Source organism: Bombus vancouverensis, unplaced genomic scaffold, assembly GCF_051014615.1.
Source record: "Bombus vancouverensis nearcticus unplaced genomic scaffold, iyBomVanc1_principal scaffold0045, whole genome shotgun sequence".
Lineage (NCBI taxonomy): Eukaryota > Metazoa > Arthropoda > Insecta > Hymenoptera > Apidae > Bombus > Bombus vancouverensis.
Genome location: NW_027468936.1, coordinates 408,789 through 480,877, shown reverse-complemented (window position 1 = coordinate 480,877; position 72,089 = coordinate 408,789). Strand labels below are relative to the sequence as shown.

The 72,089-nt window shown below is 34.5% G+C and overlaps 3 protein-coding genes and 1 long non-coding RNA gene across 14 annotated transcripts; 1 reads left to right on the top strand and 3 right to left on the bottom strand.

The window, feature by feature from the left end:
• Nucleotides 1-40,859: 40,859 nt before the first annotated feature.
• On the bottom strand, nt 40,860-42,962 carry LOC143304648 (uncharacterized). Of its 2 annotated transcripts, XR_013061316.1 has the most exons (6): nt 42,404-42,624; nt 42,096-42,191; nt 41,741-42,019; nt 41,397-41,665; nt 41,217-41,313; nt 40,860-41,054 (listed from the first exon to the last, which is right to left on the bottom strand). It is a non-coding gene; the product is annotated as an uncharacterized LOC143304648 (long non-coding RNA). The 2 variants fall into 2 exon arrangements; XR_013061317.1 differs by having other exon boundaries at nt 41,217-41,307; nt 42,096-42,962.
• Nucleotides 42,963-44,235: 1,273 nt separating this feature from the next.
• LOC143304647 (venom serine protease Bi-VSP-like) lies at nt 44,236-45,181 on the bottom strand. The gene is made up of 4 exons (XM_076627150.1): nt 44,992-45,181; nt 44,725-44,922; nt 44,455-44,550; nt 44,236-44,383 (listed from the first exon to the last, which is right to left on the bottom strand). The coding sequence occupies exons 1-3, from the start codon at nt 45,008-45,010 to the stop codon at nt 44,471-44,473; spliced, it is 297 nt and encodes a 98-aa protein (XP_076483265.1). The 5' UTR covers nt 45,011-45,181; the 3' UTR covers nt 44,236-44,383; nt 44,455-44,470.
• A 10,621-nt stretch (nt 45,182-55,802) lies between these two features.
• On the top strand, nt 55,803-59,918 carry LOC143304642 (katanin p60 ATPase-containing subunit A-like 2). 5 transcript variants are annotated; one of them, XM_076627139.1, is made up of 7 exons: nt 55,803-56,208; nt 56,509-56,579; nt 56,990-57,187; nt 57,336-57,612; nt 57,789-58,146; nt 58,342-58,541; nt 58,692-59,918. In XM_076627139.1, exons 1-5 carry the CDS (start codon nt 56,146-56,148, stop codon nt 58,068-58,070), a joined length of 891 nt encoding a protein of 296 aa, XP_076483254.1. In that variant the 5' UTR covers nt 55,803-56,145; the 3' UTR covers nt 58,071-58,146; nt 58,342-58,541; nt 58,692-59,918. The 5 variants fall into 5 exon arrangements, with proteins under 5 accessions (XP_076483254.1, XP_076483253.1, XP_076483251.1 ...); XM_076627138.1 differs by having other exon boundaries at nt 57,333-57,612; XM_076627136.1 differs by having other exon boundaries at nt 57,324-57,612.
• Nucleotides 59,919-60,327: 409 nt separating this feature from the next.
• Nucleotides 60,328-62,983, bottom strand: LOC143304643 (survival motor neuron protein-like). Of its 6 annotated transcripts, none has more exons than XM_076627144.1 (6): nt 62,939-62,983; nt 61,638-61,820; nt 61,398-61,512; nt 60,711-61,008; nt 60,512-60,591; nt 60,328-60,443 (listed from the first exon to the last, which is right to left on the bottom strand). In XM_076627144.1, the coding sequence occupies exons 1-6, from the start codon at nt 62,966-62,968 to the stop codon at nt 60,385-60,387; spliced, it is 765 nt and encodes a 254-aa protein (XP_076483259.1). In that variant the 5' UTR covers nt 62,969-62,983; the 3' UTR covers nt 60,328-60,384. The 6 variants fall into 6 exon arrangements, with proteins under 6 accessions (XP_076483259.1, XP_076483262.1, XP_076483261.1 ...); XM_076627147.1 differs by lacking the exon at nt 62,939-62,983 and adding an exon at nt 62,487-62,909; XM_076627146.1 differs by lacking the exon at nt 62,939-62,983 and adding an exon at nt 62,500-62,909.
• Nucleotides 62,984-72,089: the final 9,106 nt, after the last annotated feature.

Sequence of the window (72,089 nt, the reverse complement as noted above, 5' to 3'; positions counted from 1 at the left end):
GGATCGGAGCCTCTGGATCGATTGATTCATGCAAAATTTTGTAAAAATTGACGTTTGCTGGCACCGTATGCTACTTAGCACGAGGATCAAATGGAACTTTACTGGGAAAGTATATTTGGATACCATGACGTGCAAGATATTATTCTTGTATATGTAGGATTTCTATACATTTTAATCAATTTACTTTTTTTAATCAATTTAATCCTCATTTTATCAATAAATCCAATTATTTTGCCATCTATCTCTATTACCGACTATCGAATTGTTCGTTGTTCCAAAAATGTGTTGCGCGCAATACTGGGCACTATTAAATAAATTTTCATTTAAATAATTGTTTAAATGTTAAAAGACAGAAATAAATTATTTGCAATTTCAACAAGTTTAGATATATTATTTAAAATAATGAGATTAATTGTTATTTACAAATTTTAGTTTCTATTTATTCTAAAAGAAAGCTAATAAAATCAGAATCTTTGTTTGAAAGTCTTTTTTCACGCAGTAGATAATTCTGTAATAATGTGAAATCACGCTGATTGCTCCATTCTGTTTATCACGGGCTATCCCACCTGCTAACGAAAACTTGTTGTTTTCTCGTTGATGTCACATTGCTTACTTTCTACCTGACTGCGAAATATAAACTTGTTGCGAATAATCTCGATGTAAGACCCAATGAAATTTCAACGTCATTTCTCCAGAAAACGGTTCAATTGCGACTCATAGCTTATTTTGAAAAGTTGGCAAGTTGGTCCTCGCGATGAGTAGACGTTTGTAAAACTGTATCATCCAGAGTTGTAGAATTAGGATGGTCCGGTCAAATAAGTGTATTTTTTATATACTCTGTACATATACAGGCTTTTCCAGAATAATTCCATACCGCCAGACAGGATAAGACGTCAAACAAGAAAAAAAACATTTTTCTTTTCTTCAGCTTATTTTTGCGCGTAAACTTTTTGTATTTAAAGCTAAAGTTTGAAATAGTTGTCGATACTCTGTCACACTGAATGTATTTGATTGTAAGCTAGCTCAAGCAGAAACAAAGCCTTATACAAGAAAACTTCATCCTCTTCCTTTGACTTACTTTTGCATACAGAAAAATCTGCAGTCTAAGTGTGCTATCCTGAGGTTCCTTGATTATACATATCTTTTCTAAATTTTTCGTTTCTGTTAACAAAACTTCCATAAATGATAAAGTGCAGGTATTCCTAAAGGAAAAAAATGTAAAGAAACTAAAATTAACGCCCAAACACCCAAAATTTCAACATTAACCCGCCATATATATATTGTTAAATATGTAAATTCGCACGTTCGTGGGGAGACGCGATCTCGAGGAAGTGCGCCAACGGGAATCGTAAATTCCCGTTACGATTGACTAATCGACGCCACGAATCGTTCAATCCCTTATTTCTTTTGGGATAATGAGGGTAGTTAACATGAAGAGAACGCTGCTATTAACAGATTATTATATATGTCGGAGATGAAAGGAAAACCGGAGCCTTCCCTTTGCAATTTTGAGGAAGCCTTCTAATGCTTTAGCCTAGATTTTATCATAACTGTAATTAAGCAATTGTCATTTGTAATTGTTTGACATTTGTGAAAGCGAAAGTGGGTTCGAGGTGACAACTGGTCGCCGAACGTAGCCACGGTCACGGGATAAACGTTTTGCCTGACGAAGGTGTGGATCGGTTGTATTGTTCTCCCTAGAAATCACATAGAATTGTACTTTGGAGATGCTGATATAATGGGACACACGTTGTATTAGGAATCAATCTCCAGACAGAAACTGCCTAGTATCGGCGTTTGGATCTTTCTCGATGTTTCCAAAGAGTATACAACAAACTTTTGACAGAAATTGCCTAGCAACAACGATTGGAACCTTCTCGATGTCTCCAGCGAGCATATAACAAACAAATGCAGTCGTATAGCGAAAAAGATTTTCATCAGATATTCATTCGTGTGATCGCCTTGGAAAGTGATACATCGAGCAATTTACCGAGTGTCTCAGCAATTGTATTTTGTGTTTAAAATTATTCTACGCATAATAAAGAGTTATCCCGTTGACCGTGGATTCGTTTGGAATCATTAGTTAAACTTATCATTTGTTAATCTTATCATTTGTTAATCTTATCATTCATTAAACTCAATACTCATAATATTTTGTAAAATCTTGTATATTCGCGTAAATATAATCTCTGTTTCATAAAACGATAGCTAATTCAAACGAAGAATCGTTACACGCCTTAAATTCTAATGTTAACCCGACATATATATATATATATATATATATATATATATATATATATAATAATATAATAATAAATCAAACTTGCTCGAGCCTGCTTGAATCTCTGTATCATTGTATCATAATGTGAGAACTTTCACAAGCCTAAATCCTGGCAGTCTGACGATCGAGAATATTGCTATCGGAAGAATCGCTCTCATCCGTAAACAAGATATTTCCAAGGATTGCGTTATAATTTTCTTAGCGGCTAACCATCGAATATTCGTCAAACGACATAATTTCGCACACGGCGAACCTTATAACGTACACCTTTTTGGCGTATTATTTTTCCCACTTTTTTTTTTTTTTTTTTTTATTAACGTGGAGGAAATCCGCACGGACACCAGGTCGCTTCTGGGAAAAAGCGGCGTGGTAGTGGCAGACGCCAACGGACTAAAACCTCCACGATGACCGTCCCGGCAGCGATCTAGAGGAGCCCGGGAACTGGTGTGAGGGATACACCCCCTCCGCGCTCAATACACCCCCTAATGGAGCGATACGCGGCCACGTTACACCGCGCCTCGTCGCCGGAGCCGCCGTGCCAGACAATCCGGTTCCCCTGCCGGGCAGATTTGCGACGGACCTAGCGCACCTCACCGAAGCGCTTCCATGGCCTCTGCCGCGCCCTCGCCGGTCAATTCTCTCAGGGTGAGAGTATTATTTTTCCCACTGCTGCGTGTGAAACCCCTATTGGACAAACTGTTCTTTGCAATACATCGATGGATAAATACGCGCACAAACACGCAATACGTGCAATAGAATGCTCGAGGTCAATTTTGTGATCCTCTTTTTCAACAGATCTTCGCAAATCCGAAGGTGTAGAATTACCTCCCAAAGACATAAGATGACAACAAACACTTTCTTGACACACTGTATAACATTGAGGTATCCAGTTTTGCCACATACAATTTTGTCATTGTCACGTTTGACTTTGTTCATTGTAAAGTCAAATTTGCACACTCCATCTGTGAAATAGTACGAAGAAATCATAGTGACTTGTATTTCTTATGATATCATGATGCCACATAATATATAATACAATACAATAATTCGCGAACAGATCACTCGTTAATTGCTTTTAAAAGAATTACCACGGAAGCTTCCTAACACGGTACCCGGGGGCCAGGGATTTATTTCGTCGATAAGTTAGGTTATTAAACTTATGTTCTTTCATTGAAGACATCGATGGACGCTGTGTTCCAGAAATAGCCAATCACACTTGGCGAAGCATAATAGTAATTTACAATAACAAATACTTAAGAATGCCTAATTTTGTTAAACATAGGGTTCAATTTACAATTATGTAAATATTACTTCTTGAAAGTAACTTCTTAATCAATTTTAACAAATTTTGTAAAATCATGTAATAAATCTTATTATTTATCATACGCGTGTATTAAGCCAATTGCCAACCGAACACGTTCAAACTGTATTTTTTTCAAAACGGGACCTTAAGCTAAAAAGCTTTATTTCACATATTCGATTTGTTCTTGTATGTGGTATCAGCACCTAGTCGGATGCCCGCGTTATGCAGGACACCCTGATGGCGTTGAACGCAACGATTCAAATTGAACTGAAAAGTCGTTATGTTTTCAGAGGACTTGTGTGTAGAGGATGGTTGATCGTGAGATTTATTAGACAAGATTGCTCGTTGTTGAAACCTTCAAGTATATTTTCAAATGATTAAATAAATAATTATAGATAATGTTCGCAAAGACGGTAGATACTCGTAGATACTGATCCATAACTCTCGTGAACTCCTTACGATTGCGTCCGTTTAAACTGGTATAGTATAAACAGATCGGGGGAGAGTCGGAGAATTCAAATTCGTCTTTGTTCGACGGTTCGACGGTAACGTAACGGCGACATTGTTTTGCCCGGAGTTTATTTATTAATATATTATGTATGTCCTCACGATCTTGATACTCCGAAGCAAAAAAACAACAACATGATTTGAAATGTTCTCTAGCTCATGTACCGCTACGTGTACTTTCAAGGAGCAAAACTGACACAGTTCCGCTTGTGACGCGAGACGGAGATTATCGTTTCACTTCCTTTAACGCATTTTTGCCATTGAAAGACACTAATTTCTGTGACTTGCTTTATCTCTGTTATAAATCTCTCTTTATATTTAAAATTTTATAGTTTTTGTGCAAACGTAAAAGGTAAGTAAATATTAATAAATATTATAATAATATAATATAATGCTATATAATAATATTAATAAATACTTCGCTATTTACTTATTTTATTTCCATTAAGGTATATTGTATTTTTCATTGCATTACTTTCATTTTTATTTAGTGTAATAATAAACGCATACGTTAATATTCATTGGCATTAGTGTAATTGTAAGCTTCACTGTAAATTTAATAAAATTTATAAGAACGGAATTATTAAAAGGGTATATATGTGTAATTAAACTAGATTCTATTCTCAATGTTACTTCATTATTTTATTATTGTTTCATATATATATATATTTTTTTTAATTTACATGTGCTTCTAAGTTAATAGAACTAAACACATGTGTATGTATTAATTGCTATATACGTCATAATTTCAACCATAATATTAAATTATGGTATGTATTATTAAAAAGTATAGTTTAATGTATATATTAAATATATATCATTTATTCGTAGATTTTAAATATGGATACTGGATCAAAGAAGGAGATTAAAGAAATGATTACCAAAGATATATCGAATATACATAATTACTTTCATTTCGAACTTTTTTAGTCTTATTGTTACGTCGATTCTTATATTTCAAGATCTAGTCTTGTATGTACGCTGGGGAGCGCTTTTATTTATTGATTCAACAAAGAATATCGTTGTAGGTGTCATACATGCGAGTAAAAGTAACGAAGTACGAGCAGTTTCACTGTAACATACTTCCTGATAATTTCTCGTTATTTATACCATAAGAAAGTATCAAAGAGGAACTCTTATCTCGAACGTGGATCTATTTGTCGATAATGCATGCGTGTAATACTCGAGTGTCGTTCATACAGCGTAAATATACGTGCAGATACGTAAACCTTTTATGATTTTTGTATCAAAGGCAGACCTGCTATAATACTCGCAAGTGAAATATAATTCTACGAAAGAAAATGGAGCAAAAGAGTTTCCTTGGTAATATATTCTTCCTTTTTCATCACAAGTTTCCTCTTTGTTGTGCTTCTGTTACATTATAATCCTGTTAGATTTACGCGCGTAAAATTTCACTTTGTTGCACTATATATCTCATCATCGCCATCTGCCGAACACCTGTGAGAAACGCGGTTTACTTTGTCTCAAAGCGAGCAAACGTCTAATTTCACAAATTGGATTTTCATCAACAGCGAGAAGGGCATATGCGATGTAAAGGAGGCTGTAAGGGTGTCCTAGGGCTTACGGTGGTTGTCACGATGCCGGAAGTGGCGCCGAGCAGACACGTCAAGGGAGAATCAGAATCGCTATTGGCAAAAACCATCACGAACATTTGTCCTTCGCGCCACCAAAATTCTATCTTCTGAGATATTTTTCGCGTTTCCGAGGTCATCGCCACTCTCCTTAACTTTGCCTTACGATGTATAATATCTCGATGTTACGGTAGTTAGAAATTTGTATTAATTTGGAGAACCTTGCAAAAGTACGCAAATCTGCTACGATAGTCGGATAGAGAGTATCGGCAGAGATCTGTTCCTTTATCGTGAAACTCTCTCGGACAACTTAGATGCTACCAGATATCGATTCTCGCATCCAACCATTTCGTAATAAACGTAGATCACCCAAGAAATTTCTCAATTGTCATCCGTTAATTTCGCGCAACTTTTGCTTTATTTTAGCTACGTGGGAACCTATTAGTGCGCAAATGTTACCCCGAAAATGTTACTCCTCTGTGCCAAATATCGTTCACGTGTATAATCAAAGTTGCATAAAACCGCGTACAATTGCATCAGGAAATTTCTAATAATTTGCTCGTCTCGCAGGACGAAAACAGGCTCACGAAGGATCCCTCTGTTCTGGCTATCGAATGTACCGCAAGCACGTAGTTTCAAGTGTCCGTTCTCTAGAAAATTCGAAACAATTTATGGTCGATGGTCGAGTGAACGGTGCAACGGTCGAGTCGGAAAAATCAGAAAGACAAATCGTCATAGTTCGAACAGACCGGGAAGCAGAAACGCACTTCCATGATCATTTGTATCGTTGCTCGATCTGTTGCTGCGCAATGACCGAGCAAGCTGTTGATTTTTCTTTTTCTGCAATGCTACTATACTCTACAGTCTATGCTTTATACCGTTCTTTTGCCCGCTATTTACCTTGTACGCGAACTTTTTATCGCTAGTGGATTGCAAAAATCCTTTTTTATCACGAATTTTACGTGACAATGCGTAGGTCAGGGTGGACGTAAGACAAAGGAAGGTGTAGATAAATAAGACAGGGTGTATTTAAAAATAATAAGTTATTTATTACAGTTTATTTAATATGTATACAGGCTATTCGTATTATAGCAGCGATAGCTAGTGTTAAATTAACAATGACAGTTTCCATCGTAGTTAATATTATATTGGTTATTGGCCATGACGAAGGCGAATTTTGATAGCCCTGGTCGAGGTCGGTGGTCTGGATCTATAACAAATAATACTATATTAATATAGCAAAGAAATGTCGTAAATATCGATATCATTTGCAAGGCGATTCTTTTTGGGCATAGTGAAATTATGTTGATCAGTTTGTGGATATTAGGTTGAAATTAGATAATAAAGTTATAGATTTACCCGTTTTAAGGGATTGTTCAGGCGCCGTTAATTCACTGGATATGTCGCCCTGAAGCAGGATGTTTAAATTTTGGATCATATATTGTACTGATAGGAAGTATTTTATCGATACAATTATGAGTTTATTTGATTAAAATATCTAACGTAGTGTCTAGTCACCAAACGAATTAGTAGATCAGCCGTGAACAATGGCAGTAATTTGTATAATAACAAAGGATAAGCCAAATATAGCAGAATGACTCATCGGCTAGCGGGAGGTTGTGTCTAATTATCAAAAGCGAAAGAAATATGAAAGATCCTAGTTTGTAGGACTTGTTGACAATCAATGTCAACAATTTTTTCGTTTGGTCCATAGAATGTTTTGAGTGGGCTGTATTTCGACACACGACAAAATTGATAACGTAAATAAATCTTATATATTTGTTTCAAGAAATGATAGCTTGTTTGTGAGCGGTATCTTTAGACAGGTTGTTGAAAACTGGATGTTAATTCGGATTTTATATGTTCAATAACTTCGCATGAGTATTTTAGTCAAATCTAGCACGAATCGAACAGGTGAAAACAATCTATACGGCGTTCGTGCTGAGGTGGTATGGTGATAGGTGCGTAAGGAACTACTCTTGGTGTTTTTAACGAACAATAGCTTATTTAGAACTAATCAACAATCAGAGTTAACAATTAACAATTAACAATTACACTTAACAGACAATTGGTAACAACTAACAAATAACGATAGACACCGAGAGATCATTCGACGCGTTGCTATGCAAATAATACCGAGGAGTTACGCATTTAATGGCGTAAGACAGACTGCCTGTGCTTTTGTTTCGGATCGCGCAGATTCTTCCCTTCGTAGCCCATCGATATCGTAGCTCTTCCGAGCTGTATGCTCTTCCGAGAATTCGGCGGAAAGAGTGTGAAGATATCGATGGTACATTGGGCACGTCGGTGTTGCGCTTTGGCGGCGTCGCGCTTTGCATCCGGAGCCGTTGAAAAGTTCCGTGGCCCGTGCCGCCACAGTGCTTGGCAGGCTTTTATTTTGTTTACCTAGTGGATCGGTATGATAGAGTTCGAGACATGTGGAAAGTACGGCTTCCAGGCAAGCAGGGGCTGATTCAGCGCATTAAAATAAGAAGAAAATTTCGTATAAACGTTTTCGAGTAGACGCTTGCTTTGTGTCACAGTACTTTCTTACCTATCTTTAGAGAAATTACTCGAATCGATCAGTTCCAGTTTCTACGGAAACGCGAATGCGTCGCGTCATAGATCGTCCATCTTGTTCGAACAGCTTACACGAATTTGTCGAAAATTTTGATCGTCACGTCAACTAACGTTTTATAAGTAAGAGATTTTAAACGCCCCCGTATTTAATAATCGAACGGATTCGGATCCGAAGAGCGTATTGGTCCGGAAATAAGGCCAGCACGATTTATCTATTTTCCAAGAAATCGTTCATCTGTGTAATGTTTAGCATCGCAAAATAAGCTATAAGCGGAACGTATGGTCATATTAGGCATATTATGTTATATAAAATTTTCTTCTTATTTCAGTATTCAGAATCAACCTCTGCCATATTTTCCACGTGTTCTGATTCACCTTGTATAATATATAAGAATGATAATTGCAAATATATTTGTATAATAACTCTATGATAAGCGCTTAATAATACATACAGTGAACTTGTAGAGAGTAACGTTTGCTGACTGTCGGAGGCACATTGTTGCTGTCTATGCAAAGACAAGTGCCCATTTCTTGTCGAAGAACTCCAGTCAATTCTAGCGTTTCACCCACATAAGTTTTCAACGCTGAAACATGAAAATATATAGTCGTTATTTTTTAGCTTTGCCTCTATTTGATCTTCATCTTATCTGCTTACGCGCTTAATAATAGAACTAGGTTTGGTCTACGTAAAAAGTAACTTCTTTTTATTAAGACTCATATTTATTAAGATTTAATAAGATACAATTTATTAAGATACATGTAACGAAAGGCAGGAAGTAGTAACATTTTACGTGAATTTGCATGGATCGAATATGCTGATGTGCTTACGAATAAGAGAGTATTGATCGATAATTATTAAAGCCAATTGTTTGTGACATGGGAATAAGCAAAAGTCATTTTTAAGTTTAAAGATCTTTAGTTTAGTATTGAAATGTGTTTAATGTATTTTAGCAAAAGTAGATAAAATAGGAATATTAAAAAGTTGTGTTTGGAAGACAAAATTTGACAAAAATGATGCATATACAAATGCTATCTGTGGTCATTAATATATTTTTTCGTTATCGACAGAACATTTTCCCTTGATTTTATTGACATACTGGATTAATCACTTCTTTAAGTTACTCGTTCTTGAAACAACATCAAAATCGTATATTGTTTCGTGCTAAAAAATCTACTAAATCCATTGACAGTGAAACGATATTTCGTATACGGTTCTTACAAGAATTATTATTATTTAAGACTTAGGAAAACGTATATACAGTAGCCACGCACACTGTGCGTATTTCTGGCGCGCGTTTCCGTTCAGTGACAGTACTTCGGCGGACTGGATTGCCGAAGCGAAAGGGTTAAAAAAATACGATAAAATCACATGTAGCTCTCTATTTGTCTAGTCGCTTTTGTAGCAATATCACTATGTCCTCTGACATACTTGAGGTTTCTTACAATTCATAAATTAAATGAACAACTGTGCAAGCGAAATCGCTGCTGTAGAATCCCCGCTTCTGTAGAATCAGTCGTATGGATTTCAAAATTTAGTGTGTCGCCGGGATTAGCGTTATCCAAAGTACGCCACAGGAATAGAACATAAAGATATTTCTCAAAATTTGTTATTGCTGGTATGATATTGCTGAAATACAAGGCTGCAGTTTCGTAATGTCGTCAAAACATTCAGTTCTTTTTTGGTCAGTCACTTTTCGCGTGCTTTGTATTGCTCTGTCGAATTTGAAAGTTTCTATTACGATAGCGGATGGTGCGAAAGACGCAAGTTTCTAGTATTTTAGAGATGTCTGAACGTCAGCTGCGTGATTATGTAACAAAAAATGGAGATATCCACTGAAATATTTTAACACGCAAGAGATTTCATGTTAAGACAATACACGCAAAGTAAATACACACGAATATAATAGTATATCCCTTTCGATGTCATTCGATTTTTGTATCATTCATTTTTTCCCCGATATATTTGAGCGATTCGAGATAAACAGGATACACTTCTAAACAATTTCTCTCAAAAGTGGCAGGAATTAATATTTTTTTATTCTGAAAACAAATAACTCTGGAAATATTGAAAATGTAAAAGAATAGGAAGCTTAAAATCCGTTCACTTGTCGATGCAATGAGCAGAACTATACATATTTGCGATAATAAGAAGATAAAGTATCTCTAATGATACTTTTAATACATCAAAAGGCAAATACTATAAAAAGATTCGACGCGCTCTTTGAATACAGCTACTATCAAGATGTATAAACATTAGAACACATAATTAGCCTAGATCGTGTCGAAGTAGTAAGTACGTATGTACTTTTGACGAATTTTTAAATTCAAAATTCTTTTGAAATCACGTTTAAAATACAGTTATTCTTAGAATATGATTTAAAATATAATCTTCTTTTTACTTTTTGCGTAATTTATTACGCAAATCATTACTAAAGAAAGTTACTTTCCAGTTGTGTTACAAAGTAATCCACTTTGTATACAGGTATGTAATAAATTGCCGGAAACTTTGATGAGAACGAACTTTTTATTAAAAAAAGTGACATCTTTCATGTATGATTTCCTCTTCAATCTAATATTTGCTTGGTAGTAGTATATCAAATATTTTTGAGCTAAAAGTAAGTAATAAATATTCGGTAGGTTTATATGCGGAATGCATAAATAATTGTTATGAGTATTGAAAGTATTACATTTTTCTGTCTAAATCGTTTCGGTTCAATTTGGAAAATCTTATTCTGCGTGTGCAATTAATACCAGCAGCATGTCAACTCTAAAGTTTCATATCACGAAAAGAGTTTATGCAAAAGACGAATAAGAGTTAAGTTTGACATCGAGTAAAGAAAACCCAATTTGAAATTGATCTAACAGTGTTTTTCTAAATTATTTCTAGGTATTGTTCAATTTGTTCTTTTCTCAATATTGTTGGATTTAATTAACGCAGCGTCATATTTACGCTAATATCTGCTTGTTAAGCATAATTTTAATATATAATAACATGATCTATAACTCTTTACAATTTATATTTTATCATGGCATATGTTTTAGAATATTCTCCGGCTTCTTGTAATTTTTATTCATACCTATTCCACGTGTATCATGTTCTCTTTATTAACTTGAAACGTTTTACACGCACAGGTGTACGCGAGTACTATCAATTACACGTACATACAGAACTTCCTCAAGCTAATATTATCAACTCTAGAGCTATTAATAAATGTTCATAAAGGGGATACTTCTTCACGACATGTAGTTTAATAGTTTATTAACACATTGACTGCCACGCGTGTTTTCAAAAAAATCTGCGTCAGGCCACGCGTACAGCAGTACCAAGCGTTCTCTGCTAGGTGCTCCTATCGATATTTTAGTAATGCGAATCGCTCAAGTGGTGGTCTCAAGAATGATCTTTCGTTTCGCTTGTTCGCTACATTAAAACCGCTAGCTGTTGTCGAATATAACGAAGGAAAGTGTGGTATAGATTATTCCGATCAAATGGTTTCTTATGCCACCACAATTAGAAAAGGAATCAAATGGTACAGAAAACGTGGCATTCAATTCCTTCTGGGAATTTCTGTTGTAAACGCTTTGACGGTTCACAAAATTGCAACAAGGAAAAATATAAATATTGGAATATTTAGACAATTACTAGTTGCAAAATTATTAGGGTTGTCTAAAAATACGAAGAAGAAGAATGATTCCGGAAGAAGCATTAGACGCGCGTGCAAACTATGTTATGCAAGTAAAAGACGTCGAATGGACCGAACAAAGGCACAAAAGAATTTGAAGAAAACAACAACTTCTTGTCCAAATTGTCCCGACCAACCTCAGCTATGTATAGAATGTTTTTCTTTATTTTATTTTTATTTTATATTTTTTATTTTATAACAATTTTTATTTACAACGTATTACAACGTATTTTTATTTTATAACAATTCAACAGTTTTATTATTATGAAATATCTTTTCAAATACCTACGACGATCCTTAGCAAGTAGTCAAATAAGCGACACCCGAATATGGGTTACGCGGCCTGACCAGAAACTTTGCTGACACCCGAATGCGGGTGTCGTGGTAGTCAACGTGTTAATAAATGTTCTTCAGTAAATTATTAATTTGAATTAAAATACTGGTGGAACTAATATACCTAATTTTGTTTTTATCATGTATTGTTTATGTAGATAGCTTGCTGAAAAAATTGTGCAGGAACGAATCGCGTAACAAAGTACAGTGCATTCGAGATGTAACATTTCAGTGCAAATAATAAATTATTTTCAAACAAATAATCAAAATTTTTATTTAAATCTTCTCGAGATTTTTACGTATTACAAGACAATTGTTATTTTATAAATTCAGAAACATAGTTATATCCACTGTATATACTACGTACATATATGTATAAAATATATGATTTTTTAGGAATATCTCTCTACTTTAAACTGTTACTAGCAAAAATACTTTGCAAGTAGCATTCTTATATGTTGGATTACAAGCTATTTCAATTAGCCTTGTAGTGAATATACTGTACAATATTTGTAATTTTAGCGAATGTCGTGATATTGTTCTGTAGGAGTACCAAAACATAGTTATCTTCTATTAGCAAATAAAATTCTATTTTTGATGAAATTTAGTAAAAAATATTAAAGTATCCGAGGAACAATTTCTTTTGCCTGCAAAAGTCACTTTGAGCAGGTGAAATCGAATCCTCAAGATTTTGATTAACTTGTGATGATCCGAGATACAGTAAAACTTTGCATCGCTCTATTGAAAAATATTCGTGCGCTAGGAATAAATCTCGAGTAAATAATGAGTTTGCTATTTTAAAGATAAAACGTGTAACAGGCATTACATGTAAGAAATACAATGCGGGCAAAATAACAGCTCACTTAACACTTCTGTTAATTTCTAAATACATAGGATTTTTCACCAGATATTAGCGCTTTTATTGGAACAAACAAATGAAAATGAACAATTCCGTGTAACATATTTCGGAGCCATATTGATCTGATATGTCAAACATATACATTGATATTTCGAAAATTAAAAATTATTTTCTAGAGTTGACATGTTGTTTTTCAGGTAAGTAAAATGTTTTTTAATGTATACTATATCTAATTTATTAAGTGTAATTACTAGTTATTTGCCCCACTTTTATAATTTCCTTTGTATATTATATACATTATAATCTAAAACGTATTTGTTCAACGTATTTGTCGTCCAATACCGATGATTTAGTCATAGACCGAATTTCTTTTACCTGTAAGTTCAATATTTTGGCAACTGAGACTAAATTAGAAGGTGTCCGTTTAATTTTTCTTCTACCTTTTCCCATAGAAAAATGTTTGAAAGTCCAAAACAGAAAAGAGAGAAATGGTCAGAGGAGAACATGAATGGGGCTTCGAAGCTACTCTTCAAAAATAAAATGGCCCAAAGACAGGTCACTGAAGCTTTCAATGTTTCAAAAACGACGAATGTGAAGTCTGGGCACACGTCGAATGCGCAGATCAAGAAAATATTAAGTATTTTCCATACGATATACATAATAATCAAATTTGAATAAGAATATGTATACTGACATCTAGAGGACTTTTTAAAACATTATTAACCATTTAGAGCAAAAGATCAAATAATTAAATAATTGATCGGTACTGGACGACAATTTTTCGTTTCCTACAAATTCCGACATTACTATTCTTGCACATTGTTAATTCGTCAATTCGTATTATTGAATTTCATAAAATTAATTTTCCTACTTTTATCAAGTTCCATTTGTGCTATAAAGTCACTTTGTAAATTCTCACTTTTATCAACTCTAGCACAAGGTACCGTGCGACTCTCCCCTGCATCTTAATTTGTATGTGATTCGAAATCCAAATTATTCGATATTTTTCATACCAAACTACGATAAAGATTCTTAACAACTTCTGCAAGATTACCTATACTAGCATTTATGACGTTCCTGTCTCACAAGATCAATAACCAAGCCTTTTCCTCGATTCTTTTTCTCTGATGAAACGTTAAATAGTTTTCTTCCTTCTTTCTGTCCGGATGAATTTTATCTTTTTCGTAGGTCATTGATATCTGGTCGCTTTTTTAAATTACTTTTTCCGTAGTTTTCATGTCACAATAAAGAGATTAAAAAATGCTGGATCAAAATTCTTAATGCTTTTCTCACCCACTCCGTACTGTTATCTTTCTGTTCATGTTCAAAATAGCGAATAGAGGTACATATAGAGGCGAATACTTCTGTGTTTAGTCTATTGACACCCCCTCCCTCTCGCCCCTTGATGAGGTTGACTCGTGTTAGATTACAATATCAGTTTGCCTAACAATCAGAACTACATGGAATTTTGGGGATATACAGGCTGAGTCTTCAACAGCAAACCACCTGAATAATTCTTTCAATTTTTTGAGACGCAGGGAAATGTTTGAAACAAAAGTTGTTTGGTTTCGAGGAGGCTATTACGCGATGGAGAAAGTTTTTCTCAGATGGACGCGTTTACGAGTTTTAAAGAACACTTTAATAGGCTTCGTTTTTTCTTTTAAGTGTAGCCGTGTAGTTTTGAATACCTATTTGTCCCATTGTTGCTCTTTTGAAGACGGATTTAAATATCGCGGTCATTTAAGGTCACTCAAGGTCATAAAACGTAGTAAAATAGTCCAATCGAACGTAATGTTTCAATATTCCGAAACAAAGGAAAATGGATTTACCATTTTCAAGATAAGCGGCCCGTTTATAAAACACCATTAAACTAGGAGACGCAATCAATTGGAGAAAAGATAAATTTTCTGTGACTACTTATCGTACTCGAATTCGACTCTACATCTTCGTTACTTTGTCGAAATTGCTATGTATAATAATTATTAATTATGAATAACGAAAGAAATCCTTAACCGAAAAATACTTCGTTATTCAGTATTCGTTGTTTAATATAATTATAAAACACCAATCAATAATAACACAGGTACTTCACAGTGAGATATTTGAATTATTCATCTAATATAAAGAATAAGAATTTTGGAACAAAAAATTAAACGGTTAGTACAAACATTCGATAATTGCACGAAAAAGTCCTCTACGTAGTTACACAGCCGTCGTGTCCACTTTGAGAAGGACAGATTTCCCTGAGGTATCGCGGAAATTTGGCGGTCCATTGCGATCGAGCAGTGTAACATGATCCAATATTATCAGTTATCGTTGAGACAATGTATCCGAGTAATCATTCAAAACTGAAAATTGCCTTATTTTAGGCTTTTTAAAATTAAATTTCCACTAACGCATTTGTAGGATTTCCCCGACTAAAATAAGATCAAACATGATATAATATGAATAATATTTAATTATCAATTATTAAGTAAGCAAATATGTTCCAAATTTTATCGTGTTTGGTGTCATTTTAACCAGTAAAACGCGAGAAACATATTAGCAAAAATTTCATTGATCAAAAATCGCAAATAAGAATCTTTCAACTTATCGCCAGTCTTTAACGAGGCTCTCTTTCTCTTTCATTCGCGTTGTCAATTTTGAGGAATAGAGTCGTTCCTACGTCTCCATAATTGTAACGTTTCAGTCCCGATTTTTGTGCAATTATCGAATGTAATTATTAAAATTGTATACACGACATATTACAAACATTGAATCGAATCTTCTTCTGCAAAACGTTATCGAACACGAAAAAACGAACACGAATAATCGAATCGAAAATTACTAAACGATCGGCTGTTGGATAAGTGTTTACTAAGAATCTGACTAAGTACACTCTCTTAAATGCAAATGACTCATTGAACTTTTTTGATATTAACTTTTTAATGAACGGCAATCCTCGAATAAAATCTTACTCAAACTGATAACATTAACAAAATATTTAAAAAATGTCAAAATCGGCGGTATCTCCTTTTTTTGTAAATATTTACCGGCTATTGAATCCATTGATTCTCGATTGCCTTATCTGTTTGCTTGTGTATATCTTTTATATATACATAGATGGATACACAAATAAGTTTCGTCTATGGCGAGATCAATTTAGCCACCTGAGTAACCAGCTATCTTTCGAATCAACAGATACAATACCGATACAATGATACGACATGCGATGTACATACTCGAAACGTTACAGATTGAATCAATGAATTAATGAATTAATGAAGAGTAACTGCTAATCATTGGTAGGATACACGCTTGTTAAAGATCGAAGATGTCCGTGAATTAATTAGCTTTGAAATTAAAAGGTTAGGTACGTGGGAGATTTTGCGTTTGAGGAAAATTATTCGAAGATAGCAATATGGTTGATGATACGGAAGTGTAGGGGTAATAGGGTGAATGCAACGAGCAATGTATAATAAACAACTGATAATTGGTAATAATGTATAAATAATTCGTAACGATTAAGAATAGAAGCAGATAGTAATATTTAATTAGAACCCATGTTTTTTGTTTCAACTTCCAATTTATGTTCCTTTGATAGCAAAAACTAAAATAGAATTGATTATAATAAATTTTGAATATAGGAGATTGAAAATTGAAATGGTTTATCAATTGGGCTGATTTCAAACTAATCTCGTAAAAAAGTTGTAAAGAGGAGAAATATAGCTTTAAGAAATACGCAATTAGTCGAGTGTTTACGGTACGTGCCAATAACAAGACAAGCTTTTGACTTTTGGAGAAGTCGACTGTAACAAAAATATATTATATTATATTATATTATATATTATATTATATATTATAGCTATAATTTTAGCAGATACTGTTTATCTATTTCGTTTTGCGTGTATTAACGTTCTCATGGTGTATCGTATAGTAATTAATGCATCAGATTATATACATATCGGTGTTTGTAGGTAACACGTTATACAGAGTGGAGAAGCAGCATCAAATTGTCACGATTGCGAAATAAAATGAGTGAACGGCTGGTGAACGAGCAAAATACTCGTACAATAACAAGTGAATGTAAAGGGAGCTCTAAATTCCAAGAAATTCCATTTTATCAGCCGAACAAAATGTATAATCTGATAACGTTTTGAGGATAGTAAGTTAGGCAGGCGAAAAAAATAGGTGTTAACGATCAAGTATAACAGATACAGTAGTAAATATTCAACAATTTTTCAACCGTAATGTATTTATACACAAATCTGCGTACTTTGTATCAAAGTTTCTGTTGAAAATGACAACGTGAGTTCGTGCTCGCCATCCATATGCAGATGCGTTAGTGATAAGAAATAGTAACTAGAGGATGATGCTAGTTACAATCGATAGATTTAATCGATAGGCTTAAGATGCTTTTTTGTTTTTATCCCTAGTTTTTGTAAGCGTGTGCAATAAAGGCTTTTTTTGGCTCAGAACGGTGTAATAGATTTATCCATTCAATAAAATAATAACTACTCTGATCTTACCTCTGAGTATAGAAATAACAACAGTTTCGATACATATATTTTTATGTACAGCATGTATAAAAAGTGTCAGGGCGTATAAGTGTCCACTAGCGTGATTTCGGAGGATCGGAGCCTCTGGATCGATTGATTCATGCAAAATTTTGTAAAAATTGACGTTTGCTGGCACCGTATGCTACTTAGCACGAGGATCAAATGGAACTTTACTGGGAAAGTATATTTGGATACCATGACGTGCAAGATATTATTCTTGTATATGTAGGATTTCTATACATTTTAATCAATTTACTTTTTTTAATCAATTTAATCCTCATTTTATCAATAAATCCAATTATTTTGCCATCTATCTCTATTACCGACTATCGAATTGTTCGTTGTTCCAAAAATGTGTTGCGCGCAATACTGGGCACTATTAAATAAATTTTCATTTAAATAATTGTTTAAATGTTAAAAGACAGAAATAAATTATTTGCAATTTCAACAAGTTTAGATATATTATTTAAAATAATGAGATTAATTGTTATTTACAAATTTTAGTTTCTATTTATTCTAAAAGAAAGCTAATAAAATCAGAATCTTTGTTTGAAAGTCTTTTTTCACGCAGTAGATAATTCTGTAATAATGTGAAATCACGCTGATTGCTCCATTCTGTTTATCACGGGCTATCCCACCTGCTAACGAAAACTTGTTGTTTTCTCGTTGATGTCACATTGCTTACTTTCTACCTGACTGCGAAATATAAACTTGTTGCGAATAATCTCGATGTAAGACCCAATGAAATTTCAACGTCATTTCTCCAGAAAACGGTTCAATTGCGACTCATAGCTTATTTTGAAAAGTTGGCAAGTTGGTCCTCGCGATGAGTAGACGTTTGTAAAACTGTATCATCCAGAGTTGTAGAATTAGGATGGTCCGGTCAAATAAGTGTATTTTTTATATACTCTGTACATATACAGGCTTTTCCAGAATAATTCCATACCGCCAGACAGGATAAGACGTCAAACAAGAAAAAAAACATTTTTCTTTTCTTCAGCTTATTTTTGCGCGTAAACTTTTTGTATTTAAAGCTAAAGTTTGAAATAGTTGTCGATACTCTGTCACACTGAATGTATTTGATTGTAAGCTAGCTCAAGCAGAAACAAAGCCTTATACAAGAAAACTTCATCCTCTTCCTTTGACTTACTTTTGCATACAGAAAAATCTGCAGTCTAAGTGTGCTATCCTGAGGTTCCTTGATTATACATATCTTTTCTAAATTTTTCGTTTCTGTTAACAAAACTTCCATAAATGATAAAGTGCAGGTATTCCTAAAGGAAAAAAATGTAAAGAAACTAAAATTAACGCCCAAACACCCAAAATTTCAACATTAACCCGCCATATATATATTGTTAAATATGTAAATTCGCACGTTCGTGGGGAGACGCGATCTCGAGGAAGTGCGCCAACGGGAATCGTAAATTCCCGTTACGATTGACTAATCGACGCCACGAATCGTTCAATCCCTTATTTCTTTTGGGATAATGAGGGTAGTTAACATGAAGAGAACGCTGCTATTAACAGATTATTATATATGTCGGAGATGAAAGGAAAACCGGAGCCTTCCCTTTGCAATTTTGAGGAAGCCTTCTAATGCTTTAGCCTAGATTTTATCATAACTGTAATTAAGCAATTGTCATTTGTAATTGTTTGACATTTGTGAAAGCGAAAGTGGGTTCGAGGTGACAACTGGTCGCCGAACGTAGCCACGGTCACGGGATAAACGTTTTGCCTGACGAAGGTGTGGATCGGTTGTATTGTTCTCCCTAGAAATCACATAGAATTGTACTTTGGAGATGCTGATATAATGGGACACACGTTGTATTAGGAATCAATCTCCAGACAGAAACTGCCTAGTATCGGCGTTTGGATCTTTCTCGATGTTTCCAAAGAGTATACAACAAACTTTTGACAGAAATTGCCTAGCAACAACGATTGGAACCTTCTCGATGTCTCCAGCGAGCATATAACAAACAAATGCAGTCGTATAGCGAAAAAGATTTTCATCAGATATTCATTCGTGTGATCGCCTTGGAAAGTGATACATCGAGCAATTTACCGAGTGTCTCAGCAATTGTATTTTGTGTTTAAAATTATTCTACGCATAATAAAGAGTTATCCCGTTGACCGTGGATTCGTTTGGAATCATTAGTTAAACTTATCATTTGTTAATCTTATCATTTGTTAATCTTATCATTCATTAAACTCAATACTCATAATATTTTGTAAAATCTTGTATATTCGCGTAAATATAATCTCTGTTTCATAAAACGATAGCTAATTCAAACGAAGAATCGTTACACGCCTTAAATTCTAATGTTAACCCGACATATATATATATATATATATATATATATATATATATATATATATATATATATATAATATATATTATATTATTTATATATATATATATATTATATATATATATATATATATTATATATATATATATATATATATTATTTATATATATATATATATATATATATATATATATATATAAATAATATAATAATAAATCAAACTTGCTCGAGCCTGCTTGAATCTCTGTATCATTGTATCATAATGTGAGAACTTTCACAAGCCTAAATCCTGGCAGTCTGACGATCGAGAATATTGCTATCGGAAGAATCGCTCTCATCCGTAAACAAGATATTTCCAAGGATTGCGTTATAATTTTCTTAGCGGCTAACCATCGAATATTCGTCAAACGACATAATTTCGCACACGGCGAACCTTATAACGTACACCTTTTTGGCGTATTATTTTTCCCACTTTTTTTTTTTTTTATTAACGTGGAGGAAATCCGCACGGACACCAGGTCGCTTCTGGGAAAAAGCGGCGTGGTAGTGGCAGACGCCAACGGACTAAAACCTCCACGATGACCGTCCCGGCAGCGATCTAGAGGAGCCCGGGAACTGGTGTGAGGGATACACCCCCTCCGCGCTCAATACACCCCCTAATGGAGCGATATGCGGCCACGTTACACCGCTCCTCGTCGCCGGAGCCGCCGTGCCAGACAATCCGGTTCCCCTGCCGGGCAGATTTGCGACGGACCTAGCGCACCTCACCGAAGCGCTTCCATGGCCTCTGCCGCGCCCTCGCCGGTCAATTCTCTCAGGGTGAGAGTATTATTTTTCCCACTGCTGCGTGTGAAACCCCTATTGGACAAACTGTTCTTTGCAATACATCGATGGATAAATACGCGCACAAACACGCAATACGTGCAATAGAATGCTCGAGGTCAATTTTGTGATCCTCTTTTTCAACAGATCTTCGCAAATCCGAAGGTGTAGAATTACCTCCCAAAGACATAAGATGACAACAAACACTTTCTTGACACACTGTATAACATTGAGGTATCCAGTTTTGCCACATACAATTTTGTCATTGTCACGTTTGACTTTGTTCATTGTAAAGTCAAATTTGCACACTCCATCTGTGAAATAGTACGAAGAAATCATAGTGACTTGTATTTCTTATGATATCATGATGCCACATAATATATAATACAATACAATAATTCGCGAACAGATCACTCGTTAATTGCTTTTAAAAGAATTACCACGGAAGCTTCCTAACACGGTACCCGGGGGCCAGGGATTTATTTCGTCGATAAGTTAGGTTATTAAACTTATGTTCTTTCATTGAAGACATCGATGGACGCTGTGTTCCAGAAATAGCCAATCACACTTGGCGAAGCATAATAGTAATTTACAATAACAAATACTTAAGAATGCCTAATTTTGTTAAACATAGGGTTCAATTTACAATTATGTAAATATTACTTCTTGAAAGTAACTTCTTAATCAATTTTAACAAATTTTGTAAAATCATGTAATAAATCTTATTATTTATCATACGCGTGTATTAAGCCAATTGCCAACCGAACACGTTCAAACTGTATTTTTTTCAAAACGGGACCTTAAGCTAAAAAGCTTTATTTCACATATTCGATTTGTTCTTGTATGTGGTATCAGCACCTAGTCGGATGCCCGCGTTATGCAGGACACCCTGATGGCGTTGAACGCAACGATTCAAATTGAACTGAAAAGTCGTTATGTTTTCAGAGGACTTGTGTGTAGAGGATGGTTGATCGTGAGATTTATTAGACAAGATTGCTCGTTGTTGAAACCTTCAAGTATATTTTCAAATGATTAAATAAATAATTATAGATAATGTTCGCAAAGACGGTAGATACTCGTAGATACTGATCCATAACTCTCGTGAACTCCTTACGATTGCGTCCGTTTAAACTGGTATAGTATAAACAGATCGGGGGAGAGTCGGAGAATTCAAATTCGTCTTTGTTCGACGGTTCGACGGTAACGTAACGGCGACATTGTTTTGCCCGGAGTTTATTTATTAATATATTATGTATGTCCTCACGATCTTGATACTCCGAAGCAAAAAAACAACAACATGATTTGAAATGTTCTCTAGCTCATGTACCGCTACGTGTACTTTCAAGGAGCAAAACTGACACAGTTCCGCTTGTGACGCGAGACGGAGATTATCGTTTCACTTCCTTTAACGCATTTTTGCCATTGAAAGACACTAATTTCTGTGACTTGCTTTATCTCTGTTATAAATCTCTCTTTATATTTAAAATTTTATAGTTTTTGTGCAAACGTAAAAGGTAAGTAAATATTAATAAATATTATAATAATATAATATAATGCTATATAATAATATTAATAAATACTTCGCTATTTACTTATTTTATTTCCATTAAGGTATATTGTATTTTTCATTGCATTACTTTCATTTTTATTTAGTGTAATAATAAACGCATACGTTAATATTCATTGGCATTAGTGTAATTGTAAGCTTCACTGTAAATTTAATAAAATTTATAAGAACGGAATTATTAAAAGGGTATATATGTGTAATTAAACTAGATTCTATTCTCAATGTTACTTCATTATTTTATTATTGTTTCATATATATATATATTTTTTTTAATTTACATGTGCTTCTAAGTTAATAGAACTAAACACATGTGTATGTATTAATTGCTATATACGTCATAATTTCAACCATAATATTAAATTATGGTATGTATTATTAAAAAGTATAGTTTAATGTATATATTAAATATATATCATTTATTCGTAGATTTTAAATATGGATACTGGATCAAAGAAGGAGATTAAAGAAATGATTACCAAAGATATATCGAATATACATAATTACTTTCATTTCGAACTTTTTTAGTCTTATTGTTACGTCGATTCTTATATTTCAAGATCTAGTCTTGTATGTACGCTGGGGAGCGCTTTTATTTATTGATTCAACAAAGAATATCGTTGTAGGTGTCATACATGCGAGTAAAAGTAACGAAGTACGAGCAGTTTCACTGTAACATACTTCCTGATAATTTCTCGTTATTTATACCATAAGAAAGTATCAAAGAGGAACTCTTATCTCGAACGTGGATCTATTTGTCGATAATGCATGCGTGTAATACTCGAGTGTCGTTCATACAGCGTAAATATACGTGCAGATACGTAAACCTTTTATGATTTTTGTATCAAAGGCAGACCTGCTATAATACTCGCAAGTGAAATATAATTCTACGAAAGAAAATGGAGCAAAAGAGTTTCCTTGGTAATATATTCTTCCTTTTTCATCACAAGTTTCCTCTTTGTTGTGCTTCTGTTACATTATAATCCTGTTAGATTTACGCGCGTAAAATTTCACTTTGTTGCACTATATATCTCATCATCGCCATCTGCCGAACACCTGTGAGAAACGCGGTTTACTTTGTCTCAAAGCGAGCAAACGTCTAATTTCACAAATTGGATTTTCATCAACAGCGAGAAGGGCATATGCGATGTAAAGGAGGCTGTAAGGGTGTCCTAGGGCTTACGGTGGTTGTCACGATGCCGGAAGTGGCGCCGAGCAGACACGTCAAGGGAGAATCAGAATCGCTATTGGCAAAAACCATCACGAACATTTGTCCTTCGCGCCACCAAAATTCTATCTTCTGAGATATTTTTCGCGTTTCCGAGGTCATCGCCACTCTCCTTAACTTTGCCTTACGATGTATAATATCTCGATGTTACGGTAGTTAGAAATTTGTATTAATTTGGAGAACCTTGCAAAAGTACGCAAATCTGCTACGATAGTCGGATAGAGAGTATCGGCAGAGATCTGTTCCTTTATCGTGAAACTCTCTCGGACAACTTAGATGCTACCAGATATCGATTCTCGCATCCAACCATTTCGTAATAAACGTAGATCACCCAAGAAATTTCTCAATTGTCATCCGTTAATTTCGCGCAACTTTTGCTTTATTTTAGCTACGTGGGAACCTATTAGTGCGCAAATGTTACCCCGAAAATGTTACTCCTCTGTGCCAAATATCGTTCACGTGTATAATCAAAGTTGCATAAAACCGCGTACAATTGCATCAGGAAATTTCTAATAATTTGCTCGTCTCGCAGGACGAAAACAGGCTCACGAAGGATCCCTCTGTTCTGGCTATCGAATGTACCGCAAGCACGTAGTTTCAAGTGTCCGTTCTCTAGAAAATTCGAAACAATTTATGGTCGATGGTCGAGTGAACGGTGCAACGGTCGAGTCGGAAAAATCAGAAAGACAAATCGTCATAGTTCGAACAGACCGGGAAGCAGAAACGCACTTCCATGATCATTTGTATCGTTGCTCGATCTGTTGCTGCGCAATGACCGAGCAAGCTGTTGATTTTTCTTTTTCTGCAATGCTACTATACTCTACACTCTATGCTTTATACCGTTCTTTTGCCCGCTATTTACCTTGTACGCGAACTTTTTATCGCTAGTGGATTGCAAAAATCCTTTTTTATCACGAATTTTACGTGACAATGCGTAGGTCAGGGTGGACGTAAGACAAAGGAAGGTGTAGATAAATAAGACAGGGTGTATTTAAAAATAATAAGTTATTTATTACAGTTTATTTAATATGTATACAGGCTATTCGTATTATAGCAGCGATAGCTAGTGTTAAATTAACAATGACAGTTTCCATCGTAGTTAATATTATATTGGTTATTGGCCATGACGAAGGCGAATTTTGATAGCCCTGGTCGAGGTCGGTGGTCTGGATCTATAACAAATAATACTATATTAATATAGCAAAGAAATGTCGTAAATATCGATATCATTTGCAAGGCGATTCTTTTTGGGCATAGTGAAATTATGTTGATCAGTTTGTGGATATTAGGTTGAAATTAGATAATAAAGTTATAGATTTACCCGTTTTAAGGGATTGTTCAGGCGCCGTTAATTCACTGGATATGTCGCCCTGAAGCAGGATGTTTAAATTTTGGATCATATATTGTACTGATAGGAAGTATTTTATCGATACAATTATGAGTTTATTTGATTAAAATATCTAACGTAGTGTCTAGTCACCAAACGAATTAGTAGATCAGCCGTGAACAATGGCAGTAATTTGTATAATAACAAAGGATAAGCCAAATATAGCAGAATGACTCATCGGCTAGCGGGAGGTTGTGTCTAATTATCAAAAGCGAAAGAAATATGAAAGATCCTAGTTTGTAGGACTTGTTGACAATCAATGTCAACAATTTTTTCGTTTGGTCCATAGAATGTTTTGAGTGGGCTGTATTTCGACACACGACAAAATTGATAACGTAAATAAATCTTATATATTTGTTTCAAGAAATGATAGCTTGTTTGTGAGCGGTATCTTTAGACAGGTTGTTGAAAACTGGATGTTAATTCGGATTTTATATGTTCAATAACTTCGCATGAGTATTTTAGTCAAATCTAGCACGAATCGAACAGGTGAAAACAATCTATACGGCGTTCGTGCTGAGGTGGTATGGTGATAGGTGCGTAAGGAACTACTCTTGGTGTTTTTAACGAACAATAGCTTATTTAGAACTAATCAACAATCAGAGTTAACAATTAACAATTAACAATTACACTTAACAGACAATTGGTAACAACTAACAAATAACGATAGACACCGAGAGATCATTCGACGCGTTGCTATGCAAATAATACCGAGGAGTTACGCATTTAATGGCGTAAGACAGACTGCCTGTGCTTTTGTTTCGGATCGCGCAGATTCTTCCCTTCGTAGCCCATCGATATCGTAGCTCTTCCGAGCTGTATGCTCTTCCGAGAATTCGGCGGAAAGAGTGTGAAGATATCGATGGTACATTGGGCACGTCGGTGTTGCGCTTTGGCGGCGTCGCGCTTTGCATCCGGAGCCGTTGAAAAGTTCCGTGGCCCGTGCCGCCACAGTGCTTGGCAGGCTTTTATTTTGTTTACCTAGTGGATCGGTATGATAGAGTTCGAGACATGTGGAAAGTACGGCTTCCAGGCAAGCAGGGGCTGATTCAGCGCATTAAAATAAGAAGAAAATTTCGTATAAACGTTTTCGAGTAGACGCTTGCTTTGTGTCACAGTACTTTCTTACCTATCTTTAGAGAAATTACTCGAATCGATCAGTTCCAGTTTCTACGGAAACGCGAATGCGTCGCGTCATAGATCGTCCATCTTGTTCGAACAGCTTACACGAATTTGTCGAAAATTTTGATCGTCACGTCAACTAACGTTTTATAAGTAAGAGATTTTAAACGCCCCCGTATTTAATAATCGAACGGATTCGGATCCGAAGAGCGTATTGGTCCGGAAATAAGGCCAGCACGATTTATCTATTTTCCAAGAAATCGTTCATCTGTGTAATGTTTAGCATCGCAAAATAAGCTATAAGCGGAACGTATGGTCATATTAGGCATATTATGTTATATAAAATTTTCTTCTTATTTCAGTATTCAGAATCAACCTCTGCCATATTTTCCACGTGTTCTGATTCACCTTGTATAATATATAAGAATGATAATTGCAAATATATTTGTATAATAACTCTATGATAAGCGCTTAATAATACATACAGTGAACTTGTAGAGAGTAACGTTTGCTGACTGTCGGAGGCACATTGTTGCTGTCTATGCAAAGACAAGTGCCCATTTCTTGTCGAAGAACTCCAGTCAATTCTAGCGTTTCACCCACATAAGTTTTCAACGCTGAAACATGAAAATATATAGTCGTTATTTTTTAGCTTTGCCTCTATTTGATCTTCATCTTATCTGCTTACGCGCTTAATAATAGAACTAGGTTTGGTCTACGTAAAAAGTAACTTCTTTTTATTAAGACTCATATTTATTAAGATTTAATAAGATACAATTTATTAAGATACATGTAACGAAAGGCAGGAAGTAGTAACATTTTACGTGAATTTGCATGGATCGAATATGCTGATGTGCTTACGAATAAGAGAGTATTGATCGATAATTATTAAAGCCAATTGTTTGTGACATGGGAATAAGCAAAAGTCATTTTTAAGTTTAAAGATCTTTAGTTTAGTATTGAAATGTGTTTAATGTATTTTAGCAAAAGTAGATAAAATAGGAATATTAAAAAGTTGTGTTTGGAAGACAAAATTTGACAAAAATGATGCATATACAAATGCTATCTGTGGTCATTAATATATTTTTTCGTTATCGACAGAACATTTTCCCTTGATTTTATTGACATACTGGATTAATCACTTCTTTAAGTTACTCGTTCTTGAAACAACATCAAAATCGTATATTGTTTCGTGCTAAAAAATCTACTAAATCCATTGACAGTGAAACGATATTTCGTATACGGTTCTTACAAGAATTATTATTATTTAAGACTTAGGAAAACGTATATACAGTAGCCACGCACACTGTGCGTATTTCTGGCGCGCGTTTCCGTTCAGTGACAGTACTTCGGCGGACTGGATTGCCGAAGCGAAAGGGTTAAAAAAATACGATAAAATCACATGTAGCTCTCTATTTGTCTAGTCGCTTTTGTAGCAATATCACTATGTCCTCTGACATACTTGAGGTTTCTTACAATTCATAAATTAAATGAACAACTGTGCAAGCGAAATCGCTGCTGTAGAATCCCCGCTTCTGTAGAATCAGTCGTATGGATTTCAAAATTTAGTGTGTCGCCGGGATTAGCGTTATCCAAAGTACGCCACAGGAATAGAACATAAAGATATTTCTCAAAATTTGTTATTGCTGGTATGATATTGCTGAAATACAAGGCTGCAGTTTCGTAATGTCGTCAAAACATTCAGTTCTTTTTTGGTCAGTCACTTTTCGCGTGCTTTGTATTGCTCTGTCGAATTTGAAAGTTTCTATTACGATAGCGGATGGTGCGAAAGACGCAAGTTTCTAGTATTTTAGAGATGTCTGAACGTCAGCTGCGTGATTATGTAACAAAAAATGGAGATATCCACTGAAATATTTTAACACGCAAGAGATTTCATGTTAAGACAATACACGCAAAGTAAATACACACGAATATAATAGTATATCCCTTTCGATGTCATTCGATTTTTGTATCATTCATTTTTTCCCCGATATATTTGAGCGATTCGAGATAAACAGGATACACTTCTAAACAATTTCTCTCAAAAGTGGCAGGAATTAATATTTTTTTATTCTGAAAACAAATAACTCTGGAAATATTGAAAATGTAAAAGAATAGGAAGCTTAAAATCCGTTCACTTGTCGATGCAATGAGCAGAACTATACATATTTGCGATAATAAGAAGATAAAGTATCTCTAATGATACTTTTAATACATCAAAAGGCAAATACTATAAAAAGATTCGACGCGCTCTTTGAATACAGCTACTATCAAGATGTATAAACATTAGAACACATAATTAGCCTAGATCGTGTCGAAGTAGTAAGTACGTATGTACTTTTGACGAATTTTTAAATTCAAAATTCTTTTGAAATCACGTTTAAAATACAGTTATTCTTAGAATATGATTTAAAATATAATCTTCTTTTTACTTTTTGCGTAATTTATTACGCAAATCATTACTAAAGAAAGTTACTTTCCAGTTGTGTTACAAAGTAATCCACTTTGTATACAGGTATGTAATAAATTGCCGGAAACTTTGATGAGAACGAACTTTTTATTAAAAAAAGTGACATCTTTCATGTATGATTTCCTCTTCAATCTAATATTTGCTTGGTAGTAGTATATCAAATATTTTTGAGCTAAAAGTAAGTAATAAATATTCGGTAGGTTTATATGCGGAATGCATAAATAATTGTTATGAGTATTGAAAGTATTACATTTTTCTGTCTAAATCGTTTCGGTTCAATTTGGAAAATCTTATTCTGCGTGTGCAATTAATACCAGCAGCATGTCAACTCTAAAGTTTCATATCACGAAAAGAGTTTATGCAAAAGACGAATAAGAGTTAAGTTTGACATCGAGTAAAGAAAACCCAATTTGAAATTGATCTAACAGTGTTTTTCTAAATTATTTCTAGGTATTGTTCAATTTGTTCTTTTCTCAATATTGTTGGATTTAATTAACGCAGCGTCATATTTACGCTAATATCTGCTTGTTAAGCATAATTTTAATATATAATAACATGATCTATAACTCTTTACAATTTATATTTTATCATGGCATATGTTTTAGAATATTCTCCGGCTTCTTGTAATTTTTATTCATACCTATTCCACGTGTATCATGTTCTCTTTATTAACTTGAAACGTTTTACACGCACAGGTGTACGCGAGTACTATCAATTACACGTACATACAGAACTTCCTCAAGCTAATATTATCAACTCTAGAGCTATTAATAAATGTTCATAAAGGGGATACTTCTTCACGACATGTAGTTTAATAGTTTATTAACACATTGACTGCCACGCGTGTTTTCAAAAAAATCTGCGTCAGGCCACGCGTACAGCAGTACCAAGCGTTCTCTGCTAGGTGCTCCTATCGATATTTTAGTAATGCGAATCGCTCAAGTGGTGGTCTCAAGAATGATCTTTCGTTTCGCTTGTTCGCTACATTAAAACCGCTAGCTGTTGTCGAATATAACGAAGGAAAGTGTGGTATAGATTATTCCGATCAAATGGTTTCTTATGCCACCACAATTAGAAAAGGAATCAAATGGTACAGAAAACGTGGCATTCAATTCCTTCTGGGAATTTCTGTTGTAAACGCTTTGACGGTTCACAAAATTGCAACAAGGAAAAATATAAATATTGGAATATTTAGACAATTACTAGTTGCAAAATTATTAGGGTTGTCTAAAAATACGAAGAAGAAGAATGATTCCGGAAGAAGCATTAGACGCGCGTGCAAACTATGTTATGCAAGTAAAAGACGTCGAATGGACCGAACAAAGGCACAAAAGAATTTGAAGAAAACAACAACTTCTTGTCCAAATTGTCCCGACCAACCTCAGCTATGTATAGAATGTTTTTCTTTATTTTATTTTTATTTTATATTTTTTATTTTATAACAATTTTTATTTACAACGTATTACAACGTATTTTTATTTTATAACAATTCAACAGTTTTATTATTATGAAATATCTTTTCAAATACCTACGACGATCCTTAGCAAGTAGTCAAATAAGCGACACCCGAATATGGGTTACGCGGCCTGACCAGAAACTTTGCTGACACCCGAATGCGGGTGTCGTGGTAGTCAACGTGTTAATAAATGTTCTTCAGTAAATTATTAATTTGAATTAAAATACTGGTGGAACTAATATACCTAATTTTGTTTTTATCATGTATTGTTTATGTAGATAGCTTGCTGAAAAAATTGTGCAGGAACGAATCGCGTAACAAAGTACAGTGCATTCGAGATGTAACATTTCAGTGCAAATAATAAATTATTTTCAAACAAATAATCAAAATTTTTATTTAAATCTTCTCGAGATTTTTACGTATTACAAGACAATTGTTATTTTATAAATTCAGAAACATAGTTATATCCACTGTATATACTACGTACATATATGTATAAAATATATGATTTTTTAGGAATATCTCTCTACTTTAAACTGTTACTAGCAAAAATACTTTGCAAGTAGCATTCTTATATGTTGGATTACAAGCTATTTCAATTAGCCTTGTAGTGAATATACTGTACAATATTTGTAATTTTAGCGAATGTCGTGATATTGTTCTGTAGGAGTACCAAAACATAGTTATCTTCTATTAGCAAATAAAATTCTATTTTTGATGAAATTTAGTAAAAAATATTAAAGTATCCGAGGAACAATTTCTTTTGCCTGCAAAAGTCACTTTGAGCAGGTGAAATCGAATCCTCAAGATTTTGATTAACTTGTGATGATCCGAGATACAGTAAAACTTTGCATCGCTCTATTGAAAAATATTCGTGCGCTAGGAATAAATCTCGAGTAAATAATGAGTTTGCTATTTTAAAGATAAAACGTGTAACAGGCATTACATGTAAGAAATACAATGCGGGCAAAATAACAGCTCACTTAACACTTCTGTTAATTTCTAAATACATAGGATTTTTCACCAGATATTAGCGCTTTTATTGGAACAAACAAATGAAAATGAACAATTCCGTGTAACATATTTCGGAGCCATATTGATCTGATATGTCAAACATATACATTGATATTTCGAAAATTAAAAATTATTTTCTAGAGTTGACATGTTGTTTTTCAGGTAAGTAAAATGTTTTTTAATGTATACTATATCTAATTTATTAAGTGTAATTACTAGTTATTTGCCCCACTTTTATAATTTCCTTTGTATATTATATACATTATAATCTAAAACGTATTTGTTCAACGTATTTGTCGTCCAATACCGATGATTTAGTCATAGACCGAATTTCTTTTACCTGTAAGTTCAATATTTTGGCAACTGAGACTAAATTAGAAGGTGTCCGTTTAATTTTTCTTCTACCTTTTCCCATAGAAAAATGTTTGAAAGTCCAAAACAGAAAAGAGAGAAATGGTCAGAGGAGAACATGAATGGGGCTTCGAAGCTACTCTTCAAAAATAAAATGGCCCAAAGACAGGTCACTGAAGCTTTCAATGTTTCAAAAACGACGAATGTGAAGTCTGGGCACACGTCGAATGCGCAGATCAAGAAAATATTAAGTATTTTCCATACGATATACATAATAATCAAATTTGAATAAGAATATGTATACTGACATCTAGAGGACTTTTTAAAACATTATTAACCATTTAGAGCAAAAGATCAAATAATTAAATAATTGATCGGTACTGGACGACAATTTTTCGTTTCCTACAAATTCCGACATTACTATTCTTGCACATTGTTAATTCGTCAATTCGTATTATTGAATTTCATAAAATTAATTTTCCTACTTTTATCAAGTTCCATTTGTGCTATAAAGTCACTTTGTAAATTCTCACTTTTATCAACTCTAGCACAAGGTACCGTGCGACTCTCCCCTGCATCTTAATTTGTATGTGATTCGAAATCCAAATTATTCGATATTTTTCATACCAAACTACGATAAAGATTCTTAACAACTTCTGCAAGATTACCTATACTAGCATTTATGACGTTCCTGTCTCACAAGATCAATAACCAAGCCTTTTCCTCGATTCTTTTTCTCTGATGAAACGTTAAATAGTTTTCTTCCTTCTTTCTGTCCGGATGAATTTTATCTTTTTCGTAGGTCATTGATATCTGGTCGCTTTTTTAAATTACTTTTTCCGTAGTTTTCATGTCACAATAAAGAGATTAAAAAATGCTGGATCAAAATTCTTAATGCTTTTCTCACCCACTCCGTACTGTTATCTTTCTGTTCATGTTCAAAATAGCGAATAGAGGTACATATAGAGGCGAATACTTCTGTGTTTAGTCTATTGACACCCCCTCCCTCTCGCCCCTTGATGAGGTTGACTCGTGTTAGATTACAATATCAGTTTGCCTAACAATCAGAACTACATGGAATTTTGGGGATATACAGGCTGAGTCTTCAACAGCAAACCACCTGAATAATTCTTTCAATTTTTTGAGACGCAGGGAAATGTTTGAAACAAAAGTTGTTTGGTTTCGAGGAGGCTATTACGCGATGGAGAAAGTTTTTCTCAGATGGACGCGTTTACGAGTTTTAAAGAACACTTTAATAGGCTTCGTTTTTTCTTTTAAGTGTAGCCGTGTAGTTTTGAATACCTATTTGTCCCATTGTTGCTCTTTTGAAGACGGATTTAAATATCGCGGTCATTTAAGGTCACTCAAGGTCATAAAACGTAGTAAAATAGTCCAATCGAACGTAATGTTTCAATATTCCGAAACAAAGGAAAATGGATTTACCATTTTCAAGATAAGCGGCCCGTTTATAAAACACCATTAAACTAGGAGACGCAATCAATTGGAGAAAAGATAAATTTTCTGTGACTACTTATCGTACTCGAATTCGACTCTACATCTTCGTTACTTTGTCGAAATTGCTATGTATAATAATTATTAATTATGAATAACGAAAGAAATCCTTAACCGAAAAATACTTCGTTATTCAGTATTCGTTGTTTAATATAATTATAAAACACCAATCAATAATAACACAGGTACTTCACAGTGAGATATTTGAATTATTCATCTAATATAAAGAATAAGAATTTTGGAACAAAAAATTAAACGGTTAGTACAAACATTCGATAATTGCACGAAAAAGTCCTCTACGTAGTTACACAGCCGTCGTGTCCACTTTGAGAAGGACAGATTTCCCTGAGGTATCGCGGAAATTTGGCGGTCCATTGCGATCGAGCAGTGTAACATGATCCAATATTATCAGTTATCGTTGAGACAATGTATCCGAGTAATCATTCAAAACTGAAAATTGCCTTATTTTAGGCTTTTTAAAATTAAATTTCCACTAACGCATTTGTAGGATTTCCCCGACTAAAATAAGATCAAACATGATATAATATGAATAATATTTAATTATCAATTATTAAGTAAGCAAATATGTTCCAAATTTTATCGTGTTTGGTGTCATTTTAACCAGTAAAACGCGAGAAACATATTAGCAAAAATTTCATTGATCAAAAATCGCAAATAAGAATCTTTCAACTTATCGCCAGTCTTTAACGAGGCTCTCTTTCTCTTTCATTCGCGTTGTCAATTTTGAGGAATAGAGTCGTTCCTACGTCTCCATAATTGTAACGTTTCAGTCCCGATTTTTGTGCAATTATCGAATGTAATTATTAAAATTGTATACACGACATATTACAAACATTGAATCGAATCTTCTTCTGCAAAACGTTATCGAACACGAAAAAACGAACACGAATAATCGAATCGAAAATTACTAAACGATCGGCTGTTGGATAAGTGTTTACTAAGAATCTGACTAAGTACACTCTCTTAAATGCAAATGACTCATTGAACTTTTTTGATATTAACTTTTTAATGAACGGCAATCCTCGAATAAAATCTTACTCAAACTGATAACATTAACAAAATATTTAAAAAATGTCAAAATCGGCGGTATCTCCTTTTTTTGTAAATATTTACCGGCTATTGAATCCATTGATTCTCGATTGCCTTATCTGTTTGCTTGTGTATATCTTTTATATATACATAGATGGATACACAAATAAGTTTCGTCTATGGCGAGATCAATTTAGCCACCTGAGTAACCAGCTATCTTTCGAATCAACAGATACAATACCGATACAATGATACGACATGCGATGTACATACTCGAAACGTTACAGATTGAATCAATGAATTAATGAATTAATGAAGAGTAACTGCTAATCATTGGTAGGATACACGCTTGTTAAAGATCGAAGATGTCCGTGAATTAATTAGCTTTGAAATTAAAAGGTTAGGTACGTGGGAGATTTTGCGTTTGAGGAAAATTATTCGAAGATAGCAATATGGTTGATGATACGGAAGTGTAGGGGTAATAGGGTGAATGCAACGAGCAATGTATAATAAACAACTGATAATTGGTAATAATGTATAAATAATTCGTAACGATTAAGAATAGAAGCAGATAGTAATATTTAATTAGAACCCATGTTTTTTGTTTCAACTTCCAATTTATGTTCCTTTGATAGCAAAAACTAAAATAGAATTGATTATAATAAATTTTGAATATAGGAGATTGAAAATTGAAATGGTTTATCAATTGGGCTGATTTCAAACTAATCTCGTAAAAAAGTTGTAAAGAGGAGAAATATAGCTTTAAGAAATACGCAATTAGTCGAGTGTTTACGGTACGTGCCAATAACAAGACAAGCTTTTGACTTTTGGAGAAGTCGACTGTAACAAAAATATATTATATTATATTATATTATATATTATATTATATATTATAGCTATAATTTTAGCAGATACTGTTTATCTATTTCGTTTTGCGTGTATTAACGTTCTCATGGTGTATCGTATAGTAATTAATGCATCAGATTATATACATATCGGTGTTTGTAGGTAACACGTTATACAGAGTGGAGAAGCAGCATCAAATTGTCACGATTGCGAAATAAAATGAGTGAACGGCTGGTGAACGAGCAAAATACTCGTACAATAACAAGTGAATGTAAAGGGAGCTCTAAATTCCAAGAAATTCCATTTTATCAGCCGAACAAAATGTATAATCTGATAACGTTTTGAGGATAGTAAGTTAGGCAGGCGAAAAAAATAGGTGTTAACGATCAAGTATAACAGATACAGTAGTAAATATTCAACAATTTTTCAACCGTAATGTATTTATACACAAATCTGCGTACTTTGTATCAAAGTTTCTGTTGAAAATGACAACGTGAGTTCGTGCTCGCCATCCATATGCAGATGCGTTAGTGATAAGAAATAGTAACTAGAGGATGATGCTAGTTACAATCGATAGATTTAATCGATAGGCTTAAGATGCTTTTTTGTTTTTATCCCTAGTTTTTGTAAGCGTGTGCAATAAAGGCTTTTTTTGGCTCAGAACGGTGTAATAGATTTATCCATTCAATAAAATAATAACTACTCTGATCTTACCTCTGAGTATAGAAATAACAACAGTTTCGATACATATATTTTTATGTACAGCATGTATAAAAAGTGTCAGGGCGTATAAGTGTCCACTAGCGTGATTTCGGAGGATCGGAGCCTCTGGATCGATTGATTCATGCAAAATTTTGTAAAAATTGACGTTTGCTGGCACCGTATGCTACTTAGCACGAGGATCAAATGGAACTTTACTGGGAAAGTATATTTGGATACCATGACGTGCAAGATATTATTCTTGTATATGTAGGATTTCTATACATTTTAATCAATTTACTTTTTTTAATCAATTTAATCCTCATTTTATCAATAAATCCAATTATTTTGCCATCTATCTCTATTACCGACTATCGAATTGTTCGTTGTTCCAAAAATGTGTTGCGCGCAATACTGGGCACTATTAAATAAATTTTCATTTAAATAATTGTTTAAATGTTAAAAGACAGAAATAAATTATTTGCAATTTCAACAAGTTTAGATATATTATTTAAAATAATGAGATTAATTGTTATTTACAAATTTTAGTTTCTATTTATTCTAAAAGAAAGCTAATAAAATCAGAATCTTTGTTTGAAAGTCTTTTTTCACGCAGTAGATAATTCTGTAATAATGTGAAATCACGCTGATTGCTCCATTCTGTTTATCACGGGCTATCCCACCTGCTAACGAAAACTTGTTGTTTTCTCGTTGATGTCACATTGCTTACTTTCTACCTGACTGCGAAATATAAACTTGTTGCGAATAATCTCGATGTAAGACCCAATGAAATTTCAACGTCATTTCTCCAGAAAACGGTTCAATTGCGACTCATAGCTTATTTTGAAAAGTTGGCAAGTTGGTCCTCGCGATGAGTAGACGTTTGTAAAACTGTATCATCCAGAGTTGTAGAATTAGGATGGTCCGGTCAAATAAGTGTATTTTTTATATACTCTGTACATATACAGGCTTTTCCAGAATAATTCCATACCGCCAGACAGGATAAGACGTCAAACAAGAAAAAAAACATTTTTCTTTTCTTCAGCTTATTTTTGCGCGTAAACTTTTTGTATTTAAAGCTAAAGTTTGAAATAGTTGTCGATACTCTGTCACACTGAATGTATTTGATTGTAAGCTAGCTCAAGCAGAAACAAAGCCTTATACAAGAAAACTTCATCCTCTTCCTTTGACTTACTTTTGCATACAGAAAAATCTGCAGTCTAAGTGTGCTATCCTGAGGTTCCTTGATTATACATATCTTTTCTAAATTTTTCGTTTCTGTTAACAAAACTTCCATAAATGATAAAGTGCAGGTATTCCTAAAGGAAAAAAATGTAAAGAAACTAAAATTAACGCCCAAACACCCAAAATTTCAACATTAACCCGCCATATATATATTGTTAAATATGTAAATTCGCACGTTCGTGGGGAGACGCGATCTCGAGGAAGTGCGCCAACGGGAATCGTAAATTCCCGTTACGATTGACTAATCGACGCCACGAATCGTTCAATCCCTTATTTCTTTTGGGATAATGAGGGTAGTTAACATGAAGAGAACGCTGCTATTAACAGATTATTATATATGTCGGAGATGAAAGGAAAACCGGAGCCTTCCCTTTGCAATTTTGAGGAAGCCTTCTAATGCTTTAGCCTAGATTTTATCATAACTGTAATTAAGCAATTGTCATTTGTAATTGTTTGACATTTGTGAAAGCGAAAGCGAAATTTTGCTTTTCGCGGTTCGGTGTATAAGAACGCGTCACCGATTGCTCAACTTTCGATATAAAAAGCGGATCAAGTCTACCGGATTATCCTACAGACACGCATTAATTCGTAAGAGTTAGTCATCATCTGGATAATAATTATCTGAAGAAACTTTCAACGTGAAAATATAAAATTTTCATTGATTACATATTGCGTTCGCCATAATTGAAAAAATGGTAAACCTTCGATCTCATCTTTCTAATACACATTTTCTTTACCTCGTGATAAATAAATTCTTGGAAATTTAGGAAAATTTTCAGTGATCATTTTAAGGAATTTGACAAATTTCCAACGAGACTATGTGACACCGTTAGGTAAAAGTGACTCAAATGTAGTAGCGATATTAAACGAGAAATCTATAAAGGTGTCATTAGAAATTCTAAGAATGTCTCTGCATCTTTATCTTAGGTATTACGCCAATAGTTTTCATTACCGTGAAGTAATATTTATCATGCTTATTTTGTACGTAAAACGAATCGTTGGAATATTCCCGAAGCTAACGAAGCATTTCCCAAAAGTTAAACCGAAGAAATTAACGCGAATAGTTAAGTGAAATTTTTCCATTAACTTGCTGACCAACCGGCAAATAAAAAATCATAAAAATTGTTTCAATGTGTTGAGGTCACGCATAACTTCTTTTTTCATTGACGATTACCAAACAGGTAAAATTTCGAAATTGTACGAAGGCCACGTGACCAGATCGTATTGGAATTTGAAGTGCATGGAAAAAGACAACTCGAAGTACAAACCTTGAGCTGTACTACTCGAAGTACAAACGTGAACTAATGGATGCAGAAAAGCAATTAACGCCAAACATCCGAACAGCATCTTGGAGCCCGTCATTGTTCTGAAATAAAAGAAGTGACGAATTAAAAAGACGCAGGACTAATAATAATAAAGGAAACTTAGTTCGTATTATAAATTGAATTTACATCAGAAAAGAAGCACGATCAAGCGAAACAGATCGTAGAAATGACAAATATCATCGATATACGTTTCAGTGTAATTTCACTTTTGAAAATTATTTAGTTTAATACGATCGTATTCATCGCTCTGAAACTTTCATTGTGCTGCAATTTGTGCTGCGTCTTTTTAATTTCTCTATCTTTCTGTGTTTTCGGAAAAATTACTTGAAAGATTAAGAATTGCTTGCCTTATTTTATTTTCGATTAGTTAGGGTTTGATTATTCCAGGTAAGCTTTATTATTTATAACAGGTTTTATCACTTGTTTATTATTTAGGAGTTTGTTATTTTAGGATTAGTACCTTTTAGGATTTCTTATCCTTCGAGTTTCTGTTTCAGATATCTAGGTCTATTTCAAGATGTTTTATTACATTAGGATTATTTATTCGATTAAGATAATTTAAGAGTTTCACAATGTACAAAGAAATAATCGCGTGAAATTTAGATTTATGCTTTAAACGTATTAAACACGCGGTAATTTCAATGTCTATAGCCTCGAACGTGTTCTGATTAGTTGTGTCATTGTATGTGAAATTGAAATCACAAAAATCCATTGCAAGTGTGCTGTCATGCAATGTGGATGTAATTGGGTTTTTTGGGTATTTCCTGTATCATCTGATTTGTACAGTACTATTTTAACGCAAGGACAGGAAAGTTATTATATATTTCCCGTCCATTATTTGAATCGTTGTGAAGTGTAACGAATTATATTCGATTCGAGGAGATGTTAATGAATTACTCATTTCATATGTAATTACATGGAAATAAAAATCATTGCAAAAATAATTGATCTAATGACAACGGAATTTCCAATATTTTTTTGTTTCGTCACGTCTTTTTCATAACATATCTTTTATAGGTACGTGATTTATTAATCGTTCGAATGGAAATAATTATTCGTATAATATTCAAATGATTCTAGCCATAAAATAAATTAAAACGATACCTGTCAATGATATGCAATCTGCGTATGACGTCAACCTCGATCTATGCTTATACAAGAAATTTTATCAATCAATGACTAGATATACAATAATCAAATATTATAAAATTTCCTGAAAACCTTTAGGTGTTAATATTAAGGTGTTAATATCTTTAATATTTGCAAGTTATTGTTTAGCGCTAATTAGTTAGAATGTAACAAGTGGTGTACCAGAATTGAGATAATTAAGCCACACGAACAATCTTATTTAGATCTTTTTAATTTTTTAATTCTCTTTTGCTCTAATACTTCGTAAAATTAATCTTCATTAGCTACTACACTTCATAGAATAACAAGAGATAATTTTTCTTATATAACGTTTCATTCATAAAATCTATCATTAAAGTATATCTTCATAAAAATATCATTCCATACTAACGGTATATTTGGTGTCATACGAGATAACAGTTACCAGTGATGACATATGTAACTTTATAAAGATATCTCGTTTTATTATATATTAAAAGAATGTACTCATTGCTGCTATATTTCAGATGAAAAAAAGGAGGCAACGATTTTACAGTAAAATCGTTCGTTTACAACTGATTCATTTACATTTCATGATAATACTGTGCATTCTGAATATGCTATGATTTGGTTTAAAATAATAAATAGTCCATTCTTGCATACTATTGCTCCAGCTTTACTTGTATTTTCGATATTGGTATAAATAGAAAGACAATTAATGTCGTTCGAGTCTATTTTCGGATCATTTATATTACGTTTAATCCATATAGTTATTATATGAGACATAGTATCGTAAAATTTGAAAGAATAAAACGTTCGTACAGGAAGTACATTTTATAAGAACTCCAACAAATCTGCGTGTGCACCTAAAATACAAACTGATAGTGATTGTTCATAAGTTTATATAGATTATCTAATGTCAATCGAAGGTATCAATTCTTTTTCTCCATAAGAGTACTTTTTCATTTATATGTGTTCAAAAATACATGTGTTCAACCGTGAAGCATATGTCACCTACAACGAAAAAGAGTTTTCCTATACTTAATATTTCCTTTATATACCTATGAAAGTCTATTCTTCGCGTAGTATGAAATTATGAATAAATCTGGAATATTGTTCAATCTGAAAAGAAAAATAACTTATTGACATCATTCATTGATACGAGATTCAGAATGTTTGTTTTGTCTTGCAGAGAAAGAAGGCAGCCCTTTCTTTTAATGTGAAATAGAAAGCGAAAATTTGAAAACGGATTTTTTGGAAATTTACTTGCAAATATCGTTTTCAATATCGTGATTTTCTTCCCAATGGTACTGTACTTTCAAATTTTCCAGTATCCCTCTAAAAACAAAAACTCGAACCTCGTTATCATTAACATAGGCATTACAAGGAAGAGAAGTATTAGAAAGCAGCTCCTTTTTATTATGGATTTCTTTATAATCGTGTAAATAAGAAATTCCGGAAATTTTTTCCTCAAGAATTTAATTCTTGTGTTTTGATTGATAATTATTACACTGCATACTAACTTTTCGCATACTGTTCGCGTCTAACAATTTCCTAATAATAACTACTTCAAAATTACATATGTTCTTGCACGAATTCAAAAGTACGTATGATACAATTACAATTCATTCTAAAATAATAATTATTTAAAGATATTAAGATACTAATTAAACGTTTCACTATATTTCAAAATCTGGAACAACAAATTTTTATTTATAAAAAATGAAACTGTGTTTACATATTCTTTGTCATGATGCTATTTCTTATTACCATGTCGACATTTTTTAAAATTCATTTTGTTATCTCTACGCAATATGTAAATTCATATACTGCTTAATATTTTTTACATATTATCCATCCACCGCATGATATCTCCTGAAAAATCAAAATATTAATGTTATATTATTACAATGCTTCTTAAATTTCAATTTTTGACAAATTTGAAATCCAATATATTTTGCACAATTATTATTTATCAAAAAATTCTAAGTTAGTAACTTTCTTTTCAAATGGCAAATAACATATACTTTGACTTACCTGTAACTTTTTGCTCCTAATCATCATTTCCTCTTATAGAACATCATTATTGTTCTTATAATTACTACCAGTGTCATAGATATTGTAGTGGCTACAACTGAATTAATAGAAAATGATAAATAACTGTGTATAACACTAACACATAACTGTGTATAACAATGACACATAACTTTTACTTACATATCAGTCGATAAGGGATTACTGTGATATCCTGTTGATGTTTCTTAAGGCACTTGATTAGGTGTGATACGGTATCATTCCTTATGGTATACTGTAGATAAGTATTTTAGAAAATGACAAGAATAAATCTAAATTATTCAGAGGTTCCAGTTTCGGCTTAGACATAAATACAGGACCATTTGCAAAGAAGAAAGGGTGCGTTTCTACAGCCTCGTTATAGTAACCATGAATACCAATCTCTGAATTACTGGTTAGTAAACATAAATATCCTATAAAATTTAATATATTTCGTTAATTTTTAATACATACATGAGTTAGTAGTTCTAAATTATGAATCATCCTACCTGTGATATTACACTTTTCCTTATAATATCATCACTCAAGTGAACAACATTAAGATCATGTAAACCATGTCATCCTATCTTACTGTGAAGATACTTAGTTATGTTATCTAACATTATAAAAATATCATCAAATTCAAGTCCTTTTATTCACATCACATGGCCACGACGATCTGGTTCTTCGTTATATAATGTTCTAAAATTTGTCGTACATATAGGATGTACAAACCGTGATATCAAGGTATCAGTTCTTCCTTCCCAAGGGACAGTTTCATTAAAATTCTGATAGAATTAAAAATTAATTATTAATATTCTAACAATCATATATGTTAAATACATTATAATCAACGATATATACCTGAGCGAATGTAGGGGTGATTCCTTGATAATTATAAATGTCATCAGCCCACATCATTGTGCCACTTCTTTGTACTCCAGCCTCTAGATTAACAGCCTAAACAAACATACAAAATTTTATAGAAGCTGTACAAAATATAGTATATACGCGCAATATTGAAGCGTTCAAGGGGATATAAAGGTAATGTACATCACATACACTTGTACTCTCATGCAACAAAATACAATTAGATTTAATAGTATAAGCTCTTTTATTCATCATAATAGATTGGAAATTTAAGTGTCTTACGAGGGTGAGTAAAAAGTTACCCGCTCTGTCGGTGTAGAATTTATTTTAAGCAATTGTCAAAAAAGACATACATCATTTTTTGACATAATCACTCAATTTCTGTATACACTTTGTCCATTTGCTGAAAGACCTTCGTATTTTCTCATTAAAAAATGTTTTGGGCTGAGCTGCGAACCACGAATGCATCGTCGTCTTCACCTTTTCATCAGCTTTTTCGGCATCCATCTCGCACAAACTTTTTAAAACCCAAATCTGTCGTGCACTATTGCATAAGCAGAGCCGTGGCTGATTTGCAAATGATTTGCCACATTATCCAGCTTCACTCGTCTATTCCATAGAGCATAAGTTCATGAGCACGTTCAATGTTGTCATCATGGATGTGGACGGGTTTCCAGCTGTTTTTTCATAACACTTCTGCGATCTTCTTTGAACTTTTGTGCCCATTCAAACACACTTCGTGACAAAACACTTTCTCCATAATGTGCATTAAATCTTTGATAAATATAGGCATCAAACATAACCTCCGACCACAAGAAACGAATCACAGCATCCTGCACTGTTTTCCTGCAAATCACCATTGCAAAGCGCCATTACTCGCGCAACGGTCACAAACGAATTGACGTAACACAATGAAACCTACGCAGCAGCACTGAACAGATATTGACGTCATACGAAGAGTGCAGATGTATCAATACGGTCGACAGAAGTTTTAACTATCTGGAGTGCGGATAAATTTTTACCGAGAGTCGTATAGGAATCTATAATCTGTAAGTACACCTTTGGCTGAATGGAAATTTCTCTTACATATAGTCAAAAATGCAGAAACAGTGTATTGAATTGGAAAGTGATAAAAAATAAGTGAAGTTTCGAGGTTGCATGTGATTGCATGAGTACACAGGACGTTTTTAGCGAATAAAAAATAATTTTGAAAGACACGAGACTTATCTTGTATTTCATGTACTCTCTGTGTCCGAATTTCCAGAAGCTCTCTATCTTATGAAGTGTTTTAGATTAGCCGGAAAATTTTGTATGTACATACAAGAAGTATATGATCTAAGTGGAATATTCCATTATTCTCTTGATACAACAGAAACGAAATTTACAGAACTTCTCAGAAAGTTGGTTTATTATTACCAAATTAATAGAATTAATATACGTTTATCATCTTTACATACCTAAGTCGTGGAGGTTTATCGTGCGTAAAAAATTAGTGTCGTTTCAAAGTTACATTTCGTACATTTTAAGCCTATAATTTGTAACGTACAAAACAATGTAAATTTGAGCTGTTTCTTATCTCCTCAATAAGAAAATCCAACTTTACGTTTTTTACACAATGATGTTTATGGAACAGTAATATCATATTATTGCATCGCTTGGAGAATGAAGTCAAGGTACGATGTGACCCTAGTGTAAACGCTGGGATACCCAGCTGTGTCGCACTTATAAGCATAAGACACAATACCTATTAAATACGAGGTTCATTCATGTTGTATCAGCAGTGGTCCGCCGCGGTCAGCCTGAAAGGATCGTTAAATTTTTAATCAAAGATACTGAAATATATCGATCGAATTGTATTGAAATTATACTTATATACAGTAATAATCTTCTATTGATTTGTGTATTGAAATACTCCAATTTATAATGTACATGTTATATGTATTTTGAGCAAAACTAAGATTAGAAGGAAATTAGATTAAATACCATAATGAGGTGTGAGAAGTGGGCAAAACTATTGAATTGTGTTTATCTATTATTTCTAATGTTTAAGACGTCGATTTGATGTTAATTCGAATTGACGTGTCTTCAGATACCGTATAGTTTGTAGTAACTCTGTAACTTAATTACCGTACAAGAATCCTCTCTACCCTGAGCATGTTCGGCGCATATTATATCCTCAGTGATATCAGGTGCATTAGGAAATTTGGAATAAGCTATTTTGCATTCGGCATTCTTAATCACTGGCATTTGTACTTCCATTAATGCATTACGTCGTGGTCGTCCTACGAAGAAAATAAGAAAGATATTTAAGACTGGAACTGTTTAATTTTATTATAAAATTGATATCACTTACTATATCTTAATGCTCCTCATCCAGCAACAAGGGGGTTATAGCCGACGAAGTTGCTCTTTCGTAGGGGCTCCTTTGTACAAATGGGATATACGTACCCTGAAAAATAAAAAAATAAATGAAAATGCAGGAAACGAATGACCAAAAGTATAAGAAAGAATTGTACACGCTTTATGACACAATATATGTGTACAGTAAGAAATTTCAGGATATGATACTTCAGTAATACTCAATAGCATATATATATATATATATATATATTTGAGGACTTACTCGAAAATGGCACCTCCTCCACCAATCTAAGAATGGCAATATTATGATTGTGTATGTTTTCTATTCCATCCATATGTGCACAATGTGCTGCGGTCAAAACATGCCTAGCCGATATCAGGGAACCTCCGCACTTCCATAGTGGTTTGTCTGGGTTTCGGGGATTACGAAAACCTAATGCAGCGATCCATGGCCAAGCGCCTAAAATGCAATAGTCAGTTGTGAATATACATAATTTTTTCTCACATAATGAGTAACAACGATTATTACCTATTCGATATTCGATCATACAGCAGACGATAAGTATATACGTACAAATACTCTGAAATAGAGATTTGATAAAGACAGAAATTAAATTTTTATTCCAGTGGAATACAAATTATTAAATAATTCTATATAATTTCTATTTGAACTATACCGAACTATAAAGTTCAAACGTGTAATTTCTGCCCTAACAGTTTTTGATCTCTATCCATATTATTACTCCTATATCAATTTTTTATTTCAAGCAAAAAGATACTCTTCCTAACATGAAGTAAAAGAAAGAAATAATTCAAGTTAATAAGTAAAGTTACTACCGATAAAATCATAGCATTATTATTTAGTCTAATTGAAATGTACATTGATGTGCTGTTTAATGCCTTTAAAGTTCATTCTTTGCAGTAAATGGCTTATTATTAATCGGAAAGAAAGACATAAAACGTACCAAGTTCAGCTGGTTTACCATCGACCACCCTGGTATGAGAGACGTTGCTAAAACCACAGTATGGTGGTCGCAAAGCCTTATACTTATACACAGTTTTTATTAAAATTTCTCTCTTCTCTTTGTTTGGATCGTTCGGACAGCAAACGATCGTAACATTGCCCTGGTATCTGCACACTGATCGTCTATAAAAATCGGTGGCTGTACGGTACTGTATCTGCCATATTTCTTGCAGAGGTTTACATTTTCTGTAGTCAAGGCACCTGCCTTCTTGATTGTCCGGTGTGGTACATGCTGGATCAAACAATTTTAAAACATTTATACAGTTCAAAGATGCGTAAGAAAGCGACACCGATTACTCAACTTTCGAAGTAAAAAGCCGATCAAGTCCACCGGATTGCCCTACAGACACGTATTAATCCGTAAGAGTTAGTCATCATGTTGATAATAATTATCTAAAGAAACTCACGTGAAAATATAAAATTTTAATTGTTATATTAATAATTTAATTATAATTTAATAATAATAATTTAATTTAAAATGAGTGAGGGCTAGGAGATCATCTGGATCGGTGGAGATAGGAGTTAGCGGGCGGGAATTGAGGACTGCTTCTATTTCTATGATAAGAATATTACGGTGTTAAGCTCATATGTTTCTGTTTCTCCACTCGCGCTGCGCCATAATATCCTTTGATATTTCCGATCCTCTGGTCGTACGAGGAATTGCCGATACATTTTCTCGATGTCGCCAGTGAGTACGTACTGATGAGCGCGGAATCTAATTAATATACAAAATAAATTGTGAATTGATTCGAGAATATAGGATTTCCCCATTTTCATGATTATCGTAATTTTTGTATAAATATATTTTTTAACATACTAATAATTAGGTACTTATAAATTAGTATTATCAATTATTTTGCATTTATAATTCCGCCTCTAGTATAAGTGTTAATTGAAAACTAACTTTATGTTTCAAAAAGTACTAGCAAAGTCGTTGAGTAACAAGCCACTGATGCTAACACAAATAGCATTGTCGTAATTAAATATTTCTAAATATTCATTTTTCATTTTGAACCTGTAGAAACAATTTATTATATATACTATTAGCTAAGTAATTGCATATTTAATTAAGTCGAAATATAAAACTTAGTTATTTTAATAATTTAAAAAATAAAAAACTGACAAACATTTCAATTTAATTTATGGTTGGAACAAAAGACAGTTATTTTTCATTAATTGAAATATTGCAATGCAGAGTACTTTCCAAAATACGCCGAGAGTATTCCTGGTGGTGAAACGAGCGTTGCTTCATCGAACGCAGCTAAAGAAAACAACATCTATGTAGTTGGTGGTACGATGCCTGAAATAGAGGGCGATAAATTGTACAATACCTGTACTATTTGGGGTCCCGATGGAACTTTGATAGCAAGACACCGAAAGGTAAGTAATATATTCCTTTATGGCTTTGAATTTGAAAATATTGGGGTGAAGAAAGTGACTCTATCTAGGAATAATTTAGGAATATACATATGTACATACGTATACTATAACCAATTCTATAATTTACGGTTTATAAAATACGTTATGATACGGGAAACGCCCATTTTTGTTGTAATGTGTTTGTTGTTGTATAAATTTTTCACATACTTAAAATATTATTATACTTATTTTTTCTCCTTTTTAAACATTATTAAATGATAAGATTTTTTAATAAAAGAAAGTGATAAAAACGCTGTCAGTTATTAAATAAAAAGTAATTGAAGTTTAGGAGTTGGTAACTTTGATATTAAATTACAAAAGTTGCAGCAATAGAATTAGCGACTACATTTTTATGTTATTAGGTACATCTATTCGACATCGACATTCCTAATAAGATTACTTTTCGAGAGAGTGATTCACTCAGTCCTGGTAACTCCCTAACGACGTTCGATGTGGAGGGCTGCAAAATAGGTATTGGCATTTGCTATGATATTAGATTCGAGGAAATGGCACGCATTTATCGGAACAAAGGTACAGTAACTTAATCGATCAATACTTAACTAGCAAAAAATTAAATATCTTTCTTAAATATATTCTATATAAAATTAATATAATCTGTAACTCTGTATAAAAAGAAGCTTAATTTAAAAAACCAGTATATTTGCTGAAAATGAAACAAATAAAAGAATTAAAAGCACAATAAGAGGACTGTCCTCGCATATTCAGAAATGATGGAATGTGAACCGTGCAACTACGAAGTTAATTGGTATTCGGTGGCTTCATATTTCCTGCTTCTCCGGGTTAGGTTGCCAAATGCTGATATATCCAGCGGCATTCAATATGACCACTGGACCACTGCACTGGTCATTACTTCAGCGTTTCAGAGCGAATGATAATCAATTATACGTTGCCTGCATATCACCGGCTCGTGTTCCTTAAGCAAGTTACGTCGCATGGGGACATACACAGTTGACCAATCCCTGGGGAAAGATTCTTTACGATTTGGAAACTCAAGAGAATATGGCAGTCACCGATATCGGTAATTTACAGCTTAAAATTAAAAGCGAGAGATCCATGATGTAATTAATTTGTAGTCTCGTTAATTTATCGATTTAGCCATCTTCCTCTGTATTTGTTGAATTTATTAGTAAGCATTACTTATTACTTCGTATGTTTCTTTTTTCTATCAGATGTAAAAGTTGTTGAGGAAGTAAGGGCTCAGATACCTACATTTTCTCAGAGACGTACAGATTTGTACGACACTGTCTGTAAGAAGGAGTAACTCTACACTAAAACAGAAAATGTTTTTTTATAATATTTCTACTACCATATCCTTTTTTTGTGAATTATTACTAATTTCTTATCATTTGTACTAAATGAATGACTCAATTAAGAAAACCAAAACGTTATAAATAATAATCTGTATATCTTGTGTATCAACATGTAATTGGATATTATAATAATATAGGAATGCTATAATAATATAGGATAATAATATAGGAAAATAATAATATAGAAAAACACACATGCTTTTAAACACCTTTAATATCGATCACATAAATTGTTATAATTCACAATGATTACGCATACATAAAAGACCCCTTGATAGTAAAATTTGCGATCAAAAGGCAATTACGTATCGTTTAACAACATTTAATTTATAACACCTTTTAAACATTTAGACAGATTAACACATAACACTTCTTATATATAAACATCAATTCGAAGTTATCAGCTTGGAGAAATTGGTCGATTAATACCTGTAGATTGTCTGTCTCGATGAAAGACTTAAAGAGAGCAAAAACATGATAATGCCGCTAATATAATATTCCTTCTTTCTTGTATCTGTCTGCCTCTCAGGTCGTTTTACTAATTACAATAAGTAATTTCGACTTCTTTGCGCTCTCTTTTAACGCATTCGAGACCGAAAGAAATTCATATCAGTCAGTAGGCAAGGGTATAATATACATATTTTATATATAACTTATGTTGTTACGCCGCCTAAAACATCTGCACGCCAGCCCGCGCGACCGGACAACAACCGACCTGCGTAACGTCACTTCGACCCTCAATAAACCTAAGGGCCCACCATAACTTTCACTTTCCTGTATTGTTTCGCCATGTGTCGTCAATCCGTTTGTCCTGAAGAATTTCTTAAGCCTAAAAGTATTTTCGACGCACATCTGGTTTTTTAGAGAGGTCCTTGGGTTTATTAGTCGCACTTAAAACACGGAGAAAGCGGGTATGCACCCATGAGGAAAATCCGAATAGCCCTGTAATAGAACAAGCTAGTTTTCTCACGCACACAGTCATCTATCCACCACGATGGTAGGAGACTCCCTACTCATCCCTTCGAGCAGTAATGCAGGTCATGACCAATCGACACCTCGGTTCGTTACCCTCACTTTTCCTAACGAAATTGGGAACAACGAATCCGCGTTCTTTAGGCACAGGGGCACACCCACGCCGAACTTTTCTTCCGTATTAAAAAAAGAGCGACAGTCAGTCTAAAAACTAACGCCTAACGCGGCAGTCTGCACATAGCGCGAGAGTCGCATACTTCCCGCAAATCTTTGTCGGTTCTCGGTGTGGTCGAACATACATCTTCTCTCCTAAATACATCATAGTGCTAAGTCCATTAATACACTAATTTCCAGTATAAGAGCCCTGCTCTAGCGCACATATCTATCGCATCGTCGTGCGACAAGTTGTTAACTATTTATTTCGGCATCAGTGTAGTCTAAGTGTTGGACATATATAATTTATAACTCTGTGAATCACAGGGTTATACAAACTCAATCACCCCTTATTATCTCAACGGAAATCAGGGGATCGATCAATTCGTGGTGTCGACTGCTACAGTCGTAACGGGGATTTACGACCCCCGTTGACGTCTCTCCTCGCGATTACGTCTCCCCGCAATTGGTCGAAATTACATATGTAGTAACGTATATATCATGTTAATTTCATATTTTCTTCAATATAGAATTATTATATATATATATATATATATATATATATATATATATATATATATACATAATACATTACATAATATATGTACATAATACATTATAGAATAACATAGTATATAATTTTATATTTTAAAAATATGAAGCATACTATTTAAGATTGTCATCGATTTAAAATCAAAGTATGAAAAGGATACCCTGGAGAGAGTAAAACACAGAATCATTCCAACTAAACATTCAGATCGTACCGACACCTAGGTATCGTCTTACAATTAAATCTCGGTCTCGAATGGATTAAAATGAAATACATACTTGCAGCTTCAACATCTTCAATATCGAGGAGATTCAAACTTTACAAATAAATGTAAATTGCGATGTAAAACAAAGCGATGTAAAAAGGGAAAAAGGAGGAAAGAAGGAACAGGGAAGCAAAGAGAAGAAACGAATTTTTCATTTTCTCGAAACTGGATCAAGTTTCAGACTGCTCGCCAAAGAGTCTGTAGCTAACGAGACAAGATTAGACAAACCACGCTTTAAAATTCCCACAGAACTATAATAATCCTCGAAATCAATACGATTCGTCGATCCATCGCCTGATTAAAAAATGAGATAGGATGAAGCTCACTAGTCGGCCTTTGAACTTTCAATAGCGCTTACGGCTCGTATACTCTAGTTTGAATGCTACAATGTAAGCCAAGTCAGCTGTAACTAGCGTTCGCGTGATTGTCGCTATCTATTATTCACGCGTTACACGTTCACCAGACAAACGCGTCTACCGGTTGACATTGTTTTCTGTCCTGAGTTTCAAAGCAATTATGTTGCTTCGTGTAATCAAATCTCGCCAAACTAACGATAAGTTCTTGTTTGATCTTACACAGTTATTAAAACTATACAAGTTAAACCAATCTAGCCTAAACAAGTAATGTCGTTATATATTCTTTTTTAAATCTATATATTGTTTAATAAATCGTGGTTAGGATATAGTAGCTGACAAAAATATTCGGACAAATATATTTGTAGAAACATTTTAGGAGTGTATTATGCATAGTGGCACTATTTAATACTGTACTGTGACTATCATGGTCGTGTTGGTATTATTCGAAACTAATCTGAAAATCTGTATGGAATTTGTAAGATATTTAGTACGAGTACTGTGCATTACTGATATGTACACAACCGAGACGAGATAACGAAGGTACTGCTCTCCATCGTTCATCGCTACGCGTTGCTAATAGCAACGTATAATGCATATATATCTCGCAAAGACCATAAAAGTACCCAATGGAACCACGTTTAATATTTGATAATAATGTCCCATTACAGTTTCGTCATTTTCAATTAATTAAACACGACCCTCTCTTTAAAAATTAGAAGATAAAATACGTAATACAAATCTACTCGAAATCTTTTAAACTTTACGGACGACCTTACGGACCTTACTTATGGTCTTTAAAAGCAGCAGGGATTAGCAGAATATTAACTGCGAATTTTTCTTGGACCGCAGCATGCAATATGAAATATGGTTATTAAAATGTACACTGAAAATTTCATATCCATAAGATACTCGTGCTTGTAGGACCTTGAAAATGAATTCTTAACCCAAATAGTCGACCGAGATACTCGAGAAATTTTGTGAAGCTGACGTCAATACCAATATGTACCGTCGTTGTGCTATTATTTCGTGATAAGCCGTATTGATTGCACTTCCATTTCACGGAATTAATTTTTCCACACAAAAAGTGATAACGATAATCGAAAAAAGAAAAATATACTACCACTTTTTGTATCAGCATACACAAGCGCACTCGATTTTACACGAGTATACAATTTGCAAATTCGACGGAACGATCGGATTTAATTATTTTTTCGATATTTCAGGCATCAAGTTTTATTTACACATCGAACGTTGAAATACGGCGAAATACAAAATGTACAAACCACTCTGGACATTAATTAACTTTGAACGTTATTGATTAATTAAAGAAACCAACCATTGTGTTGATTTTTACATTTTGAAAAATTGTTATCCACTTTTGCTTTGTTTAAAAATTGAAAAAAAGATACTTTTATTGTAAGTCACGAGTATCTCTTTTATTTATTTAAACTTTAGATCAAATATTACAATTTATAAATATATCATTTATTTAGATATACTTGTAATATCTGTTTTATAAGTTTGTACAACCATTTATCTATTTATCTATTTTATTTGCACATAATCTTTATAGACTGATTTTGTAAAGAATAAAAAATTGTGATTCTATTTAAAAACGATCGTGTCAGACTCAAGTGATAAGCGATATATATTTCAGCGATATATATATATATTCAGATTTCACCATCACATAAACGGTGCTATTGGAAACGTTTCACAATAGACGTCTTATAAGCGCCTGCGATGTCCGTCATATGTAAAGCTATACCACTGAATCACGGCCGCCATTTAGTGATTAAGGTCGATCACTTAGAGTTGTTAATCCGACATAATGGCGAGCAATACATCGAAGACATTATTGGAAACACAGTTACAGTTTAATTTCATTGAGCTTATTTGCAAATAAATGTGTACAATATATTTTAGAGGTTTTAAATATTATTGCTGACTAAACTTCGCGTCTGCGCATCATCTTTCTTTAACTTTTTTTGCATTTTCTTATCGACGCATGAAGACGAAATGCGTAAATTTTATTATTTATTTAAACATTACTATATTGTGCTCAAAGTAGCGGAATATCGTTCTATTATCAATAAATGAAGAACTAAAAGAATTAAAAAAGAATTAAAAAAATATGTAGTTCAATCAATACTTCGTGTATTTTTCTATCTCCACAAGACAATATCCGGACCAGTTACGCTTACAGTATCAACAAAGATTTGTCCAGCCATACGGAATAAGTCGTACTCAGTAGTTTAAAAGTATTAACCGCAGGAACTCCAGAAACACTTTTGAAGTAACTTTCGAACCAATAAATCCCCGAACTAAGAACTGTCATATTTCGTCTCTATTTATCGAATATTGTGAGAAAATGCAAAAAAAAGAAGTTAAATAGAAAAAGTACTTGGAAACTTAAAAGAAAAAATCTCGAAAAATCTCTTAATACTTTTTACTGTCATCTTGAGACGCACCATATGTTAAGCTTCTTCGTAGTTACAACTTTTACCGCAGATGTAACGAACTGACAAATGCTTCGAATGGCGCGCGCGCGTCAACGCCTGCACTTAAATTTTAAATAAATGTTTTTAAATAAATGTTTAAAATAATACATTAAATGTATTAACTTTCTTGCGCAATTTCATTTAATTTCTTACGATATGGAGGGTTTAATTATGTTTAAGATATCTATTTGAATCTTTTAAATTCGAAGTTTTTTAAAAAATTACCTTAAACTTTATAAAATTAAATCGTTTTTCCACTTTGTTGTATCATAAAACAGTTACTTAAATTCAAACCTTACCGTCGTCTTAAAATATTCTATATTTTCCTTGTCTTAAAAAATCTCCCTACAGAAAGAATAAAGAAGAATAAATTCCCATACGTTAAATTTCGCGTGATTGATGGAATACATAACGATAACGAGAACTAACTAGCGACAACAAGCAACCATTAGCAAGGACAACTGGCGACTATAACTGTCGTCTCTATGATGTATGGCGACTAAGGAGAACAGCCAGCAACTACGGATTACATGTAACAACCAACTGCCCCACTTCTAAAAGGCAACTAACTTGCAAACCCTTTGATGGTTTCTGTAGCGTGATATACCCCTTGAACGTGGTTCAAGAATGTGGTCGTCGCTGGACGGCGGTTTGACAGCAGAGCGATCTCGCCAATTCAAAGCTTGACATTACAAACTACCGAGAATCATTAGGCTCGTTATCGAGCATCTAGCTTTCAGAAGGTGCTTTATCATATAATATGACTTCACGATATTTTTATAGCAAGAAGAATGGCCAACCTCTAACAAAACAAATTTTTACTAAGTGCTGCATGTGAGCTGCAGGCCGGCCTACTAGGCAAATTTGACGAATGAATAAACTAAAATATATACGAATATATTCGTTATATCATAAAATGCCCGCATTATGTTCTCTAACACCATAGAGGAAACTAAATTTATATATTAAAAAATTGGAATACCTGTTATAAGAGAGTTAATTAAATTCTAACCTATCGATGACTCCATAAAAACCTTTATTTCCTAAAAATGTATATCTTCCAAATTCTCCTTAGAAAGTATCATAGAGAAAATATGAAACCTGAAAAGTACATCACGCTGATGCCTCGATCAACCCTCGTGCTTCGCAGTCCATGTGTCCGAGCGATGATATTATATCAGCACCTATGATACCATTTCAAAGACCGCAATCAAAACATTAAATACCGCATTAAAGCCATACAATAATTCGCAATATTCATTCGTAAACGTTATTGTATATGTGCTTAATTAATCGTTATTATGTTTCGAATGATTTACTACCTCGTATTCCATAAGCAGATATATGGTTCATTTTCACCTCAAGTACGATATAATTTGTAACAAATATTTATAATTCACAATGTAAAATATTTATAATTCATTGGGAATATTTTTCTATCACGGTATAGTGGTCAAATTTCACATAAATCACAAACATATGGTAGTCAGAAGCTATACTCACGACATGACAAATCATGAAGATGTCATGAAAAATGGAGTCCGTCCATATATATTCAAACGCAACGAACAAGTTCGAACTTTTCGAGAATAAACGATTTGTTCGATAACATCTGTCGCGAGCTTCTCTTCCTTTAACGATAACAATTGACAACTAAAGCTCGAGAGGCTCGTAAGGATGAACAGCGACGAGTATCTAGAAGCTATGTACTCACCTGGGCAAGGAGACTCCAACACCAAGGACGTTGGAAGTTTCGAGAAGCGAAGATGGAAACTGAAGTAGCACGTCAGGTCAACTCCGGCGAAAACTGCTAAAGAAAGAAAAATCCAACTAATTTGTTTCCAACGATAAAATGAAATTAATTTGTTTCACAAATTATTAACTGAATATTATTCAAAAATTATTCAAAATTCGCTTGATTGATTCACGACCCGGGACATTTGGGTCATACCATTTTGGTAATGGACGAAAATGGCAGAAGGAAGAACGACCGTTTTTTTCATATTTCTCTTTCCCCGGGAAACGATGGAATGCCCGAGCACCTTGTTTCATTTCTTCTCGACATCAATTTCAATCTTTTTAAACGAAATATAATCTGAACGATGAAAAGTTCATTCAAATAATGCTCCGCGCCAGACACTCACGAAAATTAAGAAGGAACACGGAAAATTCGCGAATAAAACGGATTTCTTTGTCCCAGTGAGATAATAAACCTCGTTCACGTATTGGTTTTTGAAATCAATATATCCACCAATGTGCACTCGTTTAACAAGGGTGATGGAACGTGCCAAAAATCTCTCAAGAGGGTCTTGGCAACGGAAGAGTCGAAAACGTCACAATTATGAATGAAAAATGCGAATAGTTGCTGATTTTACAGTCGAAACCGATAAAGAACTCCAGATATTCCCCCAATTAATTTACAATAAATTCGCGAAAATGATCGATTGGTGACGTCATTGTATTCTAGAAAGATTGTAAAACGATAAGAATTTATTGAAAAAACTTATATTCGATGATAACACTTCTAATAAGAGTACTAAGAGGAGCGATTCTGTACTCACCTTCCTGCCTCGAAGTACCGAACGCAATTAACCGTCCGCCCAGGATGGAACCGTTCGGAACTTTTGTAAGTCACTGCACGGCCGCTGCTTATGGTGGAAATGTAATAGATATAAGTACAGAGCGCGTGAGCGAACTAAAAACGCGATAGAGAAGTAGAGAGAGGATGTTCCGTCCTTGTCTAATGACGCGCACTTGTACAGGAAATATGTAACAGGGGTATACGAGCAGCGTCAGTGTCCACTAGTGTGCATGCCTCATTAAACAAGGACAGGAAGTATCTATACATGGTGTTCTCTTTCTATTTCCATGTTGCATCCATCTTACTATACAGTACACACACTCAGCTATTCTATCATTATATTTGTGCGTTGCTTATGTGTGAACCAAACATTTCCATGGCAACAAATCGTTTGTCTCTTGTTTGATGCTCGGTTTTCAACGGAGTTGAAAGAATTTTTTAAGAGAAACGTAATGGACGGGTTGTTTTTAAAGCAATAAACGGATATTCTCGTATCCATTGAGAAACGATAGGCGATTTGAAAGTGTCACTATGAACGGTGATTTATCGATGCAAGGTAGTATGAATAAGATATTTTATAATCTGCGAAAAAAGGTAAGGAATATTCTAGATTTTAGATTTTAGATTTTAGAATTTCCACGTCACAGACGAGTGTGTTTTGTTATTTGATTTGTAATATTGCTGCAGTTCTCTTAATAGCTGTTCGTTTCATGCGATACTCGCACATAGTATCTATGACTTTTGCTTCTAACAATTTTTATAATTAGGCTGTATCAAATATTTTTAACGTTCGTGTTTCATGAAAAATCATGTGTAACTCGTTGAATTCGCAAATGTAACAAAAAATTACATGAAAAAACTTATATTATTGTAATGAAAAAATAATTATATTAGGAGGAGAGTCGTATTTCGGAACGTCATCGGAACATATTATACCTTGTATGTGATTATTTGGAACACAATGGGTGAGTATATTATAATTAAAATATATTCCTAGTTCCAATTCTCTTGAATAGTGTCAGTGACCAATCGAAATCAGTGGACATCGTGGAAAGAGAAGGCGAAACCAAATTTGAAAATTCGACATCGGTAATTCAGTAGTTAAGAATAACTCAATCGATAATGTAGATTAACTAGTTATAAACAAATATATGAAATATAAATTCAAATTATTCTTATCCATCTAAAAATTGGAAATTAAAGAGCAGAAGACAAGAAATTATCTTCGAGGATTTATATAGTAAATACATTCTTTTGCCTGTATTACCTAGAGATAAAACAGTTGTTTGATGGTTATCTTATAGTGTTCAGTCATTGCGAAAAATATTTTTAATCGGTTAAAAACTATAATTAATTAAAAACTACATTTCTTTAGGTATATAGACATTAGCGATGTATTATTCCGGGAAGCTCGTCTATCTCCCGAACATCGGGTCTGCGACAACATCGATTTGGAAATTATCGTTGCAGAGTATGAAAATTATTACAAGATGAAATTTCAAAAATATCCCATATTGTGTAAGAAAATAACTGGAAGGGAAATGACGAGGGAAGTGACAAATGCAAGCAAAACGTAAGAATTTAAATTATTTAACGATATTAAACGGTATTCAAAGTATCGTATTCAACGTATCGTATTCAACGTATCGTATTCAACGTATCGTATTCAACGTATCGTATTCAACGTATCGTATTACAATATGATCCAGTGTTTGTAGAAGTATTGAGACAAAAGCCAAATCTGTTAGTAAACAAGCGAGAAGTGAGCCTGTGAAAGAGACGAATCTACAGCAGAAGATAACTGATGACAATACGAATCATATTAATCTCGGAATGACAGTGACGTCGATATTTCCCAATGAGAGTGATGGACGTTCATCAGAAGAGCTATTTAACGTCCCAATGGAACAATCCATGCAATCGAAGATATTGAAATGCATTGAAAAGCTTTATTCAGATAATCCGGAATTACGAAAGATTGCTGAGGACATCTCATGCGTAAGTTATTTTCGATTAATATACGTATCGTAAAGCTTTTAAACGATAAAATTCCCGTCGATAAACCGTTCAACGTATATCGACGATGACGTGATTTCAGTAACGCTTCAAATACCAAATTACGTAACACTTACTTAATATAGAGAAGACGCCATTTTATCTTTGTATCGTCACAGGAGATCATAGTAAACAAATTAAATGTACATTGGGATGACGTTATAGGCCTAGAAGAATGTAAAACCGCTGTTAAGGAGGCCGTTGTGTATGCCCTTAAGTATCCTATCTTTTTTGATGGCCCGTTTTCCCCCTGGAAAGGTATTTTGCTGTACGGCCCACCTGGTACAGGAAAGATACTCGCATTCTTTTCATTTCTGTATGTGTTTACAAGAAATATACAAAACAGGGAAAACGATGTTAGCGAAGGCAGTCGCGACAGAATGCCATTGCACCTTTTTTAACATAACTGCCAGCTCATTGGTCAGCAAATGGAGAGGCGATTCCGAGAAGTATATACGTGAAAGTTGCTTTGTCTCTGTAAGTTTCTTTGTTCCTTTGTCTATGAAGGAGAGATTCTAGGTATAAAAAGATTTGATTTTATTTTTCGTCATTTATATATAAATAGAATAGTTGTTTGGAAAACGAAATGATATCATATTCGTGATGAGGCAATGAATTTAAGGAATTTCGAATATAATATTTAATGAATAATACATTTGTTAAACTGAACAGGTTTTATTTGAACTTGCCTATAGTCATTCGCCTACAATTATTTTTATCGACGAGATTGACTGGATCGCCACAAATAAAGGAGACTGTATATTGTCTGAACCTGCAAAGAGATTCAGATCAGAACTTCTTTCTAGATTGGATGGATTAGTGTCTAATGAGAATTCTAATGTAGTTCTTCTGGCTACAACTAATTCCCCTTGGTACGTATATCCCGTTATTTCAATGTTTTCTAAGTAGAAAATATCGTAATATTTCTCCAAATTCCAAATATGTTATTGTGTTGTTTGAAGTATTCCTTCATTATTATTAGTATAATAGAACGATAATATTTATTGTAAATATGTTATTAGGGACATTGATGCAGCTTTACTCAGGCGTCTCGAAAAGCAAATATACGTATCATTACCCAATGAAGTTGCTCGACTTGGTATATTCAAATTATACCTTAGCAACCACTTATTAGAAAATACAGACATTGTAAACCACATAGTAAAATGTACTGAAAGATATTCTTGTGCAGATATAAAATTGCTTTGTAAGCAAGCGTGGCTACTAGAAATAAGCCCGATATGGAGGAGACTTGAAAAGAAAGAAACACCTGTTACCACTTTGAAGTATGAATTAAAAAGTTATGAAATATTAGCAAAATTGTTTAAAAAAATGTCACCTACAGTTATGCAAATAGATAAATATGATACGTGGAACAAATAAATACGCAATCGTAAGGACAGATATTGAAAAATATAAATAAATGGATTATCGTTCGAGAAATCATTCGCATGTGTGTGCATGTGTGTATGCGCGCATGTGTGTGCGCGCATGTGTGTCATGTGTGTCATGTGTGTGCGTGTGTGTGCGCGCACGCGCTATAGGCTAAGTTTAAAATATTCGGTTGTATTATATCCTTGTATTATATATGTCGGAGATGAAAGGAAAACCGGAGCCTTCCCTTTGCAATTTTGAGGAAACCTTCTAATGCTTTAGCCTAGATTTTATCATAACTGTAATTAAGCAATTGTCATTTGTAATTGTTTGATATTTGTGAAAGCGAAAGTGGGTTCGAGGTGACAACTGGTCGCCGAACGTAGCCACGGTCACGGGATAAACGTTTTGCCTGACGAAGGTGTGGATCGGTTGTATTGTTCTCCCTAGAAATCACATAGAATTGTACTTTAGAGATGTCGATATAATGGGACACACGTTGTATTAGGAATCAATCTCCAGACAGAAACTGCCTAGTAACGGCGTTTGAATCTTTCTCGATGTTTCCAAAGAGTATACAACAAACTTTTGACAGAAATTGCCTAGCAACAACGATTGGAACCTTCTCGATGTTTCCAGCGAGCATATAACAAACAAATGCAGTCGTATAGCGAAAAAGATTTTCATCAGATATTCATTCGTGTGATCGCCTTGGAAAGTGATACATCGAGCAATTTACCGAGTGTCTCAGCAATTGTATTTTGTGTTTAAAATTATTCTACACATAGTAAAGAGTTATCCCGTTGACCGTGGATTCGTTTGAACCCCGGAACATTGTTAATAGCGTTAATTAAATTCATTATTCGTGAAACCTATCAATCGTTAATCTCATTATACGTTAAATTCATTATTCGTAAGACATATTATTCGTTCCTCTTATTGTTCGTTAAACTTATTAATCTTTAATCTAATTATTAGTTAAACTTATCGTTTGTTAATCTTATTATTTATTAAACTCATTATTCATAATATTTTGTAAAATCTTGTTTATTCGCGTAAATATATTCTCTGTTTCGTAAAACAATGGCTAATTCAAACGAAGGATCATTACGCGCCTTAAATGCTAATGATAACCCGACATATATATGTGAGTGTATTTTATCAAAAATATGTTTTTTATGTTTTCTTATCTTAGTAATTATTTTTAAAAAAGTCTTAAAGTCTTATATGAAAATAAAGCTGTTCTTTATTTCAAATAATTGAAGTAAATAAATACAATGAGTTTTATATTTTATTATATCTTATATTATTGTTATATTGTTATTGAAAAAATTGATATAATCAACAGTTCTTCCTGTTCTCTTGATTGTTTCTTGCTTGTTTCAAACCATGATAATAACCTACAAAAGAAATAACATAGTCCATTGAAAATTTAATATACAATAAAATACTTATATGAAATAATTACCTGTGTAATATACCATATAACCACTAATATACCATGACATCAACATACTTGAAAGTGCGTCTGTATCATTATCTGGTAATCTAGTACATTTTATTAAAATTTCGTATTTTTTTCCAAATAAAATATTAAACTTATTCCAAATTACTTATTAATATTAGAAGTATTCAGCATTCCATTAGAATTTTTAAATTGTACTTACTTGGCCATTAATTGTGGTGGTAAAGGAGGTGCAGGTGGCATTATATCAGTCATCGAATTGAAAGATGGTCCCGGTATGAAGTGATGTTTATACGCATTTGCTTCTTCAGAGTCACAATCCATTTTTTCTACATTATATTTTTTCGAATTTACATTTGTAGAAAAATTAGTCTCACAAGTCTCATCGTTCTCTTCATTGAATTTCTCTTCCAAAGCTTTCTTTCGTTGTGCTATTTGACTTTGCAAACCTTCTGATTCTAAAAGAGAACTCAACTCGACTTTCTCTGTATTACCATAGCCTAAACACAGAGTAAAAAAAATTTTTGTCATTTAATAGAATTACTGAATGCCATTCAGTTACTGTCCTTACAGGCAATGTATTAGAATTTCCCATGCATAAATGTATATGTATAAATGTTTGCCTTGATATATGTAGTAATAATCACTCGTCTAATGAGGAGAATTATATTCCAAGCAGCTAATAATGAACAATAAGTAACATGCATGTTTATGGTTCATGACCCTATATCCCACGGGTCTCCCCATAGACATTGACAGGTACTCCTGCCCAGTTAAGGACCTGCTGAATGACACTGCGATAGACTATGCGAAAGCCTTTACTTCATATATATATATGTATTTTTAGTACATTTCTTAATTGACATAACCATCATGCTAAAGGTATTACCTACAAATTTTACAACACACGTGCCATTGTTTTCGTAAATTTTTGATATTATAGCTTCATAAATTTCTCCATCCTCTGAGTATATTGCACGATAAGGTGCTCCTATGATCCATTTCTATAGAGAAAAGATGTGTATACAAATAAATATAAGTAAATAGCAAAATAAAATAATTTGCTTCTTAATCAATATATTTAATAATATTCTGTATCAAATTTGTAATATTCTATCAAAATCACAACCTTGTGTAATTTACTTGCGTGTTTAGGCTGCTTAAGATTTTGTAGGTCTTCTTTCGGTTGAGAATTTCCAACATCCATTCCCATTCGCTTGATAACTTCTTCTTTTGCTAAATTTATTGCTTTATCATATGCTTCTATTAATGCACTATCATCCCAAACATTATCATTGGCTGTGTCTGTATCCTTTTGAGATAGCAAATTATACGTTATTAATATTGATACAAGTATTTTATTATCAAACTATTGCAAATTATCATATATGTCATTTTTCAAAAATTGACTAAAAGGTAGTGGATACTGTTAATTACTATTATGCCAAAATCTTGTACTAAAAAAATGTTAAAACCATTACGTTTCCATTACCATACATACGTTTCCATTTCCTCGTATAAAAAGAACATTCATATCATCTGCCATTTTAAAATAACATCATTTAAATATTGAATTTGCTTCTGAAATATTAATTTGTCTCATTTCTTTAACTCTAACACATTGTAAACAATGATGACATTATACCAACTATAATACTAAAAATCTATTCCCCATTCATTCGAAAGATTATTTTTTGAAACAAGGTTAACATTGAATGTTCCCAAACTTCAATAACTGTATTTTACTTTCTTTACAATATCTAACAATATATTAGAATACTATAAAAAAATATTGTATGCACAAGAAACTGTTTATAGCGAAATAGCAAAAGAATTAATCACATATTATAACTAAAACGAGATTGTTAAGTAGATTATATTATACTGCATATGCGTTAGTGTTTCAGCTGGTAAATATAGTTTTTATATCTGAAGATAAATAAGATTTAATTCTATAAAATTGCATAATGAATTATACATCTATCTATTACTATTCGTATTTCCCCTTAGTTGTATGTTGTCAATAGCATCAATCACGAACATATAAATAAATATAGAAGAAACCGTTCGGAAATGGAAAGGGAAAAATGAACATGGAAGACAAGAAAGTTTTCTTCAGGTTTAGCGTATGCGTGATACGCTTTGAATGTCTCAGATAAAGATAAAGATACTCTGCTCATTTCTATTTGTTCCGCAGAACGAGAAATTTGTTGTCTTTCATATTGGTTTTTACGATTCAATTTTTGGGCAGTTTTCCCTAGCGAGTGTCGGTCCCTGTTTGATATAACCAGACCGTAATTTATACAGATATGTATTATAGATATATATTTGTAAAACTGAAATCAGATGAAATAAATGTTGCCTGAGGTTTTAAACGTTTAATAAAAACAATATTTCATTTGGAAAAAAATGTAAGATATGTAAAATTACACATTGATCATTTTGCTGGTCTTGTATCATAAAACGTGTGGCCCGAAGAGCATGTCACGACCGGCATACTTCAAATCCGACGGACTGACGATAGAGATAAAGATGTGGCGGCACTCGGCGACAATGTATATCGCTGAACCATCATGAATGAACCATCAACATCCCAACGGTCCTTCCACCGAAGGTTCTAGAAGAAAGAGCACGTGGCAACGATCGCGGACGCCTAGCAAATGCATGGACGGTGGGGATGTTGAGGGATGACAAAAGAAAGTAATCGGATCCGATCGAAAGTAAAATCATAAGAGTCAGTCTTAGAAAGTCACGCCTGGAGTTCGGACGTAGATTGTAAAGTGTATTGATGTTAGAAAAAAAAAGTAAAGTTTTCTTTTTTTATTTTTTTACCTCAAATTCCTTTTTTATTTTGTTATTTTACGTGACAACACCATCGGCACCTGGATGAACCTTGATAACTCGGCCCAGAGGCCAATGCATGGAGGGAACGTTGTCCTCTCTGAGGATGACGATTGTGCCCTTTTGGATGCTGTGTCCACCCTTGCTCCATTTATTGCGGTTAGTTAGCTCGTTCAAATACTCCTTATGCCAGCGGTTCCAAAAATGTTGTTTAAGCTGTTGGATATGCTGCCATTTGGAGAGTCGGTTCGATGGAATGTCCCTGAAATCTCGATCACGTAAGCACATTAATGAATCGCCAATGAGGAAATGTCCGGGAGTGAGGGCTAGGAGATCATTTGGATCGGTGGAGATAGGAGTTAGCGGGCGGGAATTGAGGACTGCTTCTATTTCTATGATAAGAGTATTACGGTGTTAAGCTCATATGTTTCTGTTTCTCCACTCGCGCTGCGCCATAATATCCTTTGATATTTCCGATCCTCTGGTCGTACGAGGAATTGCCGATACATTTTCTCGATGTCGCCAGTGAGTACGTACTGATGAGCGCGGAATCTGTGGCGGATCGGTATCAACAGGACGCCGACAGGTCGAGGCATCAACGCGGCGCAACACCTCCCGGGCGATCCGCGGGTACCAACCGCCAACACTAGAGGGCTACGACGACAACGAGTCTGTCTGTCTAACTCGCTAGCGGTCGAATATACGAGCGATTGATATAAATACCGCACCTAGCGAGACTCCCTCTACGTCTAAGGCAGGGACTACCGGGCATAGCCTTACTGACGAGTCCACCGGTAGTCCCGGGACGAAACGCGCAACTCTCCCTCTCGTTTCATCCGTCATAAATCTAATTAATATACAAAATAAATTGTGAATTGAGTCGAGGATATAGGATTTCCCCATTTTCATGATTATCGTGATTTTTGTATAAATATATTTTTTAAGATACTAATAATTAGGTACTTATAAATTAGTATTATCAATTATTTTGCATTTATAATTCCGCCTCTAGTATAAGTGTTAATTGAAAACTAACTTTATGTTTCAAAAAGTACTAGCAAAGTCGTTGAGTAACAAGCCACTGATGCTAACACAAATAGCATTGTCGTAATTAAATATTTCTAAATATTCATTTTTCACTTTGAACCTGTAGAAACAATTTATTATATATACTATTAGCTAAGTAATTGCATACTTAATTAAGTCGAAATATAAAACTTAGTTATTTTGATAATTTAGAAAATAAAAAACTGACAAACATTTCAATTTAATTTATGGTTGGAACAAAAGACAGTTATTTTTCATTAATTGAAATATTGCAATGCAGAGTACTTTCCAAAATACGCCGAGAGTATTCCTGATGATGAAACGAGCGTTGCTTCATCGAACGCAGCTAAAGAAAACAACATCTATGTAGTTGGTGGTACGATGCCTGAAATAGAGGGCGATAAATTGTACAATACCTGTACTATTTGGGGTCCCGATGGAACGTTGATAGCAAAACACCGAAAGGTAAGTAATATATTCCTTTATGGCTTTGAATTTGAAAATATTGGGGTGAAGAAAGTGACTCTATCTAGGAATAATTTAGGAATATACATATGTACATACGTATACTATAACCAATTCTATAATTTACGGTTTATAAAATACGTTATGATACGGGAAACGCCCATTTTTGTTGTAATGTGTTTGTTGTTGTATAAATTTTTCACATACTTAAAATATTATTATACTTATTTTTTCTCCTTTTTAAACATTATTAAATGATAAGATTTTTTAATAAAAGAAAGTGATAAAAACGCTGTCAGTTATTAAATAAAAAGTAATTGAAGTTTAGGAGTTGGTAACTTTGATATTAAATTACAAAAGTTGCAGCAATAGAATTAGCGACTACATTTTTATGTTATTAGGTACATCTATTCGACATCGACATTCCTAATAAGATTACTTTTCGAGAGAGTGATTCACTCAGTCCAGGTAACTCCCTAACGACATTCGATGTGAAGGGCTGCAAAATAGGTATTGGCATTTGCTATGATATTAGATTCGAGGAAATGGCACGCATTTATCGGAACAAAGGTACAGTAACTTAATCGATCAATACTTAACTAGCAAAAAATTAAATATCTTTCTTAAATATATTCTATATAAAACTAATATAATCTGTAACTCTGTATAAAAAGAAGCTTAATTTAAAAAACCAGTATATTTGCTGAAAATGAAACAAATAAAAGAATTAAAAGCACAATAAGAGGACTGTCCTCGCATATTCAGAAATGATGGTATGTGAACCGTGCAACTACGAAGTTAATTGGTATTCGGTGGCTTCATATTTCCTGCTTCTCTGGGTTAGGTCGCCAAATGCTGATATATCCAGCGGCATTCAATATGACCACTGGACCACTGCACTGGTCATTACTTCAGCGTTTCAGAGCGAATGATATTCAATTATACGTTGCCTGCATATCACCGGCTCGTGTTCCTTAAGCAAGTTACGTCGCATGGGGACATACACAGTTGACCAATCCCTGGGGAAAGAATCTTTACGATTTAGAAACTCAAGAGAATATGGCAGTCACCGATATCAAAAAAAAAAAAAAACTGGCGAACCGTGTGTTACCACAACGAGACACGCGATGCTATTTGTCGCTTTAAATTGTGCCGCAACTCGTTTTTGAGATCTTTGCCAGGGGAGCGTTAAAATCTGCTGAAAATATATTTCTGGCTTTTCTGGATTTTAACTGAAATATGACAAATAACGTTGTAAAACATATGTACTTATGACTTACAGAGTAATTGAGTGTACAAAATATATAGTATACAAAATAGCCAGCGATTTAGGGCTTTAAAAGATCAAAAGGAAAGAAAAGAAAAGAAAAGAAGAAAGATAATATGTTGTGGCAGTCTAAGTCGATCTAGGAAAATAGATAAAGGGTGGGAGGGGCAAAGCTAGTTAATCTGGAAAGAATCCAAGCGTCAATTTCAAGCATTTACAGAGAATCAAGCGGGCTGGTTAAAGTCGTGAGTTGAGCAATTATCCCGCGTTAGGTTCAATCAGGTTAGTCCCACGCGAAATTGATCCAACCATGCGAAAACGAGTGTATTCTGATTTCTGTCGCAGATACTTCTGGCTAGTGCAGTACCTACACGGTGGTTGTTGAAATAGCCGCTTCTCATCTATTTTCCGCAGCGCGGACATCATCCTTTGATCCCTTACGACTAACGAAGTTTTCGAAGATGTACGGCAGTTTGAGATTCTACTTGAAAATGATCATGATTGCGGTCTGTGTGCCGTCTGCTCTTCTTTTTGTCCTTCCGTTAAAGACTGGTAAGTTGATACTGATTAATTATGCGATCGAAACCCTATATAATTGCTATAAAAATTCCGCTAATATAATATTCCTTCTTTCTTGTATCTGTCTGCCACTCAGGTCGTTTTACTAATTGCAATAAGTAATTTCGACTTCTTTGCGCTCTCTTTTAACGCATTCGAGACCGAAAGAAATTCATATCAGTCAGTAGGCAAGGGTATAATATACATATTTTATATATAACTTATGTAGTAATGTATGTATCATGTTAATTTCGTATTTTTTTCAATATAGAATTATTATATATGTCGGGTTTACATTAGAATTAGGGTTAGGGGCGTGAAACGAATCTTCGTTTGGGTTACACGTTGTCGTTATGCAATAGAGAAGACATTGACTAGTGCAAATACGATTATTACAGAACCGGACAAGTAACCGTGGTAGTTAGGTACTCGAGAAACTAATGACAATGATCCTAGGTTCAATAACGAATCCGTGGTCGACGGGATGATAGATGAACGTACTCACAAAATCGAAGTCGGACGCGTAATATTCACTGATCGTAAAGAGTTACTCCTTTCATCAATGAGATTGCGAGCGAGAATGCCTTTCCCGTTCCGATGATGCCACAGAGGAAAACTATAATGGGGTGTGTCTAAGGATACGAGATCATCGGGTTAGTCGAGAAAAGCCTTCGTTCAGAAAGTAAGGCAAATTGGCGTTGCTGCTAATTGGTCAATCTCCATATCGGTGGTTAGAAAAAGATGCTAGCCGCCCTCGAGGGAAAGTTGCTAGTGGGAGACGCCGCTCGTTGAAAAATATGTCTCCCCTATCTTCCCGTAGTTGGGACAAAGACTGTTTGTCTGTTTGAAGGGCTTTAGTTAACTAAACCTTAAGATTTATAACGGGCCCTCGGGCTAGCCGAACATGTACTGCGGAGACGCATCGACATCTGGCATTCATCTTACTCGAAGAATAGGGTCTGCGTGTGGCGAGCCTCGGGACAGAAACCGTTGGAATGTTTACTGTCGCGTGTCGCCACGAATATTTCTTTTAAGGAGAGCTATAGAATTACTCCATACCTTTGTTAAACAAAGCGTTCATCCCGTAACGGCGGCTACGTTCGGCGACTGACTGTCGCCTCGAGCCCAAGCTCATTATCACAACTCTCGAACAATTACAATCGGATTGAATAACTACAATTGTTCAATTACAGACTCCGGTGTTCTTTCATCTCCGACATATATATATGTCGGATCACGATTCGAATTTTGGGCGCGCGACGACTCTTCGTGTGGACTAGCCATCGTTTCACAAAGCCGAGATTTTATTTACACGTATATACAGGTCTATCACTAAGCTCAACAAATAATAAGTACAACTAATAATAAGTCTAACAAACACTAAGCCTAATGAATAATACGATCTACGAATAATTAAATTAAATAATACTATTAGCAATGTTTGAGTTCAAACGAATCCACGGTCACCGGGATAACACCTTACTAAGCGAAACTAACTTGGACGCAAATGCGATCGTCGAAAATGCTCGATGTATCACTCTCCAAGGCAATCGCAAGAATGCCAGCCTCGTGGAGATTTTTCTCCCTGTACAATTGCATTTTGTTTTCTATACCCGTTTGGAAGCATCGAGAAGGTTCCAAACGCCATTGCTAGGCACACTCGTTGGAAGCATCGAGAAAGTTCCAAACGCCGTTGCTAGGCAGTTTCTGCCTGGAGTTTTGATTACTAATACAATGTATGTCCCATTGCATCGGCACCTCCGAGGCAACATCACACGTGGCTAGGCCCGCTCTCGAGGCCGCATGCCGCCACAACCACACTTCTCGGAAAACACATACAACCACTCCAAACCTCCGTTAGATAAAACATCCATCCCGTGACCGTGGCTACGTTCAGCGACCGATTGTCACCTCGAACCCAATCTCGCTTATTACAAATCTTAAGCAATTACAACTATAATAAAATCTAGGCTAAGGTACTAGAGGATGTTCCCAAAATTTCCAAGGAAAGGCTTCAGCTTTCCTTTCATCTCCGACACGGCCATCCTGACTATCACACGTCCTCGGGTGTACCTTCGTCAACAAAACAAAAGGAAACAAGATTAGTATCATTGTGATTAGCATTCAAAGTGCCAGTTGCATTCTGCGTGCTTTCAGTCGGGTCGTAATGACATGACGGACCATTCTCGATTTCACACCCAAATGGGTCTCATCCTTCGAATCGCACATACTCTCAAAGTTCGTTACATAACCAGCTTCGTAACACGATCGCTGTCAACACTAGACCGCCTCCAGCCTCGTGACATTGTCACTGTCGGTACTGGACCAGCTCCAGCTTCGTGACATCGTCGCTGTCGGTACTAGACCAGCTCCAAATCCGTGACATTGTCGCTGTCGGTACTAGACCAGCTCCAACCTCGTGACATTGTCGCTGTCGGTACTAAACCGGCTCCCAGCTTCGTGACATCGTCACTTCCAGTGCCTGACCGCACTGAACTCCATCCCATGGCCGCACCTGGGCTCATATAATTCTACGATCCTCTGGGATCGGGGTACTCACATCGCCATGGTCACTGTTCTCGTCATCACAACAGACATCCAACTCCGCAGGAATGCAACTATCCGGCATTTTCCTTAACCTGTCATGACTGTACTTGTATGACCTTTCCCATCCAGTGTTTTCAAGGTATATCGGTCTCCTTCCAGGACCTCCGATATCACAAACGGACCCCTGAATTTTGGATCCAATTTTGTCTGGTTCCTTTCTTCATTTTGGCGTAGTACCAAATCACCGAGATTAAACCTAACTACTTTAGCTTTGGTTTTATCGAATCTCTCTTTGTCATACCTAGCACTAGTTTCCATCTCTTTTATTGCCTGTTGTCTTACACTGGAGATATCTATTTCTTTTTCCTCGATGTTATCAGGTAGTAATAAGTCATACGGTCTTGCTGCTCTACCAATCAATAACTCTAAAGGACTCGATTTGGTTCCGCGGTTGATGGTGCAATTCAAAGCCAATTGCATCTCCCCGATCGCGTCTTGCCACGAACGCCCGGTCGTTTCCACCGTTGTGAACATATTTTTTAACGTGCTCATAGCACGTTCTACCTGCCCATTGGCCCTACTTGCACCGGTCGCGATCAAATGAACTTTGATTTGTTTGCTTGCACAGAATTCTTGAAATTCCCGGCCCGTGAAACATCTACCCTGATCTGCTATTATCCGACAGGGACTACCGAACAAAAACACGGCGGACTTAAGTGCCTTGATAACGCTAAGCGAATCCAATTTGCGTGTGTGATATAAGTGCACGAATTTCGTAAAGGCATCGATCAAGACGACGACATACTCTTTCGAGTCATTCTTGCCACTCAGCTTGCCCGTTATGTCCATATGCACCGTATGCCACGGTATGCCGGTCTTAGGTATAGGATGCAGTTCAGCCTGTATTTTACCTGGACTAGCCTTCGAAACTCTACAAGCATGGCAGTTCTCGACAAACTTGCGAACATACTTCGCCATTCCCTCGAACCAATAATACTCATAGAACTTCTCGAGCGTTTTATCCCATCCTAAGTGCATAATTGACTGATGCACATGGTTGATGACGGACCATCTAAAACCTCTCGGAACAATGGGTAAGCAAAGGGTTCTGCCCTTTCGTTGTACTTTACGGTAAAGTGTACCGGATCGCAGTTCGTAGGTATTCGCGATATCTTCCGCGAGCTCTTCGTTCTGTAATTTATTAACGATTTCGGAGATTTGCGGATCGCGACGTTGTTCCGCTAATAGCCAGTCTTCGGAGATCTCGGCCAGATTAATCTCTTTCTCTGCGACCTTGTCTATCATACGGCGATTCAAGTCTACGGGGTTTCGCGAAAAGAAATCTACGTGGGCCATTCGTTTACCCTCTCGATACATGATGTCAAAATCGAATGTTTACAAATAAGCCCACCACCTATAAACCCGGTCGTTTAAGTTTACTTTGTTGCTGGAGGCTTTCAAAGAATTACAGTCCGTAACTACTAAGAATTTCCGTCCATGTAAGTAGTGTCGGAAATGCTTAACGGCGCTTACTACTGCTAGTGTTTCCAGCTCGTACGAATGATACCTAGATTCCGCGGGACTGGTCCTTTTACTATAATATTCGATGACTCTGTTTTCCTTTTCGACTCTATGCATTAAAATAGCTCCATACCCCTCCGAACTAGCGTCGGTATGTAGCTCTATGGGACGATTGGGATCAAATATCATTAACACCGGCGCGTCGGTCAGAACGGAAATTATCTGTTGTCTTATCTTTTCGTGCCTGTCCGTCCAAGTTATGTGCTTGTTACTAGAAGTGAGTGCGTACAAGGGTTTCATCACTTGTGAAAATTTAGGAATAAATTTTCGGAAGTAAGAGGCCAAACCTATAAACTGCCTAAGCTGTGTGACGGTCGACGGTGCAGGTAAAGAATTCAAAGCTTGTATTTTTCCCGGGTTTGGACGAACTTCTCCGTTACGAATTACATATCCCAAATAAAGTACCGACGTCTTCAGAAAAGAACATTTAGCGAAATTGAAAGAAAATCCGGCGTTTACGAGAGTGTTTAGTACAGTGTGCAACCTTTCTAGAGCTTGATCTATTGAGTCGGCGATTATTAGAACGTCGTCCAAATAAACAACGACATACGAATAAGCGAGGTCGCCTAAGGCCTTGAAAATGGCTCTCTGGAAAACGGCTGGTGCATTTTTCAACCCAAACGGCATCGTCACGTATTCGTATTGACCGTCGGGGGTAACGAAGGCAGTATATTCCGTCGAGTTAGGGTGAATGGGAATCTGGTGAAATCCGCTAGCCATGTCCAGGCTAATGAAGTATCTCGCACTCTGCAATCTCGCGATTTGGTCAGCAATAAGGGGTAAGGGATACCGATCCGCGACCGTATTTTTATTCAGCGCTCGAAAGTCTACGCACAATCTGTCTGAGCCGTCCTTCTTCTTCACGAGTATTATAGGGCTCGCGAACGGCGAATTACTAGGTTTTACAATTTGTGCTTTAATTAATTCGTCTATCCTCTCGCGTACTATTCTTCGCTCTTCCACGCTAAGCCTGTAAGGGCTTCTCTGCACGGTGACGTTGGGATCGATTAGCCGTATTTCCAACTGGCCCGTACTGACGCGAGTACGCGGGAAACCCGTAATGAATGATTCTTTAAATTTTTCGAGAACAGAGATTAATCGATCTTTATAGTTACCGATCACATCAGTGTCAACCTCGTTAATGTTGACCGCATCTTCCGCGACTTTACCACAAGCGTTAACGACCTTTGTTTTACAAATAACGAGGCTATTTTGCGTGATATTTACGTCGAATCCCTGGCTCAAAATCTCGCGACCAATCATGATGTCGTATTT

Excerpts from the sequence above, each read along its gene's own strand:
- LOC143304647 (XM_076627150.1), bottom strand. Across the intron at positions 44,551-44,724 it reads GGAGGAGGTGCCATTTTCGA|GGTACGTATATCCCATTTGT; the intron begins GTAAGTCCTCAA and ends TTTATTTTTCAG.
- LOC143304642 (XM_076627136.1), top strand. The coding sequence starts at position 56,146 with ATGAACGGTGATTTATCGATGCAAGGTAGTATGAATAAGATATTTTAT. Across the intron at positions 56,580-56,989 it reads GATTATTTGGAACACAATGG|GTATATAGACATTAGCGATG; the intron begins GTGAGTATATTA and ends ACATTTCTTTAG. Across the intron at positions 57,188-57,323 it reads GTGACAAATGCAAGCAAAAC|TGTTTGTAGAAGTATTGAGA; the intron begins GTAAGAATTTAA and ends AATATGATCCAG.
- LOC143304643 (XM_076627141.1), bottom strand. The coding sequence starts at position 62,054 with ATGGCAGATGATATGAATGTTCTTTTTATACGAGGAAATGGAAACGTA. Across the intron at positions 61,821-62,000 it reads GAAATGGAAACGTATGTATG|GATACAGACACAGCCAATGA; the intron begins GTAATGGAAACG and ends CTATCTCAAAAG. Across the intron at positions 61,513-61,637 it reads ACGCAAGTAAATTACACAAG|AAATGGATCATAGGAGCACC; the intron begins GTTGTGATTTTG and ends TTTTCTCTATAG.